Below are 72089 nucleotides of genomic sequence, written 5' to 3' on the forward strand. Positions count from 1 at the left end.
ACCTCCACCCTGAACTATCGTGGTTGACCGAATTACTCCCCCTGAAAAACCAGACATCGCTCACCCTGAACCTCTCGACTCAAACCAGAGCAGTTTTGTCCTACGTGGTGTACGTGTGGTAGGTCCAATCAGCATTTTTTTTAAATGGTGGGGCCCACCTATCGTTCTCTCACACCTCCTCTTTTTCCTCTTCCCCTCTCTCTTGGTGGAGCCCTCTTTGTCATCCCCCTCTTCCCCCTCTCTCTCTCTCTCTCGGGTGTCGTCGGGCGTAAGCGCGGGTTAAGCAGCAGCAGGAGGCCAGCGCGCACCGCGGCGCGCGAGGGCGGATGGTGGGCGACAACACAAGACATGGAGGCGGGAGCCCTCTTTGTCCTCTTCCCCCGCTCTCTCTCGCTCTCGGGCGTCGTCGGGCGCAGGTTGAGAGACGGCGGGCTGTTGTCGCGCGGAGGCGGGTGGTGGGCAACGGCGTGGGGGTGGGCAATGGCGCGGGACGTGGAGGCGGTAGCGGAGAACTCTAGGAGGGAGCCGGAGTGGTGGGCCCTGCCTCCATCTCCTCCCCTCTCCTCCCCCTTCGTTGCGCTCGTCATCATTGTGCTGGCGGCCACCACAGTGGTCACCGTCCTGGAGTGCACCGTCGGTGGGTGTCCTATGGCAGAATGCACCAAGTGGGACGCCAAGGGTCGATGGATGCTCGTGTCAAATTTCTTTGGTGCCGGCGTGTCCGAGCTTCACGCGCGTCGGGTTGGTGGGGAAGGAGGAGGAACGGGTTGTATCTGGCGTGTCCGAGCTCCGACGCCGTCGGGAGGGTCGCACTACGGCTCACTATCGACGTGCTGAGGGGGCGGCTGCTCGTTGTCTATGCCGACCGGATGCCGCGGTTCAGGTTCTCCGCCGTGGCCACCCACAACTCCGGCTCCTCCCAGAGTTTGCCGCTCCCATCTCCGTTTCCCGCGCCGGCGTACACGTGGCAAGTTCAATCAGCATTCTCTCTTTTTTAATGGTGGGCCCACCTTTCATATTCTCTCACCTCTTCTTTCTCCTCTTCCCCTCTCTCTCCCTTTCTCTCACCTGAACGCCCGCTGTCGCGCGGCCTGTGCCCACGCCTGAGAGAGGGGAAGAGGAGAAAGAGGAGGTGAGAGAGTATGACATGTAGGCCCCACCATTAAAAAACAGAAAATGCTGATTGGACCTGCCACGTGCACGCCACGGAGGACAAAACCGCTCTAGATTGGATTGAGGGGGGAGGGGTAATTCGTCCGGTATTGAAAGTTTAGGGTGAGCGATGTCTGGTTTTTGGGTTCACGGGTGTTAACGACCAAATTTGGTAACATCTGTGTCTGGAAAGAAGATTTGATCAAAGCGAAGTCGGAGGCGGAGATCGAGTTCAGAAACAGAGCAGGAATTGGCTGGAGTCCAGATCGGCTACGATTAGGATCGGCTGGGTCTGAGTCGGGCTAAGTAAGCCGATACAGCCGATTCCGATAATATGACTTGTACACGACATCGGGTTCAAGTTAATGTACCTCAAGATGATTGCCACGCACGGATAGAGTCCTGGGAAGGCAATTGTATCTATTAATTAGGATATCTTATGTAAATTCCTTATAGATAAATACGGGCAAAAGTCTGCCACAAAGACTTATGGTATCTTAGAGTTTATTAGAGATAATAGTCGTGTCCGGTATGGGCATATCTTGTAATTCTCGGGTATAAATAGACCCCGAGCCCTATGTAATTAACAACATACACGTTCAATACAATCTCAGCGCATCGCCACCTTTTTGCTTTAGTTTTATTTTGACGAGTTCCTGCTTTCGGGTTGAGCTGCATCGGTTTCGATCTTCAACAAGAGGTAAAACTTGTTATGATGAATTATGTTCTCGGGATTAGTGCTTCCATCTTTATGATACTCTAATCTTGTCTATGTAATTCGTCAAGTTATCATATATCTTACATAATCTTCGACAATATCGTCATCTAACCTACAATCGGCTAACATCTATTAACAGAAGGCAGCCGATTTGGTTAAATAGCGACGTTGACCTAGATTATATAAGATATCTACCACTCTATGAAACTTCCAGCGGCTTGATTGTCTAGATATTGTTCTTCTTTTCATACTTAATGCTGCATCAGTTGAGTTTGATCTATTAAGTCGTGCTTAGAATATCAATCTCTTGCCTGTACTCTGGTTGCCGATTAGGGTAGTATCGGAGTTTCAGCCGATCTTATCTGATTTAACCATATTCGCTCTATATGTTTCATTGACATGTTAAATCCGCCCTCTGTGTCAAGATATCGTCGCAATCTAAATATATTAAGCTTCTGTTTAATACATTATACTTGTTTTAATATCTTGATGTAGAGTAGTATCGGAGTATTAGCCGATACACGCTAGATCTATCTGATCGGTTATGCTATAAACATATATAATCCTGTTATTAATATATATTTCGATCTAAGTGATTTATACTGTCTCGGCATGATGACCGACCTATCCCAATCACTTGATTTAAGTATATATTAATATAAGAACTATATATCGTTAATATCTACAGCCGATCGAATAGATTTAGTTCCTTACTATTTATTTATAATCGCCGATCGATTCATATGACATCGGCTCAAAGATAAATGATATGTCATCGGCACCTAGCCGATCGGCAATCATTTATAGATTTAACTGCGGTTTCTTTGCTTCTATTTCTTGTTGATTACAGGATCAAATCAACTGGCACGCTCATACATTCGAAGGCGAGCTTTGGACCTGCACTAGAGTTAATCAGATCTCCCCAGGCCTCGTGTTTTCTGTCAACACGCTTTTGGCACGCCCAGTGGGACCTGTAAGAAGTCAGACATCAGTTCTTCCTCATGGCCGAGAAACAGCCACCACCACCATCTAGCCCAGGTTCCGTTAATGGCAAGGCGTTGAAGCAGGGATTGACTGACATCATTGATGACAACGTCATGCCGATCGATCCAGAGAAATTCACGCCTGAGCAGAAGGCGGAGTTTGAAGCAACCCTAAAGTAGGTACGGGATCAGTTCCTAAACTCATTTATGCAGACCCGCAAGGGGACACTTGTTCAGAAGTATAAGATAAAAGTGATTGCTGATAGTCCTGGGACCGGTTCTTCTAAAGATGGAGAAGTGAAACAAGCTCCAGGCGGCTCGGCTCAGCCGAGTACTAAAGGTGCTACCAACGGCTCCTCGAGCGATCAAGGCGACAATTCTCAAGGAGTTCATGGCATTCAAGGTGATGGCGCCCAGGAGCCACAAGGAGGAAATCTTAACCAGAATAGTGAACTAGCACAAGATTTTTTCAATAACTTCCAAGATCGGGTTGATTACGCTGTGCATCATGCTTTGATCAATCAGTCCGGGGTATTAGTCAATACGTTGTCAAACATGATGAAGACAATAGCCGATGGTTTGGTAGCTGAGCATCAGGCTGCAGGCCCAGTTTACTTGCAAGGAGGTGTCTTCCCAAATTATCGATCTTTGATCACTGATGTTCAGCCATCTGTTCAAGCAGTTCCCTCCGTTGCACCCACAACTCAGCCGACGGCGCCAGCACCGACTCCTTTGCCTGCTACACTAGCTATGACGCCAGGACAGCCGGTGAACCCTCGGTTGTTAACAAGGGATCAGCCACAGCATGGCGGGCAGGCTACGAATCGGCTAACCCAAGATCAAGTCGCTGCCATGTTTCTGCCACCTCCACCTATTGTTGATCCAGTGCAACAGCAGCTGATTCAGCAGACACCACCAATCCAGCCGGTTGTACAATCAATCCAACAACAGGTTGTACAACCAGCTCAGCAGACGCCACCAAGGCAGCAGCCTCAGCAGCCGATCCAACAGACTCCGTTAAGACAGCAGGTCGTTCAGCCGATTCAGCACCCGGGGTCGGTGAATGCATCGGCCGGGTTCGCAGTACCTAGTGGTCAGCCTGTACAGCAGTTTGTAAATAAGGTCATCCAGAACATTTGGTTCACCATGCATAGCCGGACGGTACAGTGATGCCTCAGATGGTTCCTGAGCACTTGGTGCGCAACATCCAGCCGAATCTTCATAATTACCAAGGGGGTAATTTGAGCTATCAATATCAGCCTCCTTCCCCGCAAGCCCAATATCAGCTAGGGGGATTGGCTCAGCCCCAGTTCGCATCTCAGTATGGTCAGTTCGAGTCTATGCAACAACAGCCACAAGGAGCAGCTCAGCAACGACCGTGGGCCGACGTGATTGCCGATGTAATGAGAGAACAATTTGGGCTTAAACCAAAAGAGACTGGAAGCTTGTATCGGCAGCCTTATCCTGAGTGGTTTGAAAGAGTCCCTCTCCCCAATCGATTTAAAGTTCCAGATTTCTCCAAGTTTTCGGGACAAGAGGGCGTGTCAACTTATGAGCACATCAGCCGATTCCTTGCTCAGTGCCGTGAAGCATCGGCTGTAGACGCTTTGAAATTTAGGTTATTCCGGTTATCTCTGTCTGGATCAGCTTTTACTTGGTTTTCTTTTTTGCCATATGGGTCGATCAATAGTTGGGCCGATTTGGAGAAGCAATTTCACAGCTATTTCTACAGTGGGGTTCATGAGATGAAGTTGTCCGACTTGACAGCGATCAAGCAGCGGCATGATGAACCCGTGCAAGAGTATATTCAGAGGTTCAGGGAGATGAGGAACAAATGCTTTAGCTTGAGTTTAACTAATGCTCAGTTAGCCGATTTGGCCTTCCAGGGTATGATTCCTCCAATCCGGGAGAAATTCTCGTCCGAAGACTTTCATAGCTTATCTCATCTGATACAGAAGGTAACCTTGCATGAGCGTAGGTCGGCGGAAGTCAGGAGAAGCTCTAAGAAAGTTAATCATGTTTGTCCATACATGTATGGATCGGATGACGAGGAAGATGATTCTGAAATAGCTGCAGCCGAATGGGTGAGGAGCAAAAAGGTCATACCATGCCAATGGGTAAAAAGTCCTGGAAAAGAGGAAATGTATGATTTTGATATCACTAAGGCTGACAAGATTTTTGATTTACTACTCCGAGAAAAGCAAATTCAGCTTGCTGCTGGTCATACGATCCCATCGGCTGAGGAATTAGGCAAGAAGAGATATTGCAAATGGCATAATTCTGGATCTCATTCTACTAACGATTGCAAGGTTTTTAGATAGCAAATCCAGGTTGCCATTGAGGGGGGCAAGATGAGGTTTGACGATTCCAAAAAGCCGATGAAGGTCGATGGTAATCCTTTTCCTGTTAATATGGTGCATACAGCTGGTCAAGCAGCTGATAGGGTCCGTGCAACGGGTTTTCAAGTGAATTTGGCTAGGATTATCAACAAGTATCAGAGGAAGTATGACAAGCAGCAGGAGAAGCATTATGAAGAATACGACGATGGTTTTGATCCTCATTGGGTTGTGAGTTTTTCAGATTCTGCTGGAACGAAGGGATAAGGTTTCCATCCATTGAAAATTGCCCTGGGTGTAGTGATTTCATCGAGAGCTCGAGCCGGTCATATAGTAGAGGTAATCGGCTAAGGCAGGCAAGACTTCCTGTTCATCAGAGATTGGGTCTGATGAATCAAGATTGTGGCCAAGAGGATGAGGTAATCAGGAAGAATCAATGGTGTCCTTCTGGTATTTTCACGAAGAGTCAGAAAAGAAGGGTCCAGAGATTGAGAAACAGGGAGCGTTTTCAGGAGGTTGAAGAGGAAATCAACCATCGGTTGAGGAAACCAAAGCCAAGACAGGAGTGGCGTGTCAAGAATCAGGTTCCTGTAGCCGATGATGCTGCAACCGATGAGGCGAAGAGGTTGGCAAGGATCGGCTAAGTTGGTTCTGTCACCAGAACAGGCAGTATTTGAGAAACCCGAGGGGACGGAGAATTGGCACCTTAAACCATTGTATATAAACGGCTACGTCAATGGGAAGCCGATGTCTAAGATGATGGTCGATGGTGGGGCCGCGGTGAATTTGATGCCTTATGCTACGTTTAGGAAGCTGGGTAGGAACACCGAGGATCTCATCAAGACAAATATGGTGCTCAAAGACTTTGGTGGTAATCCATCGGAAACCAGAGGTGTTCTAAATGTGGAGTGGACAGTCGGCAGCAAGACTATTCCTACCACGTGTTTTGTTATTGATGGGAAGGGTTCGTACAGCTTGTTTCTTGGAAGGGATTGGATTCATGCCAATTGTTACATTCCTTCGACCATGCACCAATTCTTGATTCAATGGCAAGGCGACAAGACAGAGATCGTGCCAGCCGACAGGTCAGTCAATGTTGCCAGTGCCGATTTAGCCCTTTGGGAGATGGATGGCCTTGATTGTTTATCTGGAAAAGTCTGGGATGGAGATTTTCTAAAAGTGTCCGATTCTGATATACAGCCAATCGAAGATGGAGAACCCAAGCTATTACTTTGAGGGCGTCGTGGAGGGTTCAAATGTCTACGCCAAGGATACAGTAGATGATCTCGATGACAAGCAAGGTCAAGGTTTCATGTCGGCCGATGAGTTGGAAGAAATAGACATAGGTCCAGGCGATCGGCCAAGGCCGACATTTATTAGCAAAAATTTGTCTCCAGAGTTTAGAACCAAGCTGATAGAACTCCTAAAAGAGTTTAGAGATTGCTTCGCTTGGGAGTATTATGAGATGCCCGGACTCAGCCGATCGATTGTTGAACATCGGCTACCTATCAAGCCAGGGGTTAGACCACGCCAGCAACCTCCGAGGAGATGTAAAGCCAATATGCTTGAACCTGTTAAAGTTGAGATCAAACGGTTGTATGATGCCGGTTTTATTCGTCCCTGCCGATATGCTGAATGGGTTTCTAGCATAGTTCCAGTTATTAAAAAAAATGGCAAGGTCAGGGTGTGCATTGATTTTCGAGATCTGAATAAAGCTACACCAAAGGACGAATATCCAATGCCAGTGGCCGATCAGCTAGTTGATGCCGCATCAGGGAACAAAATTTTGAGTTTTATGGATGGGAACGCAGGATATAATCAGATCTTTATGGATGAGGAAGATATCCATAAGACGACTTTTAGATGCCCTGGTACAATCGGCTTATTTGAATGGGTCGTCATGACTTTTGGTTTAAAGAGTGCTGGAGCAACATATCAAAGAGCCATGAATTATATATATCATGATTTAATCGGCTGGCTGGTTGAAGTTTATATTGACGATGTGGTTGTCAAATCTAAAGAAGTGGAGGACCACATAGCCGATTTAAGGAAAGTTTTCGAGAGAACCAGGAAATATGGCTTGAAGATGAATCCGACAAAATGTGCTTTTGGTGTGTTAGCCGGCCAGTTTTTGGGATTTCTTGTTCATGAAAGGGGGATCGAGGTAACCCAAAGGAGTGTTAATGCGATCAAGAAGATTCAGCCCCCGGAAAATAAGACAGAGCTACAAGAGATGATCAGCAAGATAAATTTTGTTAGAAGGTTTATTTCTAATTTGTCCGGAAGGTTGGAACCTTTTACACCCTTATTGAGGTTAAAAGCCGATCAGCAGTTTACTTGGGGGGCAGAGCAGCAAAAGACTTTGGATAATATTAAGGAGTATCTCAGCTCTCCTCCTGTTTTGATTCCTCCACAGAAAGGAATACCGTTTAGGTTATATTTATCGGCTGGTGAGAAGACAATCGGCTCGTTTTTGATTCAAGAATTGGAAGGGAAGGAACGAGTTGTATTTTATCTCAGTCGACGGTTCTTGGATGCTGAGACTCGGTATTCTCCTGTGGAGAAGTTATGCTTGTGTCTGTATTTTTCGTGTACAAGGTTGAGGCATTATCTATTATCTAATGAGTGTACTGTTATATGCAAAGCCGACGTAGTTAGGTACATGCTATCGGCTCCAATATTAAAGGGAAGAGTTGGGAAGTGGATATTTTCCTAGACTGAGTTTGATCTTCGGTATGAATCACCGAAAGCGATTAAGGGACAAGCTATAGCCGATTTTATTGTAGAGCATCATGATGATTCAATCGGCTCGGTTGAGATAGTGCCATGGACTTTATTCTTTGACGGATCGATATGTACTCATGGTTGTGGCATCGGCTTAGTTATAATTTCCCCTAGGGGGACATGTTTCGAGTTTGCTTATACTATTAAACCATATGCGACCAATAATCAAGTTGAGTATGAAGCAGTGCTCAAGGGGTTGCAATTACTCAAGGAAGTTGAAGCTGATACCATTGAAATCATGGGGGATTCTTTGCTAGTAATCAGTCAATTGGTAGGAGAATATGAATGCAAGAACGATACGTTGATAGTTTATAATGAGAAGTGCTTGGAACTAATGAAAGAGTTTCGGCTGGTTACTTTAAAGCATGTATCTCGAGAACAAAATCTTGAAGCTAATGATTTAGCTCAAGGGGCGTTGGGGTATAAGCCAATGATCAAAGATGTTAAAGTTGAAATTGCAGCGATATCAGCCGATGATTGGAGGTACGATGTGCATTAGTATTTGAGTAATCCATCTCAGTCGGCTTCTAGGAAATTAAGATATAAGGCATTAAAGTATACACTGTTGGATGACGAGTTTTATTATCGGACGATTGATGGAGTATTACTTAAGTGCTTGTGTGCCGATCAGGCTAAAGTTGCAATTGGCGAAGTTCATGAGGGGATCTGTGGTACTCATCAATCGGCTCACAAGATGAAGTGGTTGCTTCGGCATGCAGGATACTTTTGGCCGACAATGCTAGAGGATTGTTTCAGATATTATAAGGGGTGTCAGGATTGTCAGAAGTTCGGAGCAATTCAGCGAGCACCGGCGTCGGCTATGAATCATATTATTAAGCCATGGCCGTTCAGAGGTTGGGGAATTGATATGATCGGTATGATCAATCCACCATCGAGTAAAGGACATAAATTTATATTGGTGGCAACTGATTATTTCACCAAGTGGGTCAAGGCGATTCCTTTGAAGAAAGTTGATTCTGGGGATGTTATTCAATTTGTTCAGGAGCATATAATCTACCGATTTGGTCTTCCTCAAACTATTACAACGGATCAGGTTTCAATCTTTGTGTCCGATGAGTTTGTTCAGTTTGCCGAATTCTTCACCTTATTATGCACAAGCTAATGGGCAAGCCGAGGCGTCTAATAAAAGTTTGATCAAATTGATTAAGCGGAAAATTTATGATTATCCTCGGCAATGGCATACTCGGTTGGCCGAAGCATTGTGGTATTATAGGATGGCTTGTCATGGATCGATTCAAGTTCCTCCTTACAAACTTGTTTATGGACATGAGGCTGTTTTGCCATGGGAAGTTAGAATCGGCTCTCGACGGACGGAGTTACAATACAATTTAACAGCCGATGAGTATTACAACCTTATGGCCGATGAGAGGGAGGATCTGGTTCAGTCGCGATTGCGAGCCCTTGCAAAGGTTACCAAGGATAAGGAACGCATTGCTCGGCATTATAATAAGAAAGTGGTACCAAAAGATTTTTCGGAAGGTGAACTTGTATGGAAGTTGATTTTGCCGATTGGTACTCGTGATAATAAATTCGGCAAATGGTCACCGAATTGGGAAGGACCATTCCAGATTTATAAGGTTGTGTCTAAGGGAGCATATATGTTGCAAGGGCTTGATGGCGAAGTCTATGGGCGAGCGCTCAATAGCAAATATTTGAAGAAATATTACCCAAGTGTTTGGGTTAACGCATGATCGGCTCGTGTTGCCGATGCATGACAGCCGATGTGTTTACATCGCCTTGAGATGGCCGATATGGTTATATCGCCCTTAGTTGTTTTTCATGGTGTAATCGGTTGTGGTTTGCCGATGTACAATGGCCGATATTATTATATCGCCCTTAGTTGTTATATAATTTTATCAATGCTCTTGACATTGTAAAACTAGGGGGGCACATATATATCAAAATGCAGTGCAAAATTTTTTAGCACATTTCAAATTCATATTAATCGGCACAAAGGATTGTTAAGACAGTAAAGTGTTAGCCGATTACAAAAATTCTAAGTTTTATTACACAACAATTATTGAGATAAGTATCGCTGGATGGCCGATATAGCCTTCTGCCTAATCTGCTCTACTTCTTCTATGGCTTGGGCATCCTGAGCATCGGTTCCAGGGATAACTTTCAGAGACTTGGTCAGATCAGCAACATGCTTGATAGCCGATTTGAGTCTTGCTTTCTGTTCTTCAATAGACTTTGGGAGATCGGCTAGTTTTTTGTGTTCCATGTCCAGCTCAGCGTTGCATTCTTCAAGTTGTGCTAAGAGTTCAATCTTGCGAGCCTCGAGCCGATCAATATTAGACTTGATTGGGCCTTCAGATAGTTGATCAAGCTTGGATTTCTCTTCATGCACAAGTTGTCGATTAGCTTGGATAGTGGCCTCAATATCCTTGCGCTCTCGCCGTTCGGCCAGTCTTAATTTGGCTTTTTCCAGTTTGAATTGGTGTTGCTCAAGGTAAACGGCTGGGGTAAGAATATCAGTTAACTCATCTGGGATTAGAGCCTGAATCTCATGTAGCCGAGCCCTGATTGAGCCACAATCAACCACCAAGCTATCCAGTGATGATGCTTCTAGCCGATCCAAGATACTTTCAAGAGTTTTCTTTACATCATCAGATAAAGGGGCTAAGACTTTGCTTGTGGTATCTTCTTCTCCTTCATCAAGGTAGTCTCCAATGTCGAAAGAGAAAAGATCGGCTAAGACCTGCAGCAATGATTTAGAAGCAGTTAGAGGTTAAACAGGCATAGCCGATCTAAATGCTTGTTGCGACAAAGAAAAACTTACTAGGATAGCAGGAGCAGCTGATTGTTCTTCCTCCTCGATGTGATGACTCCCCACAACTGAAGGGGTCTAGTCACTTGACGATTGTTGTGCAGGAGGAGAAGGAGGAGGGGAAGGCTAAAAGGAAACAAGTGTTAGTCAGAATCAGCTGGAAATTAACCAATGAAAGTTAAAACTATCTTACCGGTGGAGCTGGCTTAGATGTTGTTGCAGCCGATTTCTTCTTCACCGCAGTCTTCTTTTTCTGCAATTATAAGACCTGGGAGTGATCGGCTATAAGACAAAATAGTTATGAAAGGGATTAAAGAAAGTTGCTTACTCTTGAAAAGTGGACCGGAGCAGAAGGAGTTGGAGGGGTTTGCTTGGGTGAAGCCGATGGTGTTCTTTCAGTATCGCTTACTTCGGCTGCGGCCTGATCAACTTCATCTTCAAATATCTCTTCATCCAGAGCTTGTTCAATGTATGGATCTAGGGTAGGCAGATCATCGGCTGGCTTGGTTTTCTTTGTCTTCTTCTTCTTAGTTGGGGCTGCGATGCTTACAGCCGACGATCTGGTTTTCCTCTTTTTGCCGGTATCGGCTGGTTCCCTGATTAGCCCTTGAAGAAGAGCTGAGGTCTTGGGGGTATCATATCCAATAATTGGAGGAGATAGCCCACCTCCATTAGGAATTAAACCTGGGGCATATTGGATATCCTTACCACTGTTGCTTTGACGGGGAGGAGAGGATTCTGTTGTCTACAAATAAAAAGGAGGATTAGTTGAGATTAATCAGCCAAACAGCTATTTAAATCAAGTGGAGTTAAAGACTTACTTGAGGGACAACATCTGGGAAGAGGTCTGTCATATACATTGAAGCTGGTTGGTGGAATAAATGCAGCTTCCATTCATCCCACCATCTGTCAAAGTTTTTGCTTCTGAACATTGCTAGTTCTATGTTGTCAATACTGCCCAGAGGGGGTCCTTGAAGGTTGAGTAGCCGATCCATCATCAAGGTCGATGAAATTTCTCCTCGGCATTGGATCTTGTCGGCAAACAATAAGCCGATTGAGAGTTGGCCCATTCCAAGTTGTCTAGCTGAGCTCATTGGATGATAGAATTCGTAAGAAGCTTGGATGTTTCTTCCTTGATGAATGCCAACAGGAAGGAAGCATGGGCTGATTGCAGCTGAGAAAATTTCCCTGGATGATTGGTATATTTCATGGTTGATGTCTTCGAACCTGAAGTCCAATGGGTGTTCAAGTTCTGCAGAATCTTCATAAAGAAACCAAACTCGAGCATCCTGTTGAAAGCCTTCATAGAAGCTGCAGAACCAATCTTTGAGCAGTTCAGCCGATAGTTTTGCCCCAGCATCAGTTGGCGTAGAAGCATATTCTCCGTATGATGTGCATCTCCGATGAGTACGCTCTTCTCCATCATCTCCTACAATCGGCTCTAGTCTTGGGAATTCAGCTTCTGATACGGATGACCGATTGACAACCTTCATAACTATCAGGTTTAACCAGTTTTGTCGCAGCCACCAGGGTCCACCTGCTCCAACTACTAAGCCGACGGCTATCTTAGCCGATGTATTGTTCAACATCTGGTATAGGTAGCCGAGGAGAATTTTGCCCAAGGAGAATTGTCTCTTTGTTTCTAGAGCTTCAGCTAGAAATTGCCAGTTGGTTGTGGGGCCGCAACTTGATCCACAGAACAGAAATTTTTCTAGCCACATTAACAAAAAGGCCACATGTTCCCGAGGGGTGACCGAGTCCTGACCCATATATGCCGCTACATAGCCTGACCAACCTCCTATGCTTTTGGTCTTGAAGTCATATTGGTTCTTTGTGTTCAAGCTCATAGGGTTGGCTGATGAGGTGACATCCAGACCCGTGATCATGCTGATATCTATGAGAGTTGGGGTCATAGGCCCTTGATTGAACAAAAAGGCATTAATAGTGTTTGACCAGAAGTATGAAGCAGCTGCCATCAGGGGTTCATCTTTGGCCGAGTTTGCTATAGTAAGGTCAAGTGCTTGGCCGATTCCAATTTCATCCCAGTAAACCCTCTTACTGGCTGATACACGTTTGAACCATGTAGTCCAGCTCTTTTCTGGTGGAACTTTCTCTAGAGATGGCCAGGACTTGAAAGTATTCTTCCAGTGACCTAGATCTGGGTTGGTTAATCTGAAGGGGATCCTATTGGTTTCACCAATAATGAACTCGGTGGGGTCAGGATTGCCGATTGGGCCGAGAAAGTAGTGGTTTTCATGCGTCAGACTGGGAATTGTGACTTGGTGGGAAAGATGCTACAAATCCGAGGCAACCAAGAGAAGGAAAGCAATATGAGGTAGGAGAAAATCGATCTGCTGCTAAGGAAGGGGATTTAGCCGATGAGAACTTACCTCAGTGTATTCGGCTGATGGCACACCAGATGGGCTGGCGGAAGATGACATTGGTGCGGGCGGAGATCTCGTCGAGGAGGAAGTCGCCTAGAAATTGCCTTTGCACCGGGGGAATCGCCGGAGAAGACAGAGAAGAGGTTTCGCTTGAGCGGTGAAAACGGAAGTCATGGCATGAGATTTCTCGGGGGTAACGGTTAGTATTTAAAGTGCTGGAATAACGGTCAAAAGCGGCGGAGTGCGAAACTTGCTCGGAGTCGGTACATGGCAAATCCGGAACATTATCAAATATCCCGGACTTGGGGGGCATGTGTTAACGACCAAATTTGGTAAAATCTGTGTCAGGAAAGAAGATTTGATCAAAGCGAAGTCGAAGGCGGAGATCGAGTTCGGAAACAGAGCAGGAATCGGCTGGAGTCCAGATCGGCTACGATTAGGATCGGCTGGGTCTGAGTCGGGCTAAGTAAGCCGATACAGCCGATTCCGACAATATGACTTGTACACGACATCGGGTTCAAGTTAATGTACCTCAAAATGATTGCCATGCACAGATAGAGTCCTGGGAAGGCAATTGTATCTATTAATTAGGATATCTTATGTAAATTCCTTATAGATAAATACGGGCAAAAGTCTGCCGCAAAGATTTATGGTATCCTAGAGTTTGTTAGAGATAATTGTCGTGTCCGGTATGGGCATATCTTGTAATTCTCGGGTATAAATAGACCCCGAGCCCTATGTAATTAACAACATACAGGTTCAATACAATCTCAGCGCATCGCCACCTTTTTGCTTTAGTTTTATTTTGACGAGTTCTTGCTTTCGGGTTGAGCTGCATCGGTTTCGATCTTCAACAAGAGGTAAAACTTGTTATGATGAATTATGTTCTCGGGATTAGTGCTTCCATCTTTATGATACTCTAATCTTGTCTATGTAATTCATCAAGTTATCATATATCTTACATAATCTTCGACAATATCGTCATCTAACCTACAATCGGCTAACATCTGTTAACAGAAGGCAACCGATTTGGTTAAATAGCGACGTTGACCTAGATTATATAAGATATTTACCACTCTATGAAACTTCCAGCGGCTTGATTGTCTAGATATTGTTCTTCTTTTCATACTTAATGCTGCATCAGTTGAGTTTGATCTATTAAGTCATGCTTAGAATATCAATCTCTAGCATGTACTCTGGTTGCCGATTAGGGTAGTATCGGAGTTTCAGCCGATCTTATCTGATTTAACCATATTCGCTCTATATGTTTCACTGACATGTTAAATCCGCCCTCTGTGTCAAGATATCATCGCAATCTAAATATATTAAGCTTCTGTTTAATACATTATACTTGTTTTAATATCTTGATGTAGAGTAGTATCGGAGTATTAGCCGATACACGCTAGATCTATCTGATCGGTTATGCTATAGACATATATAATCCTGTTATTAATATATATTTCGATCTAAGTGATTTATATTGTCTCGGCATGATGACCGACCTATCCCAATCACTTGATTTAAGTATATATTAATATAAGAACTATATATCGTTAATATCTATAGCCGATCGAATAGATTTAGTTCCTTACTATTTATTTATAATCGCCGATCGATTCATATGACATCGGCTCAAAGATAAATGATGTGTCATCAGCACCTAGCCGATCGGCTATCATTTATAGATTTAAGAACGGTTTCTTTGCTTCTATTTCTTGTTGATTACAAGATCAAATCAACTGGCACGCTCATACATTCGAAGGCGAGCTTTGGACCTGCATTGGAGTTAAGCAGATCTCTAAGGCCTCGTGTTTTCTGTCAACAACGGGGTAATTCGGTCGACCGCAATAGTTCGCGGGGTACTTCGTACTTTTTCCTACTAAAAAATATTCAATTAAAAAAGAAGTGACCCCTGTTCCCAACTTCCCCATCTCGTTTTTCACGCGCACGCTTTTTAAACTATTAAACGGTGTGTTTTTTTAAAAGGTTTCCATATGAAAGTTGCTTAAAAAAATCATATTGATCTATTTCTGAAAAAAAAATTAGCTAACACTTAATTAATCACGCGCTAATTACCTCTCCGTTTTTCGTGCACACTGTTCTGGTTGGGATCGCTGACTTGCGAACACAGATATGGTCCTGAAAAGTGATTTGCTGTCAACAATTTCAGGCAACAAATTATAGCAACGTAACATAAGTACAACCATTAGCAGTCACAAGCTCATAGATGAACTTCAAAACTAGTAGCGCTAGAACATTGGCTAAAATCTGAATTTTGTGATTCATGGATCGGTCTGGTGAGGAGAGGAGGGATGAGTCGCCGGTTACTTGATTGGCGCCCTGCTGGCTGCTGGCGCGTGAGAAATTAACTGAGAATGAGATCGAGGCGGATCGGAGGTGCCGACGTTGGGAAGATCGGGAGCGAATCGATCGAGCGCCAAAGCAATACTGTAACAAACAGATAAAGAAACGGGATGCTGCACGCATATGCTCTCGAAAGGAAAGCGTACGAGCGACCGGAGAACGTGTGTGGGAATCGGAAGTGGAAGTGGTGGAGATCAACGCGCGCGGACGGCGTCAAGGGAGAGTTTTTTTTTTTAAAAAAAAGAGGGAGTATTAGTATTGACATACGTGCAAAACATTATACACCAAATAGTATGTCCGCCTGGCTGCCACAATTGGAAATAGCAGCCGGTCTCTCACATCATGTTTTACATCGTATTCCTACTCTTACTCCCCTTCGATTTCCCCCAAATTGAATTCGAACCAAATAATCGCCTCACGCCCTCCCCTCAAATATGCAGCCCTTGCCACGCCGCGCGCGAGCGCCGCCACCGCGACTGATCACGACTCGGCTAGCTCTCTCTCTATCTCACCGACTAATTAATCCTCTCTCCTCCTGGTTGACTACAACTCTAACCAACTAACTCGCCCGCCATTGCAGAACAGCCACCGGAAGGCGGCGGCGACGGCGGTGGCAACAACAATGGGAAGTGGAAGGGGAAGGAGAAGGTGGTGCCCAAGCACCGCAAGAACCGGCACGGCATGCTTGTCGGCTGCTACTTCGTCCCTAAGGACCTGGAGCTCTTCGCCATCCTCAGGTGCAAGCTCGTATGCGGCCAGCTCCCCGGCGCCCTCAACAACGTCTTCGAGCATATTAGGATCCTCGAATTCCACCCCGCCCTCCTCCATGGTATGCCCGCTTCGCCGCCGCCTCTCTACCTCTCTCTTTCTGTCCCCTTCATCAATCACCCTCCTCCTCCTCTTCTTCTTCTTCTTCTCCGGCGATGACGTGTGTAGAGACGTACATCGGGAAAGAGGAGGATGGGTACATCTACTTCTTCAACAGGAGGCAGTTCGCGACGAAGGCAGGGAACAAGAGACGGCCGACGCGGGTGGCGAAGGGCGGGACGTGGAAGGCGTCTGGTGGGAGCAAGACGGTGAGGAGCAAGAAGGTCGGCGGCATCGACATCGGCCAGAAGCTCACCATGATGTTCTACGAGCGCAGGTTCGAGGGTGACCGGAACCCCATCAAGACCAATTGAGGCATGCACGAGTTTACCAAGATCATTGATGACTCCAAAAACCAAAAACCAGGTAGTCCTTGTTGATTTAATTGAAATTTAAATTTAAATCAATCTGCATTACGCTTGCAATCTACTTCCACCATTTTATATTATAAGTCATTTGGACATTTTTTTTTCAAGTTAAACTCTCTAAGTGTAATAAAATTTATAAAAATTAACAACTTCTACAATATAAAATCAGTTTCATTAAATATAAACATTGGATATATATTGATAATATGCTTGTTTAATGTTAATTATTGTTATATTTTGGTTAAACTTATAAAGTTATACTTAAAAGAAGAAAAAGTCAAGATCGACTTGTATATAATATAAAACAGAGAGAGTATATTTAAACATTGTGTTTTGTTCGTCTTGTAATTAACTGATTGATGCTCAAGTGGATTGATCGATTTTGTTGTTTGAGTTTGAGTTTTGGATACAATTTGTGCTAATTTGGGCTGATCAATTTCTGTGGATTTTGCCAAGCTTGAGGACCTTGCCGTGTACCACTTGTAGAAGATAAAAGGAAGGAGGACGAAGAGAATCGGTGAACGCTGCCGCCGCGGCGTCGACGAGCCCTCCACGTCGTCGGCACTGCCACCTCCTACGCCACCGCGGCCATTGCCGGACATGGCCGGACAGTCGTCAGCAACGCCGCTACTGCCACTGCAATTGCTGGGCTTGGCCGGATCGTCGTCGGCTATGTCGCTGCCTGTACTGCAGCTGCCGGGCATGGCCGGGTCGTCGTCGGCGATGCCGCTGCAACTATCGTTGCCGGGCCTGGCTGGAGAGATGATGTCCATGGCGGACCAGGCGAACATGGCCTCGACGTCGCAGGCGTCCACACCGTCGTCGGAGCTCCTGCAAGACTGGTACGACGAGTTCGAGATCACGTACGGCGCCGTGACGCCGCCGTCTCCTAGCACGATCAGCTGGGAGGCGCCGCAGAGCTCGCCGATGGGGTGGTGGCCGTCACCGAACGGCGGGCTGGTGCAGCACGACGGCTACCTCAGGATGGCGGCGGATCCAACGTGGTACATGCTAGAACACCTGTTGCCCACCGCGGCGATCCCGCCGGAACCGATGACGCCGAAGAAGAGCTCGCCGGCGCCACCACCAGCCGTCGACCACCACCACCGGCTCTCGCCTCCGCATGACGCCGCCGGCAGCAACTACAACCACCCGAAGCTCGCCGGCTACAACGGCGGCATCCAGGCGCAGCACGAGAATCAGCATCATCCGCAGGAGCCGCAGCCGGCATTGCTGGTGGATGGCGAGGACGGCTACGGCGCCATGGCCGACAGCAACGACACACAGCTGGGCGGCACGGAGTTTGACACCGAACGAATCGCCGAAATGGTAAAAGTTCAAATTCGAGGATAACACCGTCCTAAAGTACAACGAAGTCTTTCCTGACGACGACGAGGTGGTGGCGGCGCCGATGATGATCGACAGCGGTGCGATGGTGCAGAGGGATGTGATGGAGACGACCCATTCGACAATTAGGGCCCTCGTTCGAAAACCGCTGGAATTTCAAGTTTCCCTGGCTATAAATTCTTTGTCTTCAAATTTTACTCGATTTTGTAAGTTAATGTTCATATTTACTATTTGCTCCATGTTTTTAGTTTCGTATAGACCTTTGGTAATTTTACTATTTCACTAAGAACATGTACAATAAAGGGCGGTAGGAGGTCCACATAGGATTTTTTGTTGAGCTGGAAAAAGGAGAGGAAAAGAGAGAATGGGCAGGCGACTAATTAACCACCTGGCTACACGCGCGACCCGAGGTATGGGCCCGTAATGCTACCATCGCTACCAGTTCTCGTTCCTCTGCGCGTCTTTCTGCGTCACCATCGTCGCCATCTTCCATGGCCGCCATCGTCCCACCACCCTCATCCACGGCCGTGGCGGCCACCGTCCTCATCCTCGTCCGCCATCACCATCTTCCGCGGTCGTTCTCGTCCTTGGCTGCTACCGACGTTGCCCGCGGCCATCCCACCACCCTCGCCTACAGTCGCCGTCCTCGTCCTTCGCGTCCACAACCATTGCTTGCCTTCGTCCCGCCGTCCTCATCCTCCGCACGGCAGGGTACATTCATCCCACATCCACACCCGTGTCCGCCACGGTCGTTGTCCTCATCCAATATGACCGCCGTTGTCGCCCGCGGCCGTCCCGCCATCCTCGCCTGTGGTCGACGTCCTTGTCCCTCACATCCGTCCCGCCATCCTCGCTCGTATCCGTTGCTGTTGCTCGCTTCCATCCCACTATCCTCGTCCTCCGCGGCGGAGGCCCACGTCCGTCCCACCGTCCACACCCGTGTTCGTCGTCCTCGTCCACCGTAGCCGTCGTCGTCGCCCTTGCCCTTGTCCACAGCGGCCACCACCTTCGTCTGCATCCACCGTAGTGACATTCACGCAATCACCCGTGTCCGCTGCAGCCGCCGCCCTCGCCATTGTCCGTGTCCGCCCATGTCCGTTGCCTGCATCCGCACAAGGTTGGGAAGAAGAAAGAGAAGAGGAGAAGATGTGGGCCCATAAAAACAATAGAATATTTATGTTACAGTAAGCATAGGATATCTCTATTGTATACCTTAGTTATAACGCTAACTACAAGTGACGTGTTCACCTATTATATTGCAGCCAACAACGGTCTTTCTTATCAGTCAATACATTGTTTCCTGGCCTCTGCACCACAACAGTACAGGTTATGTGTTGCTCTAGAGAGGGTATAGATTATTAACAAAATTGCATCAAAAAAGAAGCGACCTTGAAATTCCGAATAAATATGCCCCTGAAAAGTGCTTTGCTTTCACCAATTTTAGGCCACAAATTAGCAAAGCAACATGAATACAACCATTAGCATTCAGAAGTTCGTAGATGGAATACTCATCAAAGCTAGTAGTGCAATTCTCGCTATAACTTTGGTTATATAACTATGTCATACATCGACTCCGAAGAAATCATAGTTACGAAATTCTAGATTGGTAAGAGAGTGTTAATTGCTCAGCACTAATCATGTCAACATCACTGTTGATGAAGTGAATAGATATGTGCCCAGCCATTCCAACCCCAGCTCGGTATGCAAATTAAACTACTCCCTCCTTCCATAAATGTTTGACACTGTTGACTTTTTTTAAACATGTTTGACCGTTCGTTTTATTCAAAAACTTTTGTGATATGTGTAAAACTATATGTATACATAAAAGTATATTTAACAATAAATCAAATGATAGAAAAAGAATTAATAATTACTTAAATTTTTTTGAATAAGACGAACGGTCAAACATTTTTAAAAAAGTCAACGGCGTCAAACATTTTAGGATGGAGGTAGTATTACCATAGGCGGTTCTCAATTATGGTGGAAACAATATATTTCATTGTTGCCTGCAGAAGTAACAAAATTGTTTCATATACATACACGAGAATACTATTGATTCCATTGCAAAATAACGGGGTCTAACCTCAGAACACACTAATATGCACAGTACAATCGACCATGCTTGCTGATTTGGCAAGATTCAGGAGAAAAACACGGAGAATTACAGTCATATATGAAGGTAAGTTCAAATAATACCTGGGAATGATCCTTCAGACCAAGAGATATCATCAATGACCGTGCTGATGAGCCACTACCACTGCAACAAAGAATATTCCTTTAGTATGCGTCTGCAAGAAAATGGAGTGTGGTACAAGTGCCAAAGGACAGTTTACAATCAGAGCTGGACAATTTATGTAACTAACTTCAGCAACCCAAGTGTCACAACAATTGCGTGAAATAAAAAAAAATCATTGACAACAGTTAAAAGGGCCATTGCTGGAGACATTTGCAACTAAATAATGAAATCCAAGAGCAGCTTAAATTTTGTGTGAATTTGAATGACAGATACGAATCGATGAGAATAGTAGTGTCATTCATCCAAAATGACAGATTTGTAATGACATGGATCCAATTAACGCAGAAATTTAATGAATGCACCGAACGGGTAAGTACTAGCATATCTCAAAATAGCTCTCGAATTGTAATGATGCAGGTCGTTGAATAGTAATGACATTTTTCGAAATGGGTAAAGCAATAATGGCATGGATCCACTAACCGAAAATTCGATTGGGTTGCATGCAGCCTGTTCGGACTAGAAGCAGGAACACTTGTTTTCCCACTTATCTTAACAATAATGATTTACACTATTGTTCTAAATAATAACATGTAAATCCGAATTTTATTCAAATTTGGATTTTTTTTTTGGAACTCCTGGTTAGCATAGGCCCAAATTCAAGGCCCATCAGGCCCACGTGTCTGGCCATTAAAAAGAAGAAACGAAAGAAAGAAAGAAAAAGGAAAAAAAAGAAAGAAGAAAACTCTCTACCCACACGCCCTATATAGTCCCCTTCGCCGTCGGCGAGCGGCGGCTCTCTACCCGCCGGCCTGCCTCCACCACCGCCATCGCCATGGAACCAGGAGCGGCGTCGCGCGTGACCGAGCCGCCGCGGTCCCCATGAATCACCACCACCGCAAGGTCCACCCGCCCTTCTCTCCCTCCGCCCGTGGCGGCTGCGGCGGCGGCGGCGGCGAGCCCACCGTCAGTCTCACCTTCGTGATGATCTGCCAACGTCAGCCCAATCTCCATGGCTTACGCCGTTGTCCGCAACCCGATGCCCGATGGCGGCGAGTTCATGTATTGGATTAAAAAAAAATCAAAAACGTTCCCCTAAATTGAATTCGAATCAAACGACCGCCTCACTCCCACAAAAAGAAGAGAACATCTCGCGCCACCCCTCAAATACGCAGTCCTCGTCACACCACGCGCGAGCAACCGGCGGATGGGGACGGCGGCGGCAGCGGTGGAAGCAACAACAACAATGGGAAGTTGAAGGGGAAGGAGAAGGTGGTGCCGGAGTACGGCAAGAACCGGCACGGCATGCCTGTCGGTTTCTACTTCGTCCCCAAGGACCTAGAGCTTTTCGCCATCCTCATGTGCAAGCTCGTCCGAGGTGAGGTCCCCGGCGCCCTCAATAACGTCTTTGAGCATATCAGGATACTTGAATTCCACCCCGCCCTCCTCCGTGGTACGCCCGCTTCGCCGCCACCGTCACTCTACCCTTCTCTTGTTGTTTCCTTCATCATTAGTATTTTAAATAGTGGGATAAGACATTTAGCGGTTGGGTTTCTCAAACAGCAATACCTATAGTGGGTTAAATGGAGTTATTACAGTTAAATTACACATAAAAGCAAATAGTTGGACCCTTCTTTAACATTTATAACCGAAGAATAGCAGTAGCTATAACTGAGGATTTAAAACCATGTTCATCATTGTCTTCTTCTCCGGCGATGGCGTGTGCAGAGACGTATATCGAGAACATAGAGGACGGGTGCATCTACTTCTTTAGCAGGAGGCTATTCGCAGCGAAGGCTAGGAACAAGAGGCGGCCGATGAGGGTGGCAAACGGTGGGACGTGGAAGGCGTCCGGTGGGAGCGAGACGGTGAGGAGCAAGAAGGTTGGCGGCATCGATGTTGGTCAGAAGCTCACCATGGTGTTCTACGAGCGTAGGTTCGAGGGCGACCAAAACCCCGTCAAGACCAACTGGGCCATGCACGAGTACACCAAGATCATTCCTGGCTCCAAAAACCAGGTAGTACTTGGTAATTTATATTTAAATTCAAATCAGTCCGCAAATACATTACATTACGATCTATATCTAAATAGGGTGTAGCTATATTTATGGCGTCATACTTTTCATAAAAAAATAGTCGGCATGTATTTATATTGTAAGTTCCTAAATTACATATGTAATTTTAGTGTATTTACAATGTAAGTCTCAAAATTACATATGTAAGTACTAAAATTACATATGTAAATTCGAAAATTACATACTAATTGCATATGTAAGTGGGGTGTAAATGAGGTGTAACTAATGTGTAAGAGGCTGAAAAAAAATCGACTATATTTCTAGCAACTCTGTCTAAATATTGTGTTTTGTCTTGTAATTAACATTCCATTATACGGCCTCCATTACATATTATAAGTCGATTTGACTTTTTCATAGTTAAACTTCAAGTTTATAGAAAAATATGGTAACATCTAAAACATCAAACTAGTTTCATTAAATCTAACATTAAATATATTTTGATAATATATATATTTTTGAAATACTACCATATTTTTTCTATAAATTTATTTAGTCAAACATTAAACTGAAAAAAGTTTAAATTAGAAAAAAATTAAAATGACTTATAATATAAAACGTATAAAATGGAGGGAGTATTCATGATCAAGCGGATTGATCGAATTCAATTTGTGCTAATTTGGCTTGATAAATTAATTTTGTGGATTTTGGACAAGCTTGAGGACCTTGCCGTGTACCGCCTGTACAAGATCAGAAGGAAGGAGGACACAGAGCCGGTGAACGCTGCCGCCGCGGCGTCGAGCACGGACAAGCCCTCCACGCCGGCGGCACTGCCACCGCCTACGCCACCGCCACGGCCATTGCTGGACATGGCCGGATCGTCGTCGGCAACGTCGCTACTGCCACCGCAATTGCCAGGCCTGGCTGGGTCGTCGTCGACGATGCCGCTGGCACTGCCACTGCAGCTGCCTGGCCTGCCCGGGTCGTCGGCGGCGATGTCGCTCTGCCGGGCTTGGCTGGAGAGATGACGTCCATGGCGGACCAGGCGAACATGGCCTCGACGTCACAGGCGTCAGCACCGTCGTCGGAGCTCCCGCAGGACTGGTACGACGAGTACGAGGTCGCGTACGGTGCCGCGGCGCCGCCGTCTCTTAGCACGATCAGCTGCGCGGCGCTGCCGAGCTCGCCGACGGCGTGGTGGCCGTCATCGATCGGCGGGCCGGTGCAGCACGACGGCTACCTCGGGATGGCGGATCCTGCATCGTGTAATACGCGTTGGAACACCCGTTGCCCAGCGCGGCGATCCCACCAGAGCCAATGGCGCCGCCGAAGAACTCGCCGGCGGCGCCACCACCGGCCGACGCCGGCGGCAACTACGACCACCCGGAGCTCGCCGACTACGGCGGCAGCGTCCAGGCGCAGCACGAGCATCATCAGCCGCAGGAGCTGACGGATGGCGCGGACGGCGACGCACAGCTAGAGCTAGGCGCCGCGGAGTTTGATTCCGAACGAGTAGCCGAAATGATATCCCAAATAATGGATGGTGAATTCGTGTTTAAATTTGAGGACGACACCATTGTTAGCTTCAACGAGGTGGCGGCGGCGCCGATGTTGATCGACGGCGGTGGGGACGGCGACGGCGATGGTGCAGATGGAGGTGTCGGAGATGATCCATTCGATAATTAGGCCACTGTGTTCGAAAACCGTTGGAATTTTCAGTTTTCCTAACTATAGAATTATGTCTTCAAATTTACTCCTTTTTTGTAAGTCAATGTTCATATTTATTTTTTTTAGATAATGTTCATATTTATTATGGCTGCATGTTTTTAGTTCTGTTCAGACCATTGGTAATTGTACTTTACTATGCATGCGTAACTAATCGAGATCTACTGTTCATTCTGAATTGCTCGAGCATATGATTGCATTTTGGACAAGATGAATTGCCTCTCCGCGTCAGTCGAGTTAGAAGTACGAATAATCCATTTATGGGACATAGACAAAGGGGTTCATAGTCTATGCTAACGGTAGTTTTTCGATCTGTGGATGGTTGCTAATTGTTGTAAGTAGAGATGATTGGCAATTGCTCCACTGAAATGAAGCTTTGCAGCTTTCATGCTGTTGCTGACTTGCTGTTATTGATGCCATGCAAGTTAGTTAACCATTTGTCTAAACTTTTGAAACGCTGATTACTACCAGTATATCGAGATCAATTTTACGAAAATTGAAGGGCACTCGTATGGATTGTTAGTGCGTCAGAATTCAGATACTCGAATTACAAAAATTACAAGCTTGATGAGTTAGGCTGCATCAGATGTACAGAGAACAAAGCCGAGAACTAATGCTACTGACTGCAAGAATAAAAGACAATATCCAGTATGCAGTGCAAACAAGCAGTCATAAATTCCAAATGGGCAACGGTAGCTGCTTCATTTTGTCAACCGAATATCAAGTTTCCAGCCGTCGTTGGGGTTTCTGAATAATCCATATTTCCTCCATTTGCACGATAACATCATATAAACTCACATGCCATCATCATTCATCAGCAACCGCCATGTGCAAAAGCTGTGAGCATCACAAGTCTGAAAAACACTGGTTTGCAGTTGGTAAACTAGCGTTGAAGGTCTCAAAGGCCGAATGCGATTCTCTGCACAAGATCTGGCCTTCTCTTGCTCGGCATCCGAAGAAGTCCGGTGATCTGTAGCTCGGTGACAGCTCTGCAAAACCTTGCTCTGGAACCAATGAGTCAAGGATTACCTGGATTTAATGATTACAAGAAATGCTGCCCTAGTATCTGTACAAATATATTGGTGGACGTTTAGTATATTAAATTGTAATAAAAAGGTTAGTTCAAGGATACTGGATCATGGCTTCACTCTCCGCAGCAACGGGTTTTGATTTCTTTTTCGAGGGAGATGTGTGCGGTTTCCTTTTGATTTTTGAATGCACGCTATTGATAATGCCATCGAAAGATATGTACCAGTCATGAAGGTTGATTACATCACCATATTCTTGGGCTAGATTGCACCTGCAAGATTAAAAAGGATAATACGTGTCAGCATAAAAATACATTAAAAAATGGGTTTAATGATCACATCAGGATAAAGGATGGTTAACATGGCATGCTATGTCAACAGAATGACGTCTGTTATTTTGAGCTTTAGATTCCAAATATTAGAACTTAGTATGCCAATTGATTAGGTTTTCACCATATGGCTATTTCCACCAGATGCGCCACTCAATAAGAATACTTTCCAGGACTTACATAATTGATGTATCATGCATGGATGCCGACACAGCAATTCCATTCTTCCTGCAGCAAGAGCATTTAAGATGTTTGTGTGACTTGACTAGATCAAGCTGGACCATTCTTCTCGGATTTCCAATTAAAGCCTACAATGAGATGTGATAGAATTTAAAACAGTTAATTTGATAGTTATAGATTATTATGTAAGTAAGTAGTACATAATGGTACCGGCTTTCTTTCTGTAAAGGAAAAACTTACAGATTGAAGAATGCTAACATTCTTGAAACAGACGATTTCATGAAAAGGTAAACACTCAACAGAGACCAGAAATTTCCTGTTTGAAATATCTAGGCATTAGATGCTGAAAGAACTTTAAGTTATTGAAAAGCAAACAAAATAGAGAAAGATAATCCCAGTTCAATTGTACTAGTCATCTGAATAAATAGATCTAGTAAGTTATATAAGATTAAAATAGTACTTAGTTGATTCAATCTTATAATAACATTTACCTGGTAACATCATCCAACAGCATAGCCACTTTATCATTCAGTGCTACTGTACTATTTCCAGTACTATTTGTTGATCTCCTGATATGCCATGAAAATGATTTTCAGCCAGTTTCAGATAATCGAAACTGAAAAATGCAGTACAGATTCGTCCACTAGAGATACTCAACCTCATTATGCTATTGCAACTTGTTTTGGCATTCTTAATATTTGTTTGGCTAATAAAATTTTTAAATGAAATATGGAATAAAGCAGGAAGTACCTAGGCCACTTATCCTTTGTGATCCTCACACTGTCTGTACTGATTGTGGTGGACTGAAGCTCTTTCACCTTGTTTGTTATCTGGGATTAGAATGAACACATTCTCAACTAGAGTCACACCACAGTTTTAAAAAGTACATTAGTACACTAGGCTCTATGCCAGAAGCCTTCAACTGGTAAAAACTAAGAATGAGTTATCTGACTTGGTCAAAACAAAAACTGTGACAAATGCTCAAGCCATCTCGACACAAAAGGTATTACTTCGAACATCAAATGACCAAAAGCAATTATCTCCCTTCAGAATGTTTTGAATGAAGATTGCAGACAGCAACCAAGTAAAGTGGCCATCTGAAACTTGAACCCATATGGTATGGCAGTTCATAGCATATCCAAAAAGTTTTCTACAAAAATTAGCAATAAGCATACCTTATCCATCCCGTTTAGATGGATGCTCCAAACTTCTAGAAGACAAAATAGTGTTTCCACTGGAAGGTACCTGATCCAATAAAACACACTCATCAAGAGCTAAGCATTACAGTAAAGGGTCCACCTCCATCAGTCGGTACTATTATGTCGCTGCCCCCAAAATTTTACAATCCCAAATTCCCCTTTGCTCCCATAGTAATTATAAGCTACAATGGATATTAATCAACAATACCCTACTAAATGCCGCTAGATAATCTAGAGCAATGAATCAGAAGCTTCGCATCCAAAAACCTGAAACCAACTCCCATCAACATACCTTATTGTATCCATCACCTGATCTATAAATCTTCTACTAGTTCCTGACTTCTCATTTGGTAGATTGGGTGCCTTCTGAGTGTGCAGGTCAGGGTTTACAGCCTCACAGAAAATATCCAAAAGTTGCACTTTACCATGTTTTCCAGCTTCATACAAGCACTGCATAATCACAACATACGAAATACATTATTCGATGGTATGGCTCTATAACTTAAGCAGAAAAAAAGGCGCTTTGCATGATATTATCCAAGTATTCATAAGTACAAAGGAAGTGATAATCCAGAATTCCACTGTCTCTAATTGCAAATGGTAACACATTTGTTGGTACCCATCAAGTTTAGGTCACGAGTAAACCACATTTCGTTAGCTTTTATTTAGACATCACAAGGTCAATAGACAAATGAACTTGAAAATCTGAGTCTTAAAGAAAAAAAATAGCTGGGCAACTCTGTTTTCTAGAAACATAAGAAAGTTCTGGAGAACAAAGAAAACTTACCAAGAGAACTGAACTCCAATCTTTTTGAATATTCATAAGCTCAGACAACCCGTCAACCATATTGTCGCCAGACTTGGTTGAGTCCTTTTCCCTGCAATGGAAATTTTTAGACAAAGTATATTACTGGTGAAAATCTTTAAAGTCAGTATTGTACCTTGTGCATGACGGGAGACCAGATGCATATTTCCGCAATTCTTGGGGTAGTGCATTAAACTTATCATGCCAGAAGTTCTGTGGGATAAGACAGAAAGAAATAAATCCATGTCAATACAAGATATTAGTTTGTACCGAAAGATATGGAAACTTAAAAATATTTATTTTCCAGTTAGTGATAGAAGAACATAATTAGCTAACATTGAATTATGTTTGGAAGAAAATAAAACAGACCTCACGATCCTCTTCAAGCATTCCCATGCACAAGAAGCTCAGAGGTTCGACAGAGAAGTGCTTACTACAAGCAAGCTGCATAAAATTTGATTTAGTACTAGCATCCATCAAAAATAAGGGGAAAAACATAAATAACAACTTGTTAACATCAGTGAAAAGAGATTAAGATTAACATGAAGAACCAACCTTGAGAGCACTAATAAAAGATGTTATGGTCCCATCATGCTTGAAAAAGTAATTTCTAAGGAAAACTGCAACTTCATGACTGATACAGAATCCAGCACATGGTTTGACAAGGATAGCCTCAACAAGTGCGTTCATTCTATCAGAAGGAGACCCCAAGGTCAGCTTGCACGGCTCTAATCTTTGAAGAGCTTCCGATGAGAGTAGTTTCCTTGGTGCGTCAAGGGTGGTTGCGATCCCCATCACAAAGAAGATGGGAATTTTAATCACCCACTCGCTGCAACAGATAGAATATTCAGGTTAAAATCATACCCAAGACTATAAATTTTATTAGGTGAAACTAAGGATATAAATGAAAGATAAAACCAGGTTCATTTTCTTAATTGTAAGAAGAATATCTTCTAAAAGAGGATTAAACAAGGGATTGGTGAGTTCCACACCAAAACAGAGAAAAAAATATCAAACAACAAATTGGTATGCTTTTATGCTATCTCAGTTATAATGAAGCATGACAAGAAGGCTGAAGTAGAAGACTAGAAGGGGGATAGAAGGGGAAGTGTCATGATGGCAAGACAGAAGACATGGATGCTTATGAAAGTAAAATGCTGCTGTTTTGGCTCAAAAACCGGGGAGGGTTTATGAAACCGAGTTGTTATGTGTGATTTAGGAACTGTAATCTGAAAATGTAGCAGTTGCTCTCTAGTTTAGCTTCATGATTGCGTTCCAAATTTTAGCATCTTGAAACTTTTTAGCTGAAAATAGTGGGATCACGCTATCCAGGGCTAAAAGGTGGGGTCTGTTTTAGCCTTAATCTTGTAATCTGGATGGTGTGGTCACTGTTTTGCTTCTGATAATAGAAATGGGAGAGGATCCTTCCTCTCTTTCTAGAGAGAGAGAGAGAAGATAAAAACAAATACTCCCTGTGTTTCTTTTTGTATGACGTTGGCTAGTTAAAAAATGAACTAAACAACAAGAAATATTTCAGAACGGAGGGGCTATATGTTAAGCAACCATATTAAGGTATAGAACCGTGGTCAAAACAACTTTTATGTACTTCATGTTTGATGTAACCGCAGTTGTTTAAACCCATTGAATGCTATGAAACATAAATTTTACCTTAGTATCATCACAAGCTCTCCCAGGACATCACCAGAGCATTGCTCTAAATCATCAATTACGACGACTATAGGCTGATCATAGTTCTCAGCTGCAGAGTACCAAGATGCAAGTGCAAATATATCCGCTACCTATTGGAGTGACAAAACCAGAACAGACAACAAGTAAGGCTATGCACTCCAGTCTCAAACTCTCAAGTAAAGTACAGCTAAAAAAGACTTGAGAGCAGGCCATGTCACTCACATCTGGAACATCTGAAAGTAGCTGCCTCAACAAGCTCCTGAAGCAACAACCAACTCCATTTTTTTCCGATAATTCAGTCGCCGACAGCTTGGCCAGGTGACATCCATTGGACTCAAGATACTCTGCAAGATCCCGGAATGTCGTGATGTCGTCGACGAATTCCGCATTCTCTGCAAAATTAAGAAGCCCAAACCATCAAACCGAGCAATTCTTCGCCACACCTACCAACCAGCTGAACAAATTGATGGCGGATTCTCACTGGTGAGAACAAAAGCCGTCGGTATCTTCCTGCAGATCACATCGGTGAGGAGAGGGTATGGCTGCCGCACCTCGGCTGCGGAAGGTCTCGCAATGGAGCGGACTGCGGAGAAGGATTCCTGCACCCATCGCAGCACCTGGTCGAACAGCTTGAGGCTGATCCCCCGAAGAACCTCCTGCCCACACGAGCAATCGAAAATTGGATCAATCCCAAGATGAGAAATCGCACTCGTCAGATTCTGCAATTGCTGAGGAATTAAGCGAGTGAGTAGTAAACGAATCGATGGAATATGGGGGAATTGAGTTTGCACATTGATGGTGGACTGGATCTTGGACCAAACGCAGTGGAAGGCGTCGAGGCGGAGCCGCTCGTACAGCTCGTCGTCGTCGTCGTCCTCAGCGGCGTCGTCGTCGCGGGATCTCTTCCCGGGTTTGGGGTTGGGAGATGCCGGCCCGGAAACGTCGATCCGGCGGCGCGCCCGGCCGGACGACGGCAGCGAGGGAGCCGACGAGGAGGACGACGAGGCAGCGGCGCCGCCCTTGTGGAGGACATAGAACGGCTGCAAGGAGAACGGAAGTTAATCCCAGAGCAGCAGCGGCGCCCGCCGGCCGGCGAGAGGGGCAGCAACCGCCTGAGAGAGAGAGAGAGAGAGATGGAAACGCACCTCGATGTTGGTGGCGGCGGTGAGCGGAGCCTCACCGGGCGGCGCAGCCATTGTCGCGCTAACCACGGCGGCGACGCGGGTGGTTCGGGGTGGCGATCTCCGACGGCGGGGAATGAGGCGGCGGCTGCGGCTGCGGCTGCGGCGGCGGGATTAGGGCAGTAGCGCGGAAGAGGGGGCTTCTTTTGGCGGGAAAGGCTCGCGCCAAAATGAAAACTGGGAAAAGGTAAAAAAAAATGAAAAAATGAAAAATAAGGTTCGGGGGTTTGAACCCGACGTGAATCGAACACGCAACCTTCTGATCTGGAGTCAGACGCGCTACCATTGCGCCACGGATCCGGCTGTAACCGACGGTAGGTAAGCTTATATTCCATCATAAAAAAAAACCTTATGCGGATATACATTTATCCGGATACGCTCTGGTGTCACATTCCCACTCACTCCTGTTTAGTTACAAAACAAAAATTTTCACATGTCACATTGAATATTTTGAATATTTCACACATATATAAAATATTAAATATAGAAAAAAACCAATTACACAGATTGCGTGTAAATTATGAGATGAATCTTTTAAGCCTAATTGCGCCATGATTTAAAAGTGTGGTGCTACAGGAAACATTTGGTAATGATGGATTAATTAGGCTTAATAAATTCATCTCGTAGTTTCCTGATGGGATCTGTAATTTGTTTTGTTATTAAACTATGTTTAATACTTCAAATGTGTGTCCATATATCCGATGTAACAACCAAACTGAAAATTTTTCCCTAACTAAACGAGGCCTTATATTAAGTTTTTATGGGACGGAGGAAGTACTAAAATGCAGCTACGTTTAAAATTTATAGAAGTACTAAAATACAACTACTTTAAAATTTAAAACTCAACTACTTTTAAATGTTGAGTTCAACTAAAATGCAACTACATTCCTTTCATATTATAAGTCATTTTAACTTTTTTAGGTCAAACTTTTTTAGATTTGATAAACTTCTTTATAAAACGATATAGCATATTTAAAAAAATTAAACAAAAACAATCAACAATATTCAATGTCCAATGTAACAAAACTAATTTAGCGCTATAAGTGTTGTTACACTTTTTCTTTATAAATTTGTTCAAACTTTAAAAAAGTTTGCTTTTAAAACAGTCAAAGCGACTTGTAACGTGAAATGGTTGGAGTAGTACTTAATTCGTTTCATATTATAAGGCGTTTTAATTTTTTTTAATCAAACTTTTTTAAGGTCTGACCAATTTTTTGAAAATTCTTAACAATATTTGCCACATCAAATTAGTTTCATTAAATACATTATTGAATATATTTTAATAGTATATTTATTTTGTGTTAAAAACTTTTATATGTTTGGGTAAACTTAAAAACATTTGACTAGAAATAAAGTCAAAGCGACTTACAATATAAAACGAATGGAGTACGTAGGCCATGTTTAGATCACACCCCAAGATTTTTCACCCTATCACATCGAACGTTTAAACACTTGCATAAAGTATTAAATATAGGCTAAAAATAACTAATTACATAGATTGCGACTAATTTCTCGCCGACTAATTTGTGAGACGAATCTTTTAAGCCTAATTGCTCTATATTTTGACAATGTGGTGCTACATCAAACATTTGCTAATGACGGATTAATCAGGCTTAATAATTTGTTTCGCGATTTACTGACAGATTTTGTAATTAGTTTTTTATTAGTGCCCGAACACCTCATGCAACACCCTAAATAATACCCAATGTGGCACGTCAAAACCTTACACCCCTGGATATAAACACCCCCGTAGTAGCAAGTCTCATTGTATCCAGCAACTATCTCGTTTTTCTTTAGCACACTTCCCGAAGTATTAAACGATATATTTTGTACATATTTATATAAGTTTCTTTAAAAAATTAAACAAATCTATTTCTTAATTTTATAATAGTTAGTAGTTAATTAATTATATGCTAATTGCTCACCTCGTATGCTGAGAAAAGCTAACCATTTAACTTCTCGAACGCAACCTAAATGATAGCAGAAGCATCCATGTTCACACTTCAGAAAAATTCGCCAGATTTGCAAGCTCATTATTTGCCTTATGCTGCTTATGCATATGCTTATTTGTATGTCTTATTAGTAATTAAAAATAATTTACAGATTACTAATAATAATTTACAAGTAAAACTTTTATATACACGTTAATAAAATACAGTGAAAACCCATATTATTAATTCTAAAATTAAGTTTTAAAATTTAAATTTTAGCTTATGCTCGTAAGTGGAAAGATGAGGCAGTTCTCTCTAATGCTTCGATCAAATAAAGCATTGAAAACCTTGTCTTTGAGTATGCGTAGTTTCCGCATATCTATGGTATTTGTTCTTTTTATTTGTCTTAGATTGTGTTTTCTTAGTTTATGATCACACTAAGCAACGAACAGTTACTTCGAAATGCTCCTCTAGTTATAAATATGACAACATTTGATTAAACTTTCGAAACTTTCACCATAAATAGCGTTTTAGATATTTATTTTAATAATTATCTTCATAGATTTTTCCTGAAAAGTATTTTGGACTTAATTAAATTTTATGAGCCTACTCTAGTATAAATTTGATTGTCAAAGATTTTAAAACGTTTGGCTGAATCTTATTCTACCCATGTCAAATATTCCCTCCGTACTTATAAAAAAAAGTCGTTTAGGACATTGTTTAAGTCAAATCTTGGGAATATAAATCATCAATAACTCTCAAGTTATTGAGTTTGAAAATGTAAAAATTATATTAATAGATTTGTCTTCAAAAATACTTTCATAAAAATATACATATATCACTTTTCAATAAATATTTTTATAGAAACAAAAAGTAAAAGTTGTGTTTTGGAGACCGTGTCGCTGTCCTAAACAACTTCCTTTACGAGTACGGAGAGAGTATTTGTGAGTAAATAGAGAGCGAGATTTTCAGGCAAAATACGGGCAGAACGTTCCCAAAAACGTACAGTAGTCGGCAGTCTTCTGCATCTATGGCGGGATTGGTATGCATTAATTGAGAACTGAAAAATTAGGCATGAATTGGAATTTTTATTTCTCGTTGCAACATAATTTTCGTTTTGTCCTTGAACGGTTGAACCTACTCTCTCGGCATAGTACACCAATCTCTACTATTATAAATATTAAAGATATTCTTGCTAGTACTTGGTACATCATCCGTGTATGAGTCGGTTTTTAAGTTTGTTCCTTTTGAAAATATAAATCCGTATTTGAGTCGGTTTTTAAATTCGTTCGCTTTTGAAAATATAGAAGGAATCGTATAAAAAATCTCTTTAAAAAACTCGCATGCTAACTTAAAACGATCGGACTCCTAATTGCAGCTCATGATTTTCTAAATAAATGATCCAAACGAGTTCTCATAGTAGATTTCACCTTAACTAAAACATATAACAATAATAAGATTAAAATAGCCTTTATCCGTTGCAACGCACGGGTATTTTTTCTAGTCTAAATATATACTCACTCCGTGTAAAAAAGCAACCTAGGAGGCCCCTCCTAGTTGTCCAGATTTGTTCAATTAGAAGATATCACATTACTACCTTCTATGTTGCGTTTTTTTTGGACGGAGGGACCCTAATATAAGGGATCATTCTCACTTTAACAAAAATTAAGGTGGTGACCAGAAGACCCATATACCCCTCAAAAGGTAGAATGTACTACTCCAGTAATCAAAGTAAACTGCAAAAGGATACTTCAACTAACGGGATGTCAGACACATCTCCCGCAATGTTAGACATAACTCAAGCGTGGGACTTAGACCCTGTTTAAGTTCACGAAAAGAAAAATTTTAGAACTCACATCGGATGTTTAACCGGATATCAGAAGAGGTTTTTGGACACGAATAAAAAAATTAATTTCATAACTCGCCTGGAAACCACGAGACGAATCTTTTGAGCCTAACTAAGCCGTCATTAACACATGTAGGTTACAGTAGCACTTTATGGCTAATCATAGACTAATTATGCTCAAAAAATTCATCTCGCGATTTCCATACAAACTGTACAATTAGTTTATTTAATGCTCTTTGCATGTATCCAAAGATTCGATATGATGTTTTTGGGAAAAAAAATTTGGGAACTGAACTAGGCCTTAATTCAATCAATCAACTATAATGAACAAGTTACAAGTGACTGTACCCTAATTTAATGGAGGAAATTATTTTTCAATCGTATGAATGATTTATCATCAGTTCAAATCATCATATTCGTCGTATATTTAACAATAAAATTATCACAAAACTAAGATTTTAGGGTTTAAATCCTTAGCACTAATTTTATGTTTGGGTTATAAATGTCAAGTTTTGTTATTCTGTGATAATTTTGTTATTAAATATGTAGTTTTATGATATTCCACTTTAAATTCATAGTTTTGTGACAAATTTAGTGTTAAATCTGTAGTTTTATGATACATCATGTTAAATATATAGCTTTATGATAATTTGGATAAATATATGTAGTTTTTACTCTTAATATAAGTATAGCCTTTTAAATTTTGATATAGGAGTACGTTAAAGAGAAAAAGTACAATATGCCACTCTTTTCGTGTGGTTTCAACAAAATGCCACCCATTAGAATAGCAAGGATAAAATGCCACTCAATAGGTTATCTTTAGGTTATTTTGCCACTTTGAGGAGTTTTAAGACTGTAATACCCTTGCTATGGATAGAGAGGAAGGGAGAGGGAAGCGCCGGGGAGAAGGCCGAGCTGGTGCTCGCCGGCGGCGGGCGGCGAGCGCGCGGGGGTGGATTGCAATGGGCGGCGCTAAGGAGGAGGACAATAGGGCGACGAGGTGGAGGTGGGTGGCGGCGGAGACGACACATCAGAGGGAGGAGGCGACGACGTGTAGGGCACTAGGGCGGCATCGACGGTGGGAGGAGGATGGCGGCGCTTGCAGCTCGCCGAGCGTGTGCGCACTCGCTGCCTCCGATGACGACGGGGGAGGAGGACAGAGTAGGTAATACCTCCATCTACCTCGTCGCCCATCTTCCTCCCAGCGTAGCACCACCGTCCTCCTTCCCCGTCGCCGCTGGCCGCCCTCCCCGCGTGCTCGCAGCCCGCAACCGCGCTCCCCTGCTCGCGACCGCCACCGGTGAGCACCAGCTGCCGCTCCCCTCTCTCTCCCTTCCTCTCTATCAACAATAGGGGCATTATGGTCTTAAAACTCCTTAATGTGGCAAAATATCTCAAAGCAACCTATTAAGTAGTATTTTATCCTTAACATTCTAATGGGTGGCATGTTGAAACCCACGAAAAGAGTGGCATATTGTCCTTTTTCTCGTATGTTAAATTGGTTAAGGACATGGTTTTATAAAACGTAAGAACCATAAAAACTAGGCTTATATATCTCTTGCCAAAATCCCGATGGTTTTGGGTGACCTGGTCCATAATAGGTAGGGTTTTACGAAAATTACATTTTATTTCATTTTACTAAAATCTATAATTAGACATAAAAAGAACTAGTTCGAGTCAGGCTCGCGCCATCCGCACCCAACCACAAACATCTCACGGAACGCCGGCATCTTGTCGGCGGCGATCGCCACCGACGCCTGGACCGACCCGGCCTCCCTCCCGGCGACGAGCACCACCTCCCCGTCGTGGTTCATGGACGCCAGCTCCGCCCTCGCCGCCGGCCTGCCCAAGCCGAACTCCACCGCGTACGCCGGGAACCACGGCGACCCGGCCATGATCATCGCGCGCCCGGGCGGGATGCGCGCGAACTTGTCGTGCCACCGCGCGCGGTCGCCGAGCGGGTCGTGCCTCGCGGCGTCGACGGCGCCCCCGACGGCCGCGGCCGCCCGCGCGTGCGCGTGCGCGTCCGCCCCGGCGGCGAGCTCCGCCCCTTCCAGCGACGCCGCGCACACCGCGACGCAGTTGCCGGCGTAGGCGCCGGGCGCCGGCGGCGACATTAGCGCGCGGGCGTCCGCGAGGAAGACGGCGAACACGGGGCCGCCGCCGTCGTCGGCGAGGCCGCTGGCGCGCGCGATGGAGACCCACCCGTGCGCCGCCATGGCCGCGAACGTGGACGGCGCCTTGCCGCCGCCGGCGGTGGCGCGCTGCTTCAGGAGCTTCACCGCCGGCGCGGCGAACGTGAACGTTCGCCGGCTGAGAGGGCATTGGCGCAGGGGCGCGTGAACGATCTGCAGGAGATTGTCAGTGACACTCTCAAATATGCTTATCAAATTGACATTGTAAGTTTGTAACTACTTTCTCTGTTTCACAATGCAAGTCATTCTAGTATTTCCTATATTCATATTGATATTAATGAATTTAGATAGATATCTATTTAGATTCATTAACATTAATATAAATGTGGGAAATGCTAGAATGACTTACATTGTGAAACGGAGGGAGTAAGAAACTTCACAGTTTACTCATTGAACTTAAAAAATGCTAATTTTCATGACGAAATGCTCCATTTTCGTTTTTAAGATTGACTATTCCAAATTCATAATCACTAGATCCTCAAATGCAGAAATCACCAGATTTATGTGTAATTTTTGAGGCACTTTTGTAATATATCTTAGTCGTTGCAGAGGTCAAAAGTCACGATACATTTTCTTTTCTTTTTTACAAAAGATGTAACTGAGGCATCTCCATCTCCATGATCAAAGATAATCAAGCCCGTCCTTTTCAATTTTCATAGCATTACGAAGAATTCGACCTGAAGCCAATACAGATGTCATACGCTCTATTGGCACTGATTCAAATTAACATCTCACCTCCGAATTTTCAAATCTTGCAAAATCATAGTAGCAAAAGAAGGGGCAACCAACATCTCGGCTTATGGCTGACGATGAATCAAGAGTAACACACGAAGAATTTCAGGATAGTTTTGAATGGAAGAACATGAACTCCAGAGTAATCAGAACTACAGTTTCCCATATTTTTGTTCTGAACTTTTTGTCAGAATTTTTAACAGAATTCATTGATTACAAATGGAACCATGTCAAATACCGAAGGTGTCCAAATTTTTCTACGAGAGAATGTTAACTACTTGACTCCTCATTGCGCATGCTGAATTGCTAATACTACTGTAATTATTATTTGAATTTGTCATGGTATATCAATTTCATTTCGATTTCTTTGGTCATGATGGCTAATTAAGCTAGAGCATGGTGGGAACAGAACAGAGCGAGCTCACCTTGGGCAAGTCCGCCGCGATCTGCCGCAAGAACAGCCGGGCCAGCTCGCCGTCGCCGTCGAACCGCACCAGCGTCCGGTCGTGGAGCAGCGGTGGGAGGGCCTCCCTGACACTGGTGGCCACGGCCGCTGCGGCGGCGGCGGACCACATCTCCAAGAATCGCCAGAGGCCGCGGCCGTCCGCCGCCGCGTGGTGCATGGCCACCCCGACCGCCACGCCCCCGCCACCGCCGACGAACTCCGTCACCTGCGCCGCCATGACGGGCGCGGGGAGCTCGTCGCGGCGGATGTCCGGGACGAGCTGCCGCAGCGCGTCCTCGTCGTGCTCCTCCCCTTCGTCGACGAGCCTCCCGAGGTCGAGGTCCGTCTCGGCCTCCACGAACGCCACGCCGCCACCGGCCTCCACGACGATGGACAGCGATTCCTCCTCGGCGAGTAGACCAGCGCGCCGGCGAAGGGGTAGAACGCCGGGAGCACCGCCTCGAGGGAGTCCCTGAGCACGCGTACAACGTCTCCGAACGGCGGCGGGGACGGGAAGAGGAAGACGCGGCGGACGGGCGGCAGCGCGACCCAGTACGCGTCGAACGGGGAGAGCGGCACGCGGCGGCAGCCGCCGCCATCTCCGTGCGTCGGGAGCGCGACGGAGGTGACGCTCCTCGTGCGCACCGACGGCGGCGGCGGCGGCGGCATCTCGGGGACGGCGAACTCCTCCACCGTGTTCCGAATCTCGCCAAAGCTTGTGGGGTGGTTTGACCACCAAGCGGGGTGCCGCTGACCACCTCCCCCTCGACGGGAGAAAGTTCGGGCCGACAAATAGTGGGCCAAATAGGCCCAGAAGTTCTATCCAGGTCCAATACAGATCGAATAATGGGCCAATAATGGTTTATGCAATGTAGTTGAGGCCCAATACGCATCGAACAAAAGCTGGATGAAAAATTTGGATATTCGTGCACGTTTTTTAAACGTTTCGAGCGGAAACTTCCTATATGAAAGTCGCTCTAAAATATCAGATAAATATATTTTTTAAGTTTGTAATAATTAAATCTCAATTAATAATACGTTAATACCATCTTTTTATGTAAAACACTTAATTTTATCTTCATAACTATATGAGTTTCAAACGCCATCGCAATGTGATGAAACAATATAGGATTACTGCTATTTACTATGGGCTTCAATTGAGAATATTAGGGACAATTACTAAAAAAATAAAAAAAACAAAATAATCGACTGAGCTATTTTATCGAGTGGGATCACCCAAGTGGTCTGCTACTACGTTTCGTTTTTGTAATTGTCATTCTTTTATGTGTTTAATGTTGAAAGAAATATTCTATAATGTGTCTGGCAGAAGGATCTCTTGGGTGCTTTTTACTAGGACTCAGGTCTTAATCACCATTTCATTTTTTTAATCCTTTCGAATTGTTTACCCACATTTTAATCCATGTGCCTTCGAAATTTCCAAATTTTTATGATGGTTGCTTAGGACTTGATCTCGGAAAGGGAGGCGAAAGAATGCAGCAAAGCCATCAATTACCATCTTCAATGACTTGGGCGAAAGAAGGGCTTATTTTCAATGATACAAACTCATCCATTTATTATCTTTGTTACCTTGTCTTTATACCTGCGAGACATTCCATTCCTTTTCTTCGGTAACTTTGATGAAATGTAGTACGATGTCAATGACGAAATTTGTGATAATCTTTATATGCATTTTGACACAATATCGATATGGTTTTTTACTGCCAATTTGGTGGATTTCTACCTGCTACGTCACTTGTATTACTGCTTATCAATTTCTAGTTTTGGTGGCTAGCAGTGTTGCCATAGCGTTAGCACACACATATTACTAGTTGTTCCTAATTTAGAAAGCTAAGTTCAAGAAAACCCAAAATCAGAGAAAACCCTAAATCCCCTCCCCCTTCCGTGCGGATCCGTCCGCCGCTCCACCCCCCATGCATGCAGATCCGCCGGCGGCGGCTACGGAAGGGGCAGATCTGGCGTCCCTCCCCCTCCCGCATGGATCCCTCTACCTCTCTGGCCCCTACACGCAAGGATCTGCCACCGGCGGTGACGGGAGGGCCAGATCCAGCGCCCCATTCCCCTCCCATGTGGATCTCGCCGCCTCTCCATCTCGCGCAGCGCGAGGATCCACCGGCTGGTTTGAGTAACGAGGACAAGGATGATGACGATGACGGCAGGTGGCGATGGCGGAGCTCGAGGGTGGTGGATCCGGTGGCATCGCTATCGGGATGTGCGGATCCGCCATCCCCGACCCTCGGTCCTTGTTGACAGCTGCTGCGGCAATGACGACCCGCCTTGGGGAGCTAGGGTTTTGGCCGGCAGTGGGCTAGGGTTTTGGCTAATTTTTTTCTTGAATTTTTATATATTTCACCGAAATTATTTTTCCGCGCAGTCGGTATATGAGACTGGATGCGAAAATGAGATTCGCATGCGGTTGTGCTGGCCGCATGGAAAAATATGACTTTTGCAGACACCTGGGTGCATGCGGGCTGCCTAGCCACCTGTGAAAATCGATTTGGCCGTATGCAAAAATTAATTATGTAGTAGCGATATTTGATCTTGCCGAAATATCTAAGTAGATAATTTCCTCAACAAGATTATCACAACTTTTTTGTGAGATGGTTGAATTTTTATTTCCGGGAGGCAAAAGAAGGGACAACTACTCTCATCAATTTTGTTCCTAATTGCCTACCATCCATCATCACAATTCATGCCTCTCACATTCTAGCAAAGCACATTTCAATTTCTCCCATTACTCATTTAAGCAACCAGAAAGAAGCAGTAAGCATAATATAGCCATATGTTCTAGTAGCATAAAACATTACAACCATTAAAAGGTTTTATGTTTCATCCCTATAGCACAAAAACAAACTAAAAAGCCCGACACAGAAAACAAGAACAACAAAATATAACAAATATCATCATGTTAATCATTCTAAATTAAATAGTGTTGCATGGATTGAAGAGTGATAAATATGGTAACTTCTTCATCACCTCCATGGTCACCTCCTCCAAGGAAGAACCATGCACACGTCAACCCCTATCACGTGCAAACAACATTCCTAAAAAATAGTTTCCTTATCTATGAAAAATGAAGAGCATATGCCGTGCACAATGGGATAATTTGGACAATACCACCACACAGATAAGTTAGTTGCAAAATACAATCCTATATATGTGAGACCCGTGTGTCAACCATAACACACGATGGTATTTTCCAACTCTGTGATTTTTGCGATTGTATTAAATAAATTGGCTTGTGCACAATTTAGTTGGTCAGAATATAAAACACATCATATAAACTTTAACAAATTCATTCCTTGCTTCTAAAACAGAAAAAAAAAACTAAAATATGCCCAAAAGCTAACAAACTCCAGAAACAGATGCGACCATGAGTGATCATTTTTAATAAAACTAAATGGCCAATAAGTATATATAATACATATAAATGTATCAAGTGAAAAAACTGTACCTAGCTTGAAAGCTTGTAAGTGACCAATATAGTTGTGTTGCTAATTTTATATTTCAATTGCTTCAAGTAAGTTCTTCATATGGTTTTTTTGGACAATTCTAAAAGTCATATGTAACTCAAGCTGAAAAGTAATATACCATGTGGTATGCGTATGTTAATACTACCATCAGACTAGTTCAATAGAAACCGAAAATTTAGATGCGAACTCCATTTCATTCTTTATCTGGATTTATTTCAACTTGGTGACTAGAAAAGGTGAGGATGGAAGCTAGATGTGGTTGGGCCAGAGTCTTGTGTGTACATGCAGGCGAGATCATGGGAATATGTGTCATATGGATTAACTAATTTGCATGGTTTGAAGAAGACATGCTTTATTAGCCATGGTAAGACATCGCTCTACCAGCTTCATCTGACAAGATACATATTTTGCTGCTATATTGTAACTATTGTCGAATTTGTCTACAATGAATCATAAAGACACCAATATAATTATGATGATACTGTTGATGTCTGTTAAATACCAAATTTACACCGTCAATACATGTATAATTCTGAAAATATAAAACATCCAACATAGTGGTAGGTTTTAATTTTAACAATTTCCACGAGTGTTGGTATATATTTGGATACAGGTGACAAACAACCAAAGTTGAGATGAAATATACATAAAGGAGGGTGTCGACGGGGGATACTCGTAAACTAGATGATGAGGGTACGTTGGTACGTTGGTACGAGGATCTACACGATTTGACATCAAGCAAACAAGGAGACAAGGATTATACTGGTTCAAGCCCCTCGTAAGGTAATAGCTCTAATCCGGTTTATGTGGGATTATAGAGAAAACCACAGAGTGCAGAGAAGACAACGGATCTCCGAGATTACCGACGAGATCCTTGTCAACAGGGGCTCGATGAGATCTTTCGGCGAATAGGCTTCAAGTCCTCCAGATTGCTTATGTGGTGGTGGATATCTTGCCCTTAGGATTCGATGCCCTGAACCCCTCAAGGGGTGTGTATTTATACCGCAGGTCAGCTTTATCTCCAAGTAGAACTCGGAGACATCGGACCCTGCACGATACAATACCATGTTTCTCTTCTCTGAGTAGGACACATATATAGCCCTACTCATAAAGGATATTTACCATACGGATTTGCTGATTTCCTTACTTTACACGTGTCCTTTCCGTATATCACGATATATACCGTATTCGTATATCTCATAACTCCTAGGATAGAGGGTATGTCTTATCCGTGGGGACGGCTGATTAGCGACTGACCGCGCGCCTACGGCCGCGCGCGGTCAGTCCAGCCCCTTATGTCTCGTTGTACTACTACTAGTATACTATCCTTCCTCTTTATACTGCTATACTAGTATTTTATACTACTACTAGTACTATACTAAGTGTATGTGTGTGTGTATATATATACATACATAAAAAAAGTTTGTATTAGCACGTATACAAATGTTGTATACGCGCGTATACAAACTTTGTATACACGCATATAACAACTTTGTATACGTGTATACAAACTTTATATACGCGTGTATACAAAGTTTGTATAAGTGTATACAAAGTTTGTATATGTACATATAACAACCCAAAAAATACACGTATACAAAGTTTGTATACGTGTATAGAAAGTTTGTATATGTACATATATAAAGTTTGCATACATATGTATTAGAAAAATTGAAAAAGATACGGAAAGAAAAAACAGAAAAAAAAAAGAAACCGTAAACTAAAAATATACAGAAGGAAAAACAGAAAAAAAAAAGGAAACGTACGCCAAAAAAAACGCGCCGTCCGCCGCCCTCCTCTCCACGCACGACACGTGTTCAGTCGCACGCGGGAGGGGGCGGGCGACTGAGCGCGTATTAGCAGTTTCGCCTATCCATAACCCTGACAGAGGGGAAGAATTACATTAATATCCAAGCCCATGAAGTCTTGGGCCCACAAATCCAACGAAATACTAGAAAATGGGCCCAACCACCATGTGACTGGGCCAAGGACTTACCTACCAGGGCCTAGGAGAAAGCCCAGGGCCAGAAGGGCCAGCTAGCGGTTGGGTCGGCCAACCCAGAGACAGCCCACCTGGCCCTCAATATTTATAGGTCAGTAGTTATCGACTATCCAAGGCAGTTGTGAACATTTCTATCGGAATAAACCACCATGGTGCAATGGCGGATCCATAGGGTGGTCCGGGTGGTCCCTGGACCACCCAAAAATCGGCGATCGACCCTAATATTAAAAATAGAAAGAGAGAAAATAGCGATCCCGCCGGTGCCGGAGCGTGCACGCGCTTGGATCGATGGGATGGAAAGAAACTGAAACGTCGCGTGACTTGCGTCGGGCCCAATGCGCCTCTCTCCTCCACGCCCTCGCGAGCACCGACGTGAATCACACGATCTAATCAGAGCACCGCGCCACCGCCAGCCCACGCGCTGACGCCATGATGCCAACGCGTGATAGCCTGACGCCTCCCCAACCCGCCGCCTTTGCCGCCGTAGTGCTGCACTGCTGCAGTGTGTTTTGCCACTGCGAGGAGCCATCGTGAAGATGGGGAAAACTAGAAAACGGAGTCACGGACTCACGAAGACCTGCCTCCTAACCTCCTTGTTGCAGTGCGCCGCCACCGACGCCCAGCCGCCCGCGCCAACAATTTTAGGTTTTCTACTTGTGTACTGTTTTCAATTTTCAAATTTATAATTTTGAACTCTTGTGCATTGTGATATTAAATTGTAGTACTAAATTGTGGATTGTTGAAGCATGAAGAAAGATGGAGATATTGCATCTCTTTTTTTGAAAACACGCTGCAAAGAAGAATGCTTCTAAATTGCCTTCTTCCTCGGTTATGATTGAGGAGCACACTCAAGAACAAGTTGTTGAGGAGAAAAAGTAGACCCGATAAGAAGAAAACATAGTATGTAATCTTCTTTAGACTTTTATAGCCATAGAAGCTTCTTTAAATCGAAATTTTACTTAATTACTAATTATATATGCTTTAAGATGCTTTATTAATATATCATATTAAAATTTTGGTGATTTGGTCTATTCTATTATCTATACTTGCATTGTATATATTAGCATCGTTAGATTTACTGTATTTAGAAAAAAAAATTAGGTCTACCCATATACTAAATCTTAGATTTGCCACTGCCATGGAGGACACTTGTCAGCTCAAGAGTGAAGATGCTCTTTTGATGCTTAGAATCTCCACACTTCTAAGGCCTATAAATACCCCTATCCTCTTCATTCACAACACCACCAAGATGTACAGATGAATTATAAGAGGCTCTTTGTATTTATTTATGTATACTTAGAATAAAGAAGAGACACTGAGGACGAAAGAGTTGGAGGAGTTTCGGAATTGTCGATAACTCTCTATATTTCTTTTATACCTTAGCAATTACTTTGCTCGAGTTGAGAATATCTTAATTAAGTAACTGAGATTTATCTTGTATGGTATATTTCTTAGTTAGTACCTATTTAGCTTGCTGATCACTGTTCACTATTGTTCATTAAGAGATAGTGGTTACTTTGTGTTTAGCTAACGCTAGAGTAGTAATTAATTGTATAGAAATGGTGTCTAGATGGTTAATTACTAGCGTTTGTTGCGTATCCCACAGTACTTAGATTGGTGTAGAGGTGGTGACAACCCTTGATATCACCGTAGTCCTCCCTGTTGTCTGGGTACATAGTAGAGCGCGTTCTGATAGCAGCGAGCAAACCAATGCCTAAAGTATAGCGATAGGATTAAAGTTAAGTTTTCTAAACGACCCTATACCAAATTAGAAGATCATCTTTACACTTTAGTCTACATTTAGTCTAAGTGTCCTTGGATGAACCTGATGAAGAGCTAACTAAAACAAAAAAAAATATAATTAATAAAACACATGCATCAACAATTGATCTTATAATATTCATATTCAAAATTAAAGAGAGTAAATATTTGAACTTATGGTTCCCACTCCTAGTAATTCCATCATGTATCACATATTTACTAAATACCATCTCCACTTCTAACCATTCTGTGTGTATCACAGATTCAGTAGAAATATTATCTCCCCATGACTTATCATTAGAAATATCATTAAGTAGAAATATCATCTCCCCATGACTTATCAACGGCTAAGTGTACTCCAATAACTTTACCTTCCTCCACAAAGACCATCCAATACAACTATAGTGCCCTCACATGTATACTCGATCGAGCTCATCTTTAACGGATGGATATGAATCACACTATACATAAGAATAAAAATTATCATTTTATATATATATATATATATAAAACTATAAATAAAATAGTTCTCTAATGTACATATATATATATATATTTACACAAAATCTCCTATTAGAATTGTTGATTCTTAAACTAGTAGTGCTTTTAGTTCATCATTATGCTCCTTATCCAAATCCTCACAGTCTCAATAGGATCTTGTGGAGCGATGTGCCCAATTATAAACACAATGTCATCTTTGTCTACTTTATCTATAGAGAACTGAACGCATTGGTGTTCAGGCACACAATTAACTGAAAATAGTTAAAGATCACAAGCTAGGAGGTGGTAAAACATTTTCTTAATTGGATAGATATTTACATTGGAGAACTTAATCAACGTTCTTATTATAGTGCCCATATCAAAATTATGATCGCACTTAAAAAATAAAAATCTCCCCTCATCTTTATGCAGAAGAGAGCTAGTACCACTTCCAATAAGTTTATTGTGTTTATTCATCGCAATGATCCTAACTATACTTTCACGTAATGGTTATACTGATTCCACCAAGGTTTTTTATTCATTTAACTTCATACCCAAACAACCTACATACGAGAGTAGAAAATATTAATGAAAATAATTTTTTTTGGTAATATGATAATTAACCGATTTAAATGTTATCTTACTCCTGAACTTATTAGTACTATATATATATATATATTGCATTCAATGGGAAAAAAGGAATTAGCACATCTCTATTATCTATAAAGTTACAACCCACTACATTCAAAACGCAACCAACAAAGATAGCACATCTCTATTAGCATTTATTTTAGAGTAAATTTCACAAAACTACATATATACTTTAAAGAAACTATCACAAAACTACAATTTGAAGAAGGTCTATTACAAAATTATAAATTTATGACTAAATTTATTAAAGAACTATATATTAAACTTGGAAGATCACCAAACTACAGATTTAGTAATAAAATTATCACAAACTACATATTTTGCACCATGTTATAAGTACAAAACTACAACATTTATAACTCTATCATAATAGTAGTGGTAGATATTTAAACTGTAAAATATGTAATTTTGTGACAACTCCAGTATTAAATCTATAGTTTTGCGATACTTGGTCTTAAATTTGTAGTTTTGAGATAAATTTTGTGTTAAATATGTTGTTTTTACGATAATTTTGTTAAAGTACATGTAGTTTTGTGAAATTTACTCTATATTTTATCATATTCTAAAGTTTTCAAATACAAACATGTTAAATCATCGTCCCACCTAATTTACATAATATTTCAGCATATATCTATTTATTTTCTACAATATCCTATATACTTTATCCCTACTTAGTTAATGTTTTCTATCTTCTCTCATTAAACCACATCATATCAATTGTTTCTAGCCTTTAAATGATTAATCTGTAGTCTAAATTATTTCTCTCATTTTTTCTCTCATAAAGTCATCACCTTACTTTTAGCTTTTTATTATCAATCTATATAATATTTAAATTATCATAAACCACATATCAACTTAAGTGGTTTATAACCTTTTTCATTGGTTAATAAAAATACAAATTCTTAAGCTTACGTCGTCTAGCTATATACATCCTCCAAAGCCAGCTTTTGTGTTCATAAGAAGAGTAGTTTTACAACTATTTGACAAGCAGAACCATGAACCCTCCTGTGTTAGCTAAGGGCCTAGTTAGGGAGCTTTTGACACCTACAGTTTTCTTTCAGAATAAAAACTCTCCTAAATCGTTCAGGTTCTTATGCAGATTCTAAGAAGCTGTAGTTAAAGTGAAAGTGCATCTAGGCCCCTAATGATTTTGGTGATTAATTACAATGCGATTAGAGAGAACTAAAATTTTTATTTAAGCAAATGTGAAGGTTGTTATGTCCTCAATGAGTTAGCGTAATGCATATCCCGCCAAATACGTTGATGTGATGTGATGTGGCAAAGGAGCAAATGGTATATTGTAACTTTTCTTTTCATTTGAGTCAATAATAATGTCACACTATTAAGAGGGATGATGCATTGACATATGAGGAGTGATCAAAGTGCTCAAAATCAATTTATAAAAGTGTTTCTCCTCAATTTGAGTTGTTCTAGACATTTTCGGAGTTTTCCGAAAGTCATTTTTGGACTTTCCGAAAATGACTGTGGAGGCAAATATGGTTCTGTTTATTTTCGGACTTTTCCGAAATAGATTTTCGGAGTTTCCGGAAAACTTCAGCAAATTCAAAAATGCTTTTGTGTTTTTCCGGACTTGTTCGAAAGCTATTTTCGGACTTTTCCGAGAACATCCAGAACGGCGTTTTTGGTTCTGGAAATTTTCGGACTTGTCCGAAAAGTTTTCGGAATGTCTGAAAAATCTCTCATTGACTTTGTTGTTGGTGCTGAGCTGGAATTTTCAGACATGTCCGAAAATCTTTCGGAATATCCGAAAATCTCAATTATTGTGCATAACGGGCAGAATTTGGGTTGTGGCTATAAATAGCCCCCTCCCCTCACTTGTGAGTGCTGCTGGTTCCATTCCAATTATTTGTGCCCTTGGCTTGCTCTGTCTCTCTCTAGCACTTTTGAGCCTTGCTTTCTTGTTTCCCCTCTCACCCGTGTTCAATTCGGATTTGGTGTGTGTGAGAGAGTTGTGGATTCAAGTTTGTGTGAGTGCTTTTTGTTGACTTCGTGAAGATTTGTGAGCACTTGCATCATCTCCGGGAGTTCTTTGCTTCATTTGTTACTCTTGGAGGTTGAGGACTCCTAGGTGGCTAGGTGTCGCTCCCGAGCCACCGATCTACTTATGGTTGACCAGGAGAAGTTTGTGAAGGTCGGATCTCACCTCCGAAAGGGAAGAGATACCCTTAGTGGAAGGAGGAGTGCTTAGTGCAACCTCTTGAGGAAAGGGTTAGCTAAGACCCGGCTCTTAGTGAGCTCCTCAACAGAGAGTAGAATCCCCTCAAGGATTCAAACTTCGGGAACAACTTCGTGAGCTTCATCTTTGGTGACTTTACTTCCTCCCTCTCCACTAGCTTTACTTGTTTGAGCCGCTATAGTTCTAGTTGCTATTTGTGCTAGCATATTCTTGTTGTAGGCAACTAGATCTAGGATTTACTTTGCTATTTGTGCTGACTCCGAAAATTTTTGGATATATCCGAAAATTTCGGAAATATCTGAAAATTACTGCTTCCGCTTTTAATTGAATTTTTTAATTAGCCTATTCATCCCCCTCTAGGCCTATTGACACTTTCAATTGGTATCAGAGCCTAATCTCCTAATTAGGTTTAACCGCTTGGAGAGATCATGTCGGGCCAAGCGCGGGGGATGGGAACGATGGTGATAAGGGAGCTAAGATCCCTTATAACTATCCCCCTACATCTACATCTTATGTGAATACCTATAGCGGCAAAGCTCTGTACTTCAATGGTACGGACTATGCCGCTTGGAAGCATAAGATGAAGATGCATTTGAAGTCTATTAACCTATTTATTTGGAGAATAGTCGAAAAAGGCTATGTTTTGCAAAATCTTGAAGATCCCACCAAGGAGGACGACGAGAACGAGCACAAGAACGCTCAAGCCGCTAATGTAATACTTAGCGCCTTGAGTGGAAGTGAGTTCAACCGTGTGGATGGCATTGAGAGTGACAAAGTGATTTGGGACACGCTTCGGAACTTGCATGAAGGCACGGATAGTGTTCGTGAGTCCAAGGTGGAGATCCTCAAGGGACAATTTGAGAGATTTGTGATGTTGGATGGTGAGAGCCCAAGCGACAATTTTGGTGACGATTTGTGGGTGATTATCTATGATGTCAATTGATTTTGGTGATGATTTGTGGATGATTTGGGGATTTCAATTTGATTTGGGAGCAACTCGCATGGGCGCATGGTGCAGCGATGGTGCTTAGTGAGTTCGGCTCGATTCGAGCTGGTCTTTTTTTCCTTTGCTCGAGCTAAGCTAAAGGTGCCAGTTCAATTTTTCTTATAGATGTCGGTTGCTAGTATTGATGTCGACCCTATGGCCTGTTTTATAGCAGTGCACCCTTACGAGCCCACATGTCAGCGACACATGCTCCTCTAATTTAAGTTAGACGAGCCTTCTCCGTGTATGCGTGTGGGTCTACCGGGCAACCTAAAAAAATATTTTCTCTTCGAATCCATAGTTGCAGACTAGCACGGTCACCAAAGCATGCAGTTCAATGGCAAGGTGGGGCCGTTCAATTGTACTCGTAAAACCCGAGTGACTGGAAAATCTATGCCGGACCAACATGCATACTCCTAACAATTTAAGACCGTTAGAATCAAACTCCACAAGTTTTTTTCCCCTTCTTTTTTGACAAAATACAATTAATAGTTCTATGGCCGATAGTAGGCTGGCCAGTTAGTACATCATCAGAGTATAGTACTTGTACTAGCACATAGTCCAATATTGTACAGAGTACTAATGTACTAACGCAATGTTACCTTGCTTTAACCGGTCCATGGACCGGCCCAATGCAACCTTTTCGCTGCGACGACTCGAGTCGTAGTACACTACTGTAGTTCGTACAACTCGAGCAGCACAAGTACATGGACACGTAAGCGTTAATGTGCTCTCTGCCTAGCATCGTCTCAATCCATACAGACAGCAAGTAGACGACACGACCAGGAGCCCAGAACAAGCATATACTCGTATGCAAGCTTTAGCTAGCTTTGTGTACTATATGTGTGTACGAGTAATAATAACGTACTTCATCCGTCTCGTTCTCATTTTAAGAGTAGTTGTTGGTTTTCATGTCTAACGTTAAATCGTATGTCTTATTTAAAATATTTTATGGCTAGTATATTTATTGTTATTAGATGATAAAATATAAATAATAGTTTATGCGTGACTTATTTTATTATTTTTTATGATTTTTTTAAATAAGATAAACGATCAAATATTAGATACAGAAATCTACAACTACGTTTAAAATGAGACGAAGAAAGTACATAGTTGAACAAGAGATGGCCTGGGTCTCAGTCGACATGGCGCAGTGACAACTACTGCTAGCTAGTAGTACATGAGTACTTTATAATAAAATGATTTCTAAATTAATTGTTTAGTAAATACTGATGTTAAGTAAAAAAAATAGCTTTTGTCACTTTGATTGTTATTTTTCAAAATTTTAAATTGCTTAGATGTTCTAAGTATCCGATTGGTTGTGAAATCACTAAAATGATGCGATTTATGAGAATCAACACACAAAAAAAACGGATATCATGGTATAAAATCTGAATCCTAATAATCTTTATATTTTAGGAACAAGGCATGCAGTACGTTAGTACGTGAATGCATGAATGTTGAACAAGAGATTGGTCTGAGTCGGGTCAGCACAGAAGAGTGAATACCCAGCACACGCATGCAGTGATCGATGCAGGGCCGTCGTCGGAGATGCATATTCGATCATTTCACCGTTCTATAAAAACAAGTTACTACTCCCTCCGTTTTAATGTAAGTCATTCTAACATTTCCCATATTTATATAGATGTTAATGAATGTCTAGATTCATTAACATCAATATAAATATGAGAAATGTTAGAATGATTTACATTATGAAACGGAGGGAGTACTAATTTTTCTTTCATCAATTTCATACATATGAATATATGTGAAAAAAACAAAATACCACCGGTTTCTTAAATCCCAGTACACGTATTTCTCTCTTTATCTATTTCTAATATAATTACTATCTACTACTTTTATAAACTTTGATACAATGGTCACTTAAAACTAAGGGGGTGTTTAGATCTACAGGTAAATTTTTTTTTTTTGCCCCCGTCGCATCGAACGTTTGAACATATGCATGGAGTATTGAATGTTGACGAAAAAATAACTACTTAAACAGTTTGCATGTAAATTGCGAGACGAATCTTTTAACTCTAATTGCGCCATGATTTGATAATATGGTGTTACAGTAAATATTTGCTAATGATAGATTAATTAGTCTTAATAAATTCGTCTCTTGGTTTACAGGCGGATCCTGCAATTTGTTTTGTTATTAGACTACGTTTAATACTTCAAATATGTGTCCGTATATTCTATGTGACACGCCCAAATTTTACACCTGTCGATCTAAATACAGCCTAAATTTATTTTTAAGACAATTAATCAGGATGAGTAAAAATAAACATATTCCGACGTGGAATGGAATAGTACTCCAGTGACCAGTGGTGATGCATGTGGACGTGAAGATGACTGACCGGCGATATGACGTGCATGGGCCATGCATGCACAAGCACACGGTAGGACTAGTACAAGTAGTAGTAGTATCTGGAGAGGAGACGTGACGAGGGAGGGGAACACGTAGAGTACTCGAGGGGCGACGTCATTACGTTTGTCCCCGTGCACATGCAATGCAAACAACGCATCCTGAAACGACGTCTCCATGTCTCAATCGCTCAGCGTCCGACCGTCTCGCGGCCGTCATCATGTCACGCGTCGTGGGGTCCACTCAGGTGGCGGTCTTGTCAGACATAAAGCTGCTAGTACAGTGTACTACATGCATTGACACTCATGCTGTGTTTAGCTACTTCCAAAGTCAAAAGTTTGGGTAGAAATTGATACGATGTAACTGAAAAAAGTTGTGTATGTATGACAGGTTGATGTGATGAAAAAAGTTAGAAGTTTGAATCCGAAGTTTGGATCCAAAGTTTGGATTTAAACACAACCTCAAGGGCATGTATAAATAGGGATACTGCAATGAGAGCACTCTCTACGAAACTCTCATTACAATGGAGGATACCCCTGGTGGCCCAACGAGTGTCCCTAGCCCAAAAAACCCACGTAGGTATTTTATTATACTACCCCTCTCCTCTCCCTCTCTCTTCTCTTATTTACCGGCGCGCCTCCTGCCCTCCGCGTGTGCTCGCCTACTCCCCACCACCACTCGCCTCTCCCTCTCGCCGCAGCCGCTCGCCACTCTCCTCCGCCTGTCGCCCGTCTCTACTCCTTCTCCCATTATTCCCACGCCGCACTGTGCCAGATCCAGCGCGCCGCCGCTCGCTGGAGACGCGAGGCGTGCCCTCCCCCCATCCCCTTGCTCAGCAATGGCACGGTCCTCGGCCTCGTCGGACCCGGGGAGCGGCGTCACGGGGCTACCCAGCGCCAACGACGACGGGAAGGCGGCCGCGGCTTTTTCGGGTCAGGCTCACCGGAGACGCGAGGCGTGCCCTCTGTCCCACCCCCACCCCACCCCCCTGCTATGCCACGGAAGGAGGAGGAGGGGGCGCAATGGCATGGCGGTGGCGGCCATCGCACCTGGTTCTCGTGGCAGGGGCCGCCTACCTCATCTTCCTCAAGTTCCGCCGCATGCTTGACCTCGCCACCGCCGACCTCGCCGCCACCGATGGCGCCTTCTCCTCCCCTTCCTCCGACCCTCCCTACCCCCGCGCTCGCGCTCCTGGTCTCCACCTCCTCCTCCGGCAACAGGAACATGTCTCCCTCCTCATCCCCATCCTCCGGCCAAGGGGTGGAATAGGAATACGTACGGGGAATCTGTGCCCACAGGAGCTGTCGCCCCCCAATGCGTCTCTCGGCTGTGTTGCTCGGCCGAAAAGTGGCAAGAGATGTGTCCCTCAACCGGGGGACGCGCTCCATCGTGGGGAGCCGGCGCGGACGAAAAAGCGAATGCCCACCGGTGAGAGGGGACGACCCAGAGCTACGCATTAGTAATGGCCTAAGCTGTGCACGGACTACTCCAACAGCTAGTACTACTAATTTTTGGCAAGATGATGAGCAAGTAGGCTGTGGTTGGCAGACTGGATTGGAAACCCATGTTCCGTGCACGAAAAACAGAACGATCCATTAGCATGTAATTAATTAAGTATTATATTTTTTTAAAAAAATGGATCAATATAATTTTTTAAACAACTTTCGCATAGAAACTTTTTTAAAAAAAAACTGTTTTAGCAGTTTGAAAAGCGTGCACATGGAAAACGAGATGGGAGAGTTGAGAACAAAGCCTAAGATACTACTCATTCATACAATAGTTATTTATAAGTATATACTACACTATTAATATACGATCCCACCTCTCATATACATAATATTTTGAAGACTGTGTTATAGTTGATTATAAATCTGTAGCCTGTTTTCCTTCTCTCCTCTCTTGTCTCTTCCGCATCTCCTTAGCTGACATGAAAGCTGCTATTGTACCTGCTCTTACGGGTGGCCACGGCGTCCTCTGCTCTGCGTGTGGGTTGGCTTGGCTTGGATCAATTTTACTGTGCTTTATCTACTGCTGGATGTTACTGGAGTATAAATCAGGGATAGGCTTCGTGAAGCGGTGATCGGGACTGAGCTACGTCAGAAATTCAGAATGGAGGTGGAGGACTTTCTCTAATTTAGATCGGATTTAGTTTGATACTGGTGTCTAATCACACTATTATAAAATATCAAATATTTACCATCGCTGTAGGTGTCAGTAGTGCTAAAACCGGTAACTATAGGCCTTTTCCCACCTCCGCGGGTTGAAATCATAAAAAACCAGCACCTTTAAGTAATTATAGGTGTTGGTTCTAAATAAAAACCAGCACCTATTATATTTTGTGGCGACGGCGGCCCTATGGCGGAAGGGGATAGGGCGGCTGCGGGTCGACGGCATGAGGGGAAGCGGCGGTGGTCCGACGGCCCGGCGGCAGCGCCCTTCCCTCCGTCAAATCTGGCGGGACGGGAGGTGGCGGCGATGGCCCAGCGGCGGAAGGGGATAGGGCGGCTGCGGGTCGGCGGTGTGAGGAGAGGCGGCGGTGCTCCGACAGCCCGGCGGCGGCGCACTCCCCTCCACCAGATCTAGTGGGAGGTGAGGCGGCGGCGGTGGCCCATCAGCTAAAGGGGATACAGCGACGGCGGCTCGGCGGTGGGAGTGGAGGTGGCGACGGCGGTGCCGTGGCAACGACGCCCTCCTCCTCTCCATCCGACGACGGCGGCGGCGGGGGAGACGTCAGTGGCGTCCTCCTCCTCTCTTTCCGATTCTCGATGAATTTGATGAATGCGTTCTTGATGAAAGTATTTGAATGTGATGTTGATGTGTTATTGATGAATGTGATGTTGATGAGTGTTCTTAATGAATGTAATTTCTGAGGATTTGAGGAAATTTTGGGATTTGGGTGGTAGATGGGATCGGCTTGACGGCTCAATGTATCGGCTCGATGCATCGAGCCGTTTTTTTTGGCTCATGGGCGCCTCAAAGGTGCCGGTTTTGGAACAGGCACCCTTGACCCTCGGTAATTAATGTCGCCAACCGGGTGTCGGTTGGGAAAACCGACACCAAAGGGGGTTTTCCAACGGGCACCATTTACATATTTTGTAGTAGTGACTACTACAGAGAAGCTAATCGGTGCCGGTTGGGAACCGGCCTTAGGTGCCAGTTTTCCCAACCAGCACCACGTTCAGTCATCGGTGTCGGTTTTAAAACTAGCACCTTTGAGGCCTCAGGAATGAAAAAAAAAAAGCCGGCTCGATGCATCGGCTTGAATTGAGCCAATGCATCGAGCAATTTCACATGAAACATGTACATGAAGAACACATCAAGAATACGAGATGAACACACAAGTCATACACAAATAACTGATGAGCACACAAGAACACAAAACACACAAGAACACATGAGCAGTCACCGAGTCCCCTCCCGCCGGCCGTTGCCTTCCCTCCCACCACCGCCGCCGCCCCCGCCTCCCCTCCTGTCGGGTTGCCGCTCCCGGCCAGATCTGGCGGAGGAGAGGCACCACCGTCACCGTCGCCTCCCCTCCCGCCACCGCCTGCTGCCACCGCCCCCGCCTCCCCTCCTACCGGGCCACCATTCCCAGCCATATCTGACGGAGGGGAGGCGCCGCCCCCGCCTCCCCTCCTGCCAGGCCGCCGCTCTTGGCCGGATCTGGCAGAGGGTGCCGCCTCCACTGCCAGGCCGCCAAGGGTGCGAGAGAAGAAGAGGAGAAGAGGCGAGGGGAGAGTATGAGAGAGCAGAGAGCGGAAAGAGAGAAGAAAGAAAGAAAGAGAGCGGAAGTGGATAAGAATGATGAGAGTGGTGACATTATCCGCTTGACTGAGCGCTCGGCGGCTCGGCTCACGGCTCGGTTTTTAAAAGGTGTCGGTTGTTTTAAAAAACCGACACCTTTTATTTATTGTAGTTGTCGGTTCTTTAAAAACCCGACACCTATAATTAATTAAAGGTGTCGTTTTTACTAAAAACCGACACTTCAAGTATAGAGAGGTGTCAGTTTTTTTACATAACCAAAACCTATAATCACTTAACAGTGTCGGTTTTTTGTGTTTTCGGACCGCGAAGGTGGAAAAAAGCCTATAGGTGCCGGTTTTAACACTTCTGGCACCTATAGTGCCGACACCTATTTGATGTTTTGTAGCAGTGAATTTTGAACCGACGAGGTACGCCCATTATGAAAATAGATAAACTATAGCTTTTTGTTTTTCTAAACTAGGTTCCTGAGCACCCCATTAAGACATGTATATAATTTTGAATTGTTAGATTTGTTTCAGGATTTGTGCAATTGAGCAACGAAAAAATCACAGCGCACTCATATGTAAGAGGATTCGGTTCCACGACCTCCGTTTCACGAAAATAGCATGTTACGGAGGAATTTTGAAAGTTACATTTTAGTTACGTGTAAATTACAATGTAATTACATCACGATATACTATAATTACATATATCGAATTTTTGGAAGAAATATTATCAATAAATATATATGTAGTCCCTTAGTTTTCTGAATTAAAGAGGGGAAATTCTGTTTTCTAGGACTTTAGGCTAGGATCGGGCCGAACACCAAGCCCTAGCTCAGCACGGCCCATTCTTGTTATATAAGCGAGCGAAATGATCACTTTGACTGAGTTCTTTTTAGCACCTCGAAACAACAATTCACTCGTCTTCTGTAATCATAATTTTTGAACCGCTAAACGGTATGTTTTGTGAATAAATTTTCTATATAAAAACCTTTAAAAGTAATTAATTTTATAATCTACAATAGTTAATACTTTCTCCGTAAAAAGTAACTCTTAGAGACGAATTTGAACGAGCATTTAATATCCTATCTTACTATAAAGTTATAACCCATTGACTCTAAAGTTCAACATATAAACTTGCCACCTCATCATCTGCTAGCAATAATTACATACATAATCTATGTAAGCATGCAACATCATCTATAATTCATTAAATTCTACAAATCAACATCCAATCATCTTCCTTCATATTATTTTTCACAATATTTTTAACATATTATATGTATACATCATTTTTATAATCTTTAGCATATATTCATCCATATAATTAAAGTGCGGGATATCATATTTCATCTATAATCTCATGTAAAGTTTACTAATATATTTTTCTCTGAACATAGTTTGATAAACCAGTTTTATTAATTGTTAATAACTAATATAATTTTACTTTTAGCTTGATTAAAAATATTAAAAATTACTTAGAAATTTTCATAACAAAGTGCGAGGAATCACCTAATTTTTTATAAGACGAAAGGGTGTACGTGTTAATCATGCCCTACTAATCCGTTCAATTTTCCGAAACACGAACAGCTCGAACTGGCCTTAACCTTGCCCCACGAACAGCGGTGTTTAGTTACTTTCAAACTTCCAACTTTTTCGTCATATCAAATATTTGGATATATACATGAAGCATTAAATGTGAATGAAAAAATTAATTGCACAGTTTGCATATAAATTGCGAGACGAATCTTTTGAGCCTAATTACGCCATGATTTGATAATGTGGTGCTACAGTAAACATTTGCTAATGACGGATTAATTAGGCTTAATAGATTCGTCTCATAGTTTACAGGCGGAATCTGTAATTTGTTTTGTTATTAGTCTACGTTTAATATTTTAAATGTGTGTCCGTATACATCAAAATAATTTTAAAAATAATGTGTATCCGTTTAATTATGTCGAAATAATTTTAAAAGGGAGTAGCTATATTTATGGCGCCATATTTTTCACTAAAAGTTAGTCGGCATGTATTTAGATTGTAAGTCACTAAATTACATATGTAATTTTAGTGTATTTACAATGTAAGTCCTAAAATTACATATGTAAATACTAAAATTACATATGTAAGTCACAAAATTACATACTAATTACATATGTAAGTGGTGTGTAAGTAGGGTGTAACTACTGTCTAAATATACTACTAATATATACTAATTACATATTTATACTTTAATTACATATGTGTTTCGCTGGTCGGTACAAATACTCATACTTGATCGAGTGCATGCAGTGAAGAAAAAAATAGTAGCAAAGTTCTCCAGTAGACCACTAATTAGTGACCTATAACCTATGAAGCACAACTAGTTACGCGTAATTAAGTATGCTAGCATGAATCCTATGACCGATCCAATGGCTCAACAAGCGACTGTAGTCAACCAGAAAATGTGTCGCAGAAAATTTAGCAAAACCGTTTTAAAAATAATGTGTGTCCGTTTAATTATGTCGTTTTCACGTGAACTGCTGGATCTGACATTGCCTCCGGGGGTGTACACTGTAGCGCTTTTGAAGAATAGCTGCTGCAGGCAGACAGTCTACTCCTGCGGTCCTGCCCTAGCAGATCGATACAACCAGTACTAGTACTAGTAGTATGGCCTGTTTAAATCAGGAAAAGAAAATTTTTAAGTGTGGATGTTTGATGAGATGTTTAAAGGGTTGTCGGTTATGAATGAAAAACTAATTTTATAACTTGTCTGAAAATGGCTCGACGAATTTTTTTAGCCTAATTAATCTATCATTAGTATATATAGATTACTATAGTACTTATAACTAATCATGGACTAATTAGACTTAAAAGATTCGTCTCGTGATTTTCCTTCTAACTGTACAATTAGTTTTTTCCTCTTAACTATACAATTAGTTTTTTTAATCCATATTTAATGTTTTGGATGTGACATATTATATTACTACGAATATAGATATACCTCGGTTTAGATTCGTTATACCATGATTCATATTCATTATTTTTTTTACAAAGGGAGGGAGTATGTTGTTACCTGTGCGTGCTAAAAGGGTAAATTTCCAAGATACTTTTTACGTACAACCGAGTTGGTCAAAATAGGATCCAACCAGCGAATCTGTATACGTCCATCAGCCTGCCAGTACGCTATATTCAGATGTGACTGGCAAGCCACTACTGTATGAACGGTACTCGTGTCTGACCAGCTGTCGATCGACTTGACATTTCTAAAGTGTACTCTCTCTGTACCAGAATATAAAAAGTTTTAAAGTTATATTATATAATTATTAGAAAAGTAGATAGAGTCAAATAGAAAAAGATAATGATGGGTCGAGAAATGGATATAGATGGAAAAAGCAAATGGTAGAGGGTTGTGATTTCTTGAGAAGAAAATATCGGTGAAGAAGTTATTATATTTTTGGACGGATGGAGTACTCCTTACCTAAACCAAACTAAGAGGGAATGTGACCCCGGGATTTAACAAAAGTTTTAAAGTTATATTATATAATTATTAGAAAAGTAGATAGAGTCAAATAGAAAAAGATAATGATGGGTCGAGAAATGGATATAGATGGAAAAAGCAAATGGTAGAGGGTTGTGATTTCTTGAGAAGAAAATATCGGTGAAGAAGTTATTATATTTTTGGACGGATGGAGTACTCCTTACCTAAACCAAACTAAGAGGGAATGTGACCCCGGGATTTAACAATGTGGTGTTATAGTAAACATTTACTAATGATGGATTAATTAGGCTTAATAAATTCATCTCGCTGTTTACTGACGGATTGTGTAATTAGTTTTTCTATTAGTGCCCGAATACCCCATGCGACACCCTATATAATACGCGATGTGACATCAAAACTTTACGTACCTGGATATAAACACCCCTTAAGTGGTATTTTTGGACAGAGAGAGTACTGTACTCCATGTCTAGCAGTACGGGCGTCAGCACGCAGCCTGCAGAGCATTAGTACACCGTACGTGCGTCGTTAACCTACTTGATGGCCAACCAGTAAGGCTTTGTTTATTAGTCTGCGAAAAGAAATTTTTAGGTGTCATATCGGATATTTGATTGGACGTTGAAAGGGGTTGTCAGATATAAATAAAAAAACTAATATCATAACTTGGCTGGAAACTACGAGACGAATTTATTAAGCCTAATTAATACGTCATTAGCACATGTGGGATACTGTAGCACTTATGGCTAAATCATGGACTAATTAGACTCAAAAGATTCGTCTCGCGATTTCCATGCATATTATGCAATTAGTTTTTTAATTTATCAATGTTTAATGCTCTATGCATATGTCCAAAGATTCGATATGATACTTTTGAAAAAAAATTTGGTAACTAAACAAGATCTAAAACCCTTGAAAGCAATGTGTGACAGGAGCACGTAGTCCTCACACCCGAACAATCTAAAGGCAAGATTAAGAGAACGTAAGAATAGTAAAAACGTAGGATTTTAATAGGAATATAAGTGTAAAACAGAATTGTAATACGCAGAAAAAATACACGAATGACAGTTTGATTGAACAACAGAAAAAACACGTAGGAATTGGATGACAGAGATAGACTAAAAAGAAAGTTACCAAGAGGTTAAAACTCTCGCTAAATTTCCTCCAATATCTCTACATGATTGTCCATTCCATAAAAATTTCGAAAGATGGATAGGATTCAATCCTTTGTTTCAAAGGGCTTCATAGAAAATTTTTCTATAGGATTGAAATCCTCCAAAATTTCTATTTTTTCCTCCAAATTAAAGGGGCCCTAATACAGATTTTTCCTCAATTTTCATTAGCACTTTTCAAACTGCTAAACGGTGTATTTTATCCGAAAACTTTCTATATAAAAGTTGCTTTAAAACATCAGATAAATCCATTTTTCAAGTTTGTAATAATTAAAACTTAATTAATCAAATCATGCGTTAATAGTTATCTCGTTTTGCGTGTTCGCTTTTAATATTCTTCTTTGGAAGATTCATGGAGACTTTATATTTTTATCTATTTATCCATAAAGAATTTATCTTTTAAGCAATATAGGAGTATTGAGGATTGTGAAACTGGGTTATAATCCATTTGAATTTGTTAAAGTATGGGATAATACAATTGTGAAAGTGGGTTATAAATCTATTGTAATTTGTTATAGTATGGGATAATACAATTGTGAAAGTGGTTTTTTAATGATTTGTTAAAGTATGAGATAATTTTATTGGAGTTTTCTAATAGGTGCATTATATTATTTTTTTTTGCTTTTGTATTGGTATGAATTAGATGGACTAAACTACAGTATTTTAGGACGAAAGTAGTATCATTTTCCCGTGGTAGACTATTTTTCATACACGAACAAAATCTGTAGGCGATAGATGGTGGAGGAGCATAGGCAACAACATCTCGAGATGCCTGAGAGGTGGCTCTGTCGTTGATGAGCACTACAAAATCCGTCGTCGCCGACGCAGTCCCCGACCTTCCCGTTGCTGGATCCACACCTCCAAAGGCTAGTGCCGTTGTCGTCGTCGGTCCTAAGGTCACTGTGGTTGTCGTCGCCACTCTCGTACGTGCTCAACACCGACGGATCTGCATGCCACTCACAAGGTCATAACCATTACTCTCTGGGGCCGCATGCTTCGGTCATGGAGTTGGGATGAAAAATTTAAAAAGTTACTATGCAACTGTAAATCTGCCATTAGCCCAAATACTTCCTCCGTCCAAAAAAAAAGACAAACCCTATTTTCCGTGTTCAACGTTTGACCGTCCGTCTTATTTAAAAAAATTATGAAAAAAATTAAAAAGACAAGTCACGCATAAAATATTAATCATGTTTTATCATCTAGCAACAATGAAAATACGAATTATAAAAAATTTTCATATAAGACGGACAATCAAAGTTGGACACGGAAACCCATAGTTTGTCTTTTTTTTGGAACGGAGGGAGTACATCGTATTCTGTCTTCACAGTAGCCTCATGTCAGAAACTTTTGGTCTTTGAAGCATTCTCGTCTTTTTAAATAAGTTCTCTATCCAATTAAACAGAGAGTGGCCTTTAGCAAATTACTAATTTTTAGGGTCTATTTTTAGCTGTGACACATTCTTGCAATGTCTACAAACAGATTATACAAATTTTGAGTGTGTTTTTGCAATATTTATCTAATCTTTATAGTTTGTAAACATCACTCTACCTCTGTCCTAAAATAAGTGCAGTTATGGGTATCCGTGTCCAACGTTTGATCATCCGTCTTATTTCAAAAAATTTAAAATATAGTCACACATAGAGTACTATTCATGTTTTATCATTGAAAATACATATCATAATTTTTTTCAAATAAAACGAAGTATGAAACATTGGGCATGAACAATGCAAAACTGTATTTATTTTGGGATGGAGGGAGTATTAATAATGTATTGTGGTATTTTTAATAGTCAAATAATTGAATATATATTAATAATGTATTATGGTATTTTTAATAAGTTTATAGACAATTATAGTAATATTTATAATACCAAATTAGTTTCATTAAATCAATAATTCAATATATATTTTCATAATAAATTTGTTCTGGGTTGAAAATGTTATTATTATTTTTTTTACAAATTTAGTCAAACTTGAAGCAATTTAATTTTGACCAAAGTCAAAAACGTTTTATAACCTGAGACTATGTGCTAACAATAATTTGCACTGGTTTAATTAGGTTTACGGCCAATATTGAATAGTAAGTACGATCAATGTACCAGAATGCTCAACTAATTAATCAATGTGCCATGGTGCATGGGGCCATTGCAGTAGTGTAAACATTGGCAGGCAAGGTGGGCAGGCAGCATGAAAACATCTGTACCACCCTAGGCACAGATCAGAGATAGAGAGCGCCAGCCAGCCATGGCGAGAGACAGACACACAGGTGCAGAGATGCCATGGGCGCACCGCATTACCCCAAGTGCAATCAACCGCTCTCTCTACAGTACTTTGCTCTAGTGGCTGGCTGCAGGTAGACGACGACAGCGACCGCGTACTTGCAGCTACTCCTAGTAGTAGGAGCCAGGAGTAGGAGCTATGGCTAGCTGCGTACTCCTACAGATGGATGGAGTTGACGGCGGCAGTGAAGTGAACTGACCTCCCCCTGTCCATCCATGTCGTGGCCGGCCGGTGGAGTACGTGCGATACGACGGCGCGCGCCCACCACCACCACCCGTGTCGTCGTTGTCGTCGTCATCTTCTTCATTCAACCTTGGGCTTGGCTTAGTTTCTAATTTTTTTTCCTAAAAATATAACATTAAATATTTGGACATCTAAATAGAGCATTAAATATATAAAATAAATAATTGCACAGTTCGCACAAAAACGTGAGACGAATCTTTTAAACCTAATTAGTCTATGATTAGTTATAAGTACTATAGTAACCACATATGATAATGATAGATTAATTAGGCTTAATAAATTCACCTCGTGGTTTTCAGCGAGCTATAAAATTAGTTTTTTTATTTATGTCCAAAAACCCATTCGAACATCCGTTCAAACGTTCACATTTCTTTTCTGAAAGGCCGGCCGGTCAGCCGCCTCTCGATACCTGCGCCGTGGTACATAACGGTGCCCCTCTTTTTGTGCTTACTTGCCCTCCTTAAGATGAGAGAGAAAGAGAGAGAGGGAGAGAGAGCTCCAGTGGTCGCTGGAGCAATGGCAATGGTGGCGGAGCCCACGGGAGAGCATGGGATGTCGGCGTACGGACTCTGCAGGGGCCGGCCGCGGATTTGTCTCGTCGCCGGCTGGTGTGGTGTGCATGCACGCGAACAGTGAGCGTACAGTGCGAGCGAAGCGACAGCTAGCTTAGCTTGCATATGCCAACGACGACGACGATGGCGCCCATGGCCGGCAAGTGTACTGTACGTACGTGCCTGCAGCTGCATGATGCAGGGAGGAGGGCACAAGTTTAATTTTGTGCGCTCGCATTTTTCCTTTTTCCGGCAGAGGACTGCTCCTACCGCCAGCGGCTGCAGGCTGCAGCTAGCTGTCACGCCCCATCCTATCGTTTTTACTACTCCTACTTCAATTCTATCTTGGTCGATGATATCGTCACCTACAGTAGTTTGGACTGCCCGACTGGCCATGCCACCTGGGTTTACGTACGTACCTGTGTTCAGTTACTGTCGCTCGCCTTTTCCTTCTCTCAGTCACTGGGGTTAGGCCTCGTTTAGTTCCAAAGTTTTTTTTTCCAAACTTTTAACTTTTCTTCCCATCGAACCTTTCATACATACATAACTTTCCAGTCACATCATCTCAAATTTTAACTAAATTCTAAACTTTTGGGCCGAACTAAACACAACCTTAATTTGGATTTTGCTGCCTTCCGTCTCTTTTACTACTACTCCTTCGATCCCATATTATAAGAGATTTTAGATGGATTTGATATATTTTAGTATTATAAATCTAGACAAGGAGCCTATCCAGATTCATCTAAAATCCCTTATAATATGAGATGGAGAGAGTACTACTTACTCCCTCCGTTTAAAAAAAAAAATCCAATCCTGGGTTTGAACCTAGATATGTCTAATTTCAAATCTAGGATTGAGTTTTTTTTTAACGAAGGGAGTATCGGATATGTTAGAGTATTAGGCCCCCTTTAAATCAAAGGAAATTCATAGAAATTTTAGAGGATTTCATTTCTATAGGAATTTTTACTACAAAGCCATTTGAATTAAAGGAATGAACCCTATGGAATCCTATGAAATTCCTATGGAATGCATCTTCCCATACAAGTTTTGGAGGAATTTTAACAAGAGGTAGAACCTCATGGAAAAAAAAATCCTTTGAGTCTTTATCTCTCCTCAAATTCCTGTGTTTTTTCTGTGGTTCAATCAAACAGTCATTCTTACGTTTTTCCAATATTTTGTAATCCTCTGTTTTATATTTACATTCCTGTCAGAATACTACGATTTTCCTATTCCTCCGTTTTTTCATTCCTGTGATTCAAAGGGGCCCTTAATTAATTGAGTAAATTGCACTGGTGGTCCTTAAACATGTAAACAGGTTTCATTTAGGTCTATGAACTTGCAAAGTGTATATCGAGGTCTCTAAACTTGGTTTATTATATCATCTCGGTCCAAAGTCTCTTTTGACCATGGTCTTGCCTACGTGACATGACATGTAGATTACGACATGGCACAATATTATTATTATTTCTTTTTTTTCTCACTTCTTCCTCTCATTTCCATCTTCTTCGGGCTCTTCAACGCGGGGAGCTTGAGGTGGCTCTAGTGGAGGAAGAAGATAAAAGAATAGGAGGAAAAAGAAAAGGGGAAAGGAAAAAATAAACGCCATGTCATCGTCCACATGGCGTGCCACGTAGACAAGACCACGGTCAAATGACCCTTTGGACCGGGATGATATAATAAACCAAGTTTAGAGGCCTCGATATGCGCTTTGCAAGTTCGTGGATCTAAGTGAAACCTCATGACAAGTTTAAGGACCGCCAGTGCATTTTTCTCTAATTAATTTCATGTAAGGTTTTTCTCCCACATGTTTTCAATCCTTGCTCAACATTAACAGCCCCAAATGTCGTATTTTCAAACGAAAAATAATTTCTAAATAATACTTTTATATATGTGTTTTTAATGATATAAAAGCAAAGGCTAAAAAATAAACTTCAATAAAGAACCCAAAATCACCCGAAAATTCAAATTTTAGTTGATAAATATATAAGCATAAGAAAAAGATGAGACCGTAAACTTTGTCGATTACTTTAGGATTTTTTTGCGAAAGTTTTACGGCAATAGCAAGAATTAGTCATCACCAAATTTTTAACTATGTGTCAATATTAGGTTTAACAATTAAATCTCCAAATACATTTTGTAGGTTTGAACTTGTAAAATTGTCACGTGATTTCTTTACCTATTTGCAACTTTGCCTACGTGGAGTGCGAGCGTGGAAAGAGCCGTGGGACCCACAAGTCTGTCAGCTCGATCTCCCCCGCGGCATGAAGTGGTGAGGCATCTTCGCATCCTGCACAAGCCGGTCATCGTTGGTATTTCTTACAACTATAGGTAAATCCACAAGTGCACGAAAGACCGCTGTAGCACTTTACTTTCGGGTGACCCAAAAGAATATCGAACTCAGGGAACGTGTGTAATCTACCTAAGGCTAAGACTATCCAAGGACAACAACTAGTGGTAGGCAGGCTAGGCTAGAGAGGACTTTCTATAAGTTTTAATTATCTATGCTAAGCAAAGGTAATTTCCTATCTGTTGCTTCAGGCACCGATCTCTGCTGGTCTGCTAGTATGGTTCCAGCTATAGCTCTATGATGTATCCGAACGTGGAGGATTACTAGGATGGGCTTCAGGGCTGTCACCACCTGCCGCCTACCTCTGACAAATCCGTGGGATACACAACAAACAAAGGTAATCTCTAACCTAGACACCACGTCTAAGTTATTAATTAGTACTCTAATACTTGCGCAGGAACTTCCTTCTCTATCTGGAGTCCTAGTACTAGAGCACTTAGTATGAATACTAAACAATGAACCCGCAAAGATAGAAATATAACTTACTCAGACTAAATAATTAAATAACATAAGAAAGGAACACGAATGCTTACTTTACAGAAGAAGTTCTCCGAACCCGGAGCAGAGTGTACCGACAGCTTCGGTACTCCTCCAGAATTGCTCCTAGGAAGCTACACTCGTCGAGGTAGAAGTCGGATGAGTGCCAAACTTCCGGGCACTCCTCCAAAACTTCCCCTCACTCTCTACTTTATTCTAATGTATAAAAGATATAATAGAACATCTTGTAATTCAGCTCAAAGTTGTGTGTTGGAAATGAGAGTGAGCTCCTCCTTTTATATAGGCAGGTATGACGGTTACAGCCTATGCGAAATGTCCAAAATGCCCTGGAACTGCCATTGGGAAGTGATCAGGAGCGTACACGTGTAATCTGGCGATGAACAGCCGCAGAACGGGTTCGGCCGAACTGGTGGGTTCGGCCGAACCCAAAAAGTGTCCTCCCGGCCTCTCCTTTGGCCGGTAGGTTGCTTAATGGACCCCCAATAACTTGCACTATGTTTTGGCCCAATTCTAAGTGGTTTTTATCGACTTATGGGCCCTCCAATCCGTGTAAACGCATCCTAAATGTGCGGAGGTCCATTTTGTCGCATGATGGATGTGTTTTCTCCTCAAAATACCTGCATAACATATTTCACCAACACTAGTGGAATTGATTAGTAATAATCCCTACCACTAAGTTGGATATCATATTTTAATTCATTATATGCAAGTATTGACGGTCAAATATTATGATTTAAAGACCGTCAATAGTCACGCTGTCCAGGGAGGATGGCGCCACCCGACTCAACTTCGTGCAGTCGTGCTCAAGCGACTTGGAGGCAGCTGCCAGTGGAGACAACGCCAACGAACCCAACTACAACGGTTTTCGAATGAAGGGGCGACAGAGAGGAGGTTATAGGCAGACTAAGTGTACAAGTCTGCACGTGGAAGTGGAGTCGTAGACCCCGCGAGTGACGAGGCGAGGCTAGCCTGGAGGAGTGAGCTCAGGAGGGAGGCCTCTCGAGTAGCGCCGGCGGTGGAGATGAACAGGGTCCATCTTGAGCGAATATTCAGGTGATGGTGGTGTGGACGGCAGATGGGGCTGGATGCGGGACATGGGTGATGGCGGTGAGGGAAGGTTGGCTGCATGCCGAAGGAGGAGATGAAGGAGAGGGATAGACTGATTTGTAGGTCCCACAAATATTTTCCACCACGTTGGCACTCCATAAAACCATAGTGGTAATCATAATAATTACTAGGTGATTCCCCGCGCTTTGCTGCAGGAATTACTAAGTAATTTTCAATATATATATATATATATATATATATATATATATATATATATATATATATATATATATATATATATATATATATATATATGCTACAATCAAGCTAGGGGTAAAAAGAAAACAAATGAAATATTAGAGTTTATCAGTATTTATCATGAAACAAATGACCCGCGCTTTAATTTGGAACATATTGATAAGTTTATGTTAAATATTATAAAAATAATAGATAGATTTGTAAAAATATTGTGAAAATGATGTGAGTGGTGATGATTGGATATGTTTGCATGTTGATTTGTAGAATTAAATATATTGTAGACAATGTTGCATGCTTGCATGAGGTTGAATATGTAATTATTGTCAGTGGGTGATAATGTGGCATGGCTGCATGTTAAGCTTTAGAGTTTGTGGGTTATAACTTTATAGGAAATATACATTAGAGATGCTTAGATTTCCTCTACTTGTTTACTAGAGTAGTTTCAAATATATCATTTATACTTTTTAACTTTTTATCGCTCATGTATTTTTGCAGAGAATTTATGTATGTTTAAATGTACATCCTCCATCCAACTTTGATCATGATCATATGAGGAAAAAATAAATCCAAATTTGATAATCATATATGGGAATTCTTTTTTTATTTTTATGAAAGATATAAAGGAAGTAAAGTCCATCGTGCGTCGGGTGGGAACTTCAATGCAAATTTGCAACTTTTTTGTTTTGAATTGCATGAATGCTCAATCTTTCATAAAAAAAAATTAATCTTAATTAAGAATGTAAACACACGTATATTTTTATATTTATAGTTAGGATTGAATTTTTTTTTATCGGAAAAGAGTACTCGTGCACAGAGAGGCTGGGTGCAAGTACAACAGCTGGTCAGGTTGGGTCGGGCACACAGTACAGCAGTACTAGTACGCGACTCGCGTGCGTCACGAGCTGCCCGTTGACCGGCGCGAGACCAGCTTGTGGGCCCGGATCTGTGGACTCTGGGCTTACGTCTTGTCGAAGGTGGGGATCCAAATGGGCCCACGGTGCAATGGGCCCACAACATGTGACCGCCCCAGGAACGGAGCCCGAGGCCGTGTAACCGAACAGGCCTGGAGCCAGTCCAGATGGGCCCACTCGCAGCCCACGGCAGCCGCACGGCCGCACTCACGACTAAATGCCAACACTTCTTTAATTCCAGCCTTCCTGCTAAAAATTGAGCTTTCATGCTGTAACACCACAGGTGAGAAAGCTAAACCCAATAAAAGCTAATATTATATTACTTGCATAAACATTAAAAGAAAATTATTTTTGCTAATTAAATATCTATCCGTGGTTGCCTATGATTTGCATCATCATAGTGTTTTAAGAGTACGGCACACCGTGCACAGTGTTTTGTTTCTTCATCACACCTTCTACAACTGTGTAATAGAAACATACACAATATTTTCCTATAAATAATATAGTAGTACCTAGCATAAGAAAACATGGTATGTAGTCCACCGTGGCTAACAGGGGTATACAAACTGTTCCCTTTTAGATTGGTTTCATTCGATTTCAAAAGTAAAGCTGGACCATATATTACTTTGTCAATTTGGTGATATGTCAACCAAATTTAAAGAAAGGGGGTAAAGGCTGACTTTGGACAGGCAGTTCCCTCTCTGAGGCTTAAATGTAAAAATGTAGGTTATGCTACTCAGTTAATGTTAATATTTCATGATAAATCGACCAGATTTTATAGGGAGGGTAGAAGAGAGTTCACGAGTTCTTGACGCCAGATCCTCAGCACCATATCGTTACCATGGGTACGTGGTAGGATTTTGGTGCTAAAATCTTTTGTGCTGAGATAGTCAATTTATTATTGCTATACATATGTCGAGCTTCATACGTACGTTCATGGGCATAAGATATAACGTGTTGAGAGATCGTATTGTATAACACTAGTCAAATCGAATCATATAGATGATACTTTTTCTCTCAATTTCAAACTAACTAACGTTATATAATATACATTATAATATCGGAGCATATATATATAAAGGAAGGAGTAATAGTAAATAAACCGTATAACATGACAAGAACCAAGAGAGAAAAAAACAGAGATAGGGATCCATATGCAAACCACAGGCGTTGTCAATCGAATACCAGGTGCAAACCATGGCCAACCTCGCCGCCGGTAGCAGCACACCACCGTTGCCGTGCCACTACACGTCCCCCGCCACCTCGCCCTGCAACTGCAAGCGAGTAGAGATCGATGTAGACTCCGTCGAACCATTAACAATTCAGTGCTCCCCGCACATAGCCAGCCCAGCTATCTGCTATAGTAGCCACTATGATAAATAACTTGTATACATGTACATCCTTCACCGTCCGTTCCGAAATAAGATTATTTGTTTCAAAATAAATTTATTTTTAAAATCATGGTATTAATTAGAGTTTGTGAAAATAGAGTATAAATGCACTGAGAAGTAGATATAGTTGAACAATTACATTGAAATTTGATAAAGTTGAGGTATTGTAATCTTTTCCTTCATATTGTTATATGTGGGATAAATAAAAAATAAACCTATTTCTAGACAGAGGGAGTACACTACATATGGTTATCGTACATAATTTCATTTAATATTTTAGCTAAAACTAATAAATAACTTGTACTTATGTACGAAGACACGTACTACCTTCATTTTCAAATTACTTGTCATGCGAGAAACTTGCGGCCCCAATGTTTCGCTTATTCGTGGAATAAACCAAATGACATATTTACAAACGAAAAATAATTTGTGAATATAACTTTTATATACGTGTTCTTAGCGACCTAAAAGCAATGGTTAGAAAATAAACTTCGATAAAAAAAATCCTAAAATTGGCTTCAAATTTAAGATTAAAATTTAAATTTTAGCTGATAAGTATAAACATAAACGCCCTCGGAGAATCCAACTCAAACCATTTACAAATCCTTCGTTCAAGCACCCATAGAAAACTACGCCTATCAGCCAACTAGTACAAGGTGAGTAGGAACAGTGGAATACGCCAATATAATGCAAGTATGGATAGAAAGAACGAGAGAACAACTGCAATCGATCTACCAGCTACAGCTACGTAACATCGTATGTCATGGAACGGGGAGGATATCTGCGTATAAGACACTCTCTGGGACTTTCAGACCCTAGCTAGTACTGAGTACTCCCTCCGTTTCATATTATAAAATACTTAATTTTTTTTAAAATTCTTTTAACTTTAATTAAATTTATAGAAAAAATTATCAACATCTATAATACTAAATCAGATTCATATATTAAATTCAACATTAAATATATTTTGATAATGTGTTTGTTTTGTATTGAAAATAATACTAAATCAGTTTCATATAAAGTGTTTGTTTCAGTATATATTCCCACAAGCACAATTGCTAGCTTGCTAGACTCTTCCCCACCCAATACGATTCAGCGCTTTTAAAACCCCAAGATTTTATAATTATCATCCGATCAACATACTTTCTCCATTCAAGCGTTTGAATCTAATTGAGTAAATATGAGCGTATAAAACGATAAAGCTATTAAGCACATGCTTAACAAGGTTTTATTTATTTTAAAGTTAAGAAATGGATTTATTTCATATTTTTAGAGCAACTTTTATATGAAAAGTTCTCACACAAAACACATCATTTAACAACTTGAAAAACGTGCTAACGAAAATCAAGGTTGAATCTGCATGTTAATTAGAAAGGAAAAAAAAAGGCCTTCATCCCAAGATATAGCAACATAGTATCTAATTAGACACATCGTAGTTATATAAGCTTCTACAAATATCAAAACCCAACGGTTTACATGTTGTGAAAACCGTTACACATATGCTCATTGCCGTAGGGTTACCATGCCCATTGTCATCAAAGCCGTGCATTGCTATACTCATAAATGTTGTTGAACCTAACTAATAGAAGGAAGCAATAGCATTATACAATGAAAAAGGATGAGAGGACGAACAACAAAAGAAGCAAAGGACAATTTTTTTTAAGAAAATAATGTTAGAGAGATTGGCTCAACGCAATACTGTATACATATATAGACCTCAACCCTCCATACTCACTCTACCGATTTATGGAATAGGATCAGGAGGAATGGAAAGGGGAGATTAATTACTATGGAAAACTAGGCAATTAGCCATGTTACATTCCAACACCCCCTCGCAGTCGCAAAGTCGAGCTAGCGCACGTTGAGACTGGAACAGAACTCGGTGAAAACCGGAGACGGAAATCCCTTGGTGAAGATGTCGGCATACTGAGAGGAGGTGGGAACATGGAGAACCCGAACGGCGCCGAGGGCCACCTTCTCGCGGACGAAGTGGAGATCGATCTCAACATGCTTGGTCCGCTGGTGCTGAACCGGGTTGGACTAGAGGTACATGGCGCTGACGTTGTCGCAATACACTAGGGTCATCGTGGACGGAGGGGAGTGGAGCTCATGAAGCAGTTGTCGAAGCCAGGTGACCTTGGCGACCGCATTAGCGACGGCACGGTACTCGGCCTCGGTGTTGGAGCGGGAGACCGTGACCTGGCGTTTGGATGACCAAGACATCAGGTTGTCACCGAGGAAAACGGTGTAGCCGGAGCTGGAGCGGTGAGTGTGGGGGCAGCCGGCCCAGTCTGCGTCGGAGTAGACGATGAGGTCGCTCTTGGACGAGCGATGGATGTGCAGGCCCAGCTCCAAAAATGCAAGATCAGTGGTACATCATCGGTGGATTTTTTAGCGAAGGGGAATGTGTTTTCGTCAAACACAACATGCTGAGAGATAATCAGCTTGTTAGTGACTGGATCGAAACGTTTATATCCCTCGTGTTCGCTAAGGTATTCAAGAAACACACACTTGGTGGAGCGTTGGGAGAGTTTGTGGGGCGCGGTAGCGGATGGGTTAGGATAACACAAGCAACCGAAGACTCGAAGGTGTGTGTAGGAGGGATGGACACCGTG

At 42.2% G+C, this 72089-nt stretch overlaps 1 protein-coding gene, 1 long non-coding RNA gene, 1 other non-coding gene and 3 pseudogenes across 3 annotated transcripts; 2 read left to right on the plus strand and 4 right to left on the minus strand.

Annotated features, from left to right (window-relative positions):
• Positions 1-16073: 16073 nt before the first annotated feature.
• On the plus strand, positions 16074-18223 carry LOC127785857 (uncharacterized; annotated as a pseudogene).
• A 3116-nt stretch (positions 18224-21339) lies between these two features.
• Positions 21340-24025, plus strand: LOC127785858 (NAC transcription factor NAM-B2-like; annotated as a pseudogene).
• A 509-nt stretch (positions 24026-24534) lies between these two features.
• Positions 24535-30621, minus strand: LOC127786038 (origin of replication complex subunit 3). The gene is made up of 17 exons (XM_052313362.1): positions 30440-30621; positions 30086-30334; positions 29776-29950; positions 29517-29686; positions 29274-29404; positions 28161-28434; positions 27975-28049; positions 27742-27818; positions 27588-27678; positions 27093-27250; positions 26777-26846; positions 26352-26431; positions 26093-26170; positions 25842-25917; positions 25602-25729; positions 25197-25364; positions 24535-25068 (listed from the first exon to the last, which is right to left on the minus strand). The coding sequence occupies exons 1-17, from the start codon at positions 30488-30490 to the stop codon at positions 24963-24965; spliced, it is 2157 nt and encodes a 718-aa protein (XP_052169322.1). The 5' UTR covers positions 30491-30621; the 3' UTR covers positions 24535-24962.
• An 82-nt stretch (positions 30622-30703) lies between these two features.
• On the minus strand, positions 30704-30775 carry TRNAW-CCA (transfer RNA tryptophan (anticodon CCA)). The gene has a single exon. It is a non-coding gene; the product is annotated as a tRNA-Trp (tRNA).
• Positions 30776-35791: 5016 nt separating this feature from the next.
• Positions 35792-38547, minus strand: LOC127753007 (phenolic glucoside malonyltransferase 1-like; annotated as a pseudogene).
• Positions 38548-60541: 21994 nt separating this feature from the next.
• LOC127753518 (uncharacterized) lies at positions 60542-66048 on the minus strand. Its single transcript, XR_008012585.1, has 3 exons — positions 65903-66048; positions 65199-65309; positions 60542-60895 (listed from the first exon to the last, which is right to left on the minus strand). It is a non-coding gene; the product is annotated as an uncharacterized LOC127753518 (long non-coding RNA).
• Positions 66049-72089: the final 6041 nt, after the last annotated feature.

Source organism: Oryza glaberrima, chromosome 10 (genome assembly GCF_000147395.1).
Source record: "Oryza glaberrima chromosome 10, OglaRS2, whole genome shotgun sequence".
In the NCBI taxonomy this organism is placed as follows: Eukaryota; Viridiplantae; Streptophyta; class Magnoliopsida; order Poales; family Poaceae; genus Oryza; species Oryza glaberrima.

What these genes read in the sequence shown, in the direction of transcription:
- LOC127786038 (XM_052313362.1), bottom strand. Translation starts at nt 30,490, where the DNA reads ATGGCTGCGCCGCCCGGTGAGGCTCCGCTCACCGCCGCCACCAACATC. An exon ending in AGATCCAGTCCACCATCAAT is followed by an intron (nt 29,951 to 30,085) that starts GTGCAAACTCAA and finishes TCGTGTGGGCAG; the next exon opens with GAGGTTCTTCGGGGGATCAG. An exon ending in ACAAAGGATAAGTGGCCTAG is followed by an intron (nt 26,171 to 26,351) that starts GTACTTCCTGCT and finishes ATGGCATATCAG; the next exon opens with GAGATCAACAAATAGTACTG.